Genomic DNA, 72089 nt, shown 5'->3' on the forward strand with positions numbered 1-72089 from the left:
AGTGCAAAGAGGAGAGAGTCAGGCTCTCTTCAATGGTGACCAGTGACAGGACCAGAGGCAATGGAAACGAACTGAAACCCAGGAGGTTCCATCTGAACATCAGGAAACACTTTTTCACCGTGAGGGTGACTGAGCGCTGGAATAGTTTACCCAGGGTGGTTGCAGAGTCTCCATCCTTAGAGATATTAAAAAACTGCCTAGACACAGTCCTGGGACACAGCTCTAGGTGGCTCTGCTTGAGCAGAGGTTTGGACAAGATGACCTCCAGAGTTCCCTTCCAACCTCAACCATTCTGTGAGACAGATATCAGTTGAAACATAGCTCTATCAGTTGTCTGAGTCCCCTCAGGAGAATTACTCCCTTCTAGCTACAGTTCTGCATTTGCAGTGAATAATCATACTGCAGAGCCATTAAGCTTGCTTGGACAGGGCTTATGTTGTCAGGAAAAGAAGAATCTTGCAATATATAAGAAGTGGTATGTGGGAGAACATTATCTACAGACCTTCAGAGTAAACCTGCTTAAAATAGAGACAAAAAATTAAGTATATGTTGGAAGTCAATAAGCATCCCAGTACTTAACACTCGTGCCTTGGACCAGGTCTCCTCTGTAATACTGACATTCCACTTACCCTTGCTCAAAGGCCTCCTATCTTTCCTAGAATAAGTGACTTCACCAGAGTAGGACAAAAGTGAAGGGGTATTGGGCTGGTAAGCTGAATTTTGATAGTCTGAGGGAGACAAAAATGGCTTTGAGTAAGGTATTTTGGTCAGAGTAAAAACAGCCTTGCTGCTGTGTTAAATTGTGTCAAAAAATCTACCCCTGGCTGTTTTCCAGAACTGGCAGAAGATAAGATATAGAGCTCCTTCTCTGATTAGGTGTCTCATGTATGAAGAATTAGCTTGGTATATTAACATTTAATTAAGTTAAAAACCAAAAACTTAATGGAATGACTACACAGCATCACTATCTTTATGGACCTAATTGAATCACAAAGTGAGTCATTTTCTCTTGGTTGCAGCAAGAAAATTTAATACAAAAGGGCAAATATTTTCAGCCTTATGGTGAAACATTGTCATCACCTGCCCTTTTTATACTACACACCCACATTTAGAGAACAGAAGTTGGATTTAAGTGGTAGCAACAACTTCACCATGGAACAGGTTGAGAAGATCCAAATTGCACCAGGTTTCACAACTCAGGTACTCAGCTGAGCAAATTTCCTTTGCCTGTGCCATTTGTGAAATTACGGAATGTTATTTACAAGTGGCTGGGATGATGCACACAACAATTACGCCAGGTGAGTAGAGAGATAGCAACGGAAATCACTGTAACTTGGGTGAGTTCAAGTCTGTCTTGTTGTACTGAACAACTTCTAACTTTGATGTCTGTAAAACCAGAATAACTCCACCAGAATTCATTGACATTTTGTCTTAATAATGTCCCAATAAACATCTGGGAAGTCCCCCTCAGCTTGCACCATGAAACCTTGGATCAATAACTGTCAGAGGTACCTTAACTGATGTTAATTCCTGCACTTTGAGTAGCAGTTAGAGACCAGATGTGTTCAAAGTAAATAGCAATAGCTGCTCTATTAGTTAAGTAGTAAGAGGCCTCAAGTATTACAGCTCATAAATTGTTTCAGCTTTTTAAAAATTTCTGGGACAAGAACACTAACAAATGAAACTAAATCCTTTAGTTTCCTCTCATTTCCTTTCATGCCCATTCCTGATCACATTTTCTTAGTGTCACACTCTGCCATATTTAACAGCTCTGGCTATCTCTCTGTTAATAATTTCCACAGGTTTATCCTGATATTTAGCTCATTTTCCTAATTTATCCAAATTAAAATCCAACATTAATGTGACACCTTCTTCCAGCCAAATTGAATGTGACCAGACATCAAGTCCTGGCACTATCCTATTTGATAATGGGTTAAGAGACACAAAATAAAATGGAATACCCTGAGGAACATCTAAGAAATTTTAGCAAACAGCCCAAGGATTACATAGAGGAACTTTTTCCTTTCCTTCCAAATTTCTGGGGAGGACCAGACAAACCCGTCAGCAACACTTCATGCCGTTGCAGCTTATAGGATGTTTGCTTGTGTACCCTAACTTCTGTCAAATATAAGCATGCAGGATTTTCAAATGTCCATCTTTAGGCATTTATGGTAAAAAACTCAATTGTAGAAAAAATTAACACAAAGATCTGTATGTAACAACTGTCTGTTACGCAGACAATAACTGAACTAGATTGCACTCTCACTTATGCATGGTCAGGTCATGCTGGTGCTAGCCTGCTGAGGGTGGGAACACAGCTTGGTCTGTGCTCATTAGTCTCACTTTCATAAATGTCAGAGTCAAACTGGCTTTATTTAAATGAGAAACATATGTCCACTCCACAGGCTCCATTTCTACTTAAAAGAAGTCTTCATGAATGAGGCGGCTTCTCTGTTTTTACCCACCTACGCTTTTTCCTGTTAACTGCTGTGATTATCAAACTTGTCAGGCAGATTGCATAATGGAGTTGCCATGGTAAATATTTTTACTTTTAATAAACACTCAGCTATGCTTCACAGCACACAGGGAAGGTAAAAGTATGATTTCCAAGTCTCTTGCCAAATTTCATGCTAAGATTCCCAAGAACTATTTTTTTAAGCAGGGCTAAACTGATATACCTCCCGTAACAAACTGACCACACTAATAAATAACATACAGGCTTAATTAGACATATTTTGATTTTGCTACACAAGCATTTTTGTAAACTCGATGAGAGTTTGCCAGAATAACATGCTTACCCAAAGACATTTTTTTCCCATGTAATGTCATTTGTCATCAACATCTAAACACATATGTGACAAATCGAGCATTTATTTGTCCCCTCAGTTGATACAGACCCAATAAATGAGACTTCACTAGAGTGGGATTTTCCCTCCTATGACACCAGTTCCTTCAAACTTGTTTTTGTTTTTTGGTTGGTTTTTTTTTTGTTATTTCCCAAACAACCTTCACATACATAATCTAAAATTTATAGCTTCTCTTTTTCAGGATTCTGACAGTGATTTTCTTTAGTACTACCCAACCATCCTAAAACAATAAGAATTTAAAAGGGTTCTGAACATCTCTGTGTGTCTTTGTTGCTGCTATTCCTGTGGTTGCTGTGCCTAAAAATTCATCACCAAAATGTGTGGTGATGCTATATTCTTTCCTCATATTAACACCACCACTAGTAATACTTATGAAAATCTATTGTGCTTCCTCTCTTGTGCATGATAATTTTATTTTTTTTACTATTTCTAATGTCTCTGTGGTGTTATATGGCCACTAAGCACTTTTGAAATAGAGCAATAAATCTTTTTACTGAAGACCTAAATTCCTGGCCACCATTTTGTTCAGTATCTCTAATCACAACTAATCAAGCCATTGTGCTTTCTTTTTCTCCTAGAAAATTAACAAAACAAAAGCACATGCAAAGTCTAAGCTGTAGGTCTGAGTGGGAAGATATCTTACATGAAATGCAAAAAACCCCCATGTTTGGGGATAATTTGCAATTCAGTCATTAAAAAGTCATTAAGAAAATATGTTTTGTCTCTTCTCTGATAAATCTGTTACGGACACATTTTGTAAGTGCCTTCTTTATGGTAGGAATCTGTGATCCTGGTGCTTAGCCATCCCTGTGGCAGGACTGGATCCATTTTTCCAGTTTTCACATTGGAGGGACTTGTTTTGCTGCTCCAGTGCAAATGTTGGGTTGTGAAAACCCCAGTTTGGCCAGGTGGGTGCCTTACATTGTGTAAGGAGCAGCTGTGGGTTCTTTGAGTACAAAACCCCTTATGATGTGTAAAAACCCTGCAATGGCCTCAGCTATTCCACTGTGTGAAGATAATTTAAAGCAAGTGGGAAGTTGAAGTACTCTGCAGTTCTTGCAGCTCAAACTCTCATTCATATAAAGGGGGGGAAAAAAAGACAAGAGCAGTTTTACCTAGAGTTTGAGACAGTCAATCCAATCCAGATGGCTCCTAGGCTTTGTGAAAATGGGTAGGATGTGAGTTTTAATGCTGCAAGACACCTTATTAAAACCCTTAACCACAGCAAATGGTTAAGTGAACTCAGGCATCACAGATCCTGGCCCAGACTTTGCATCTGATATGTGTTTCTGATCTCAGATACAAGCTATATTTCATTCAGTTTTATTGAGAAGAGATGATCAAAGTAGAGGGGAAAATCATGCAGAACAAGACAAAGCACTTGGACAAACCCTTACACTGGTCCCAGCTACTCAACTCTGGGCAAGCCATGAGACCTTGGGGTTCTTCAGCTCAGCCCAGGCAGCAGGACACATTCACCTCCCAGCCTCTGCCTTCATAACACCAGTGCTGCCCAGCAAAACCCTTTCTGAAATCTTCAAGTGCTGAGCAAGCCAGGCCTCCTCAGGGCGAACCACACTTGCATATCCTCAACAGACATGGGGGTTGCACTTGCCCAACCACTGCACTCAACATAAAACCATCCACACTGCAAGCTCTCACCCATCTTGGCCAAGTCTCACTCATTCCTCCACAGCTGCACTGAGGAGCTGCAGATTTTACCTCACCCTGTGCAGCGCCACTTTGGTCTCTAAAATTTGCCTGAAAAGCCTCACAGTGTGATTTTTCTCAATACTATTGTCACACTCCCAACCCTGATTGGGACCTTGAAGTGTAGAAAGAGCTGAAAATTAAAAAAGAGAGTCTTCACTCTTAAGAAAAAGAAAAGCGTTTCAGGTTTACTTCATTTAAAGGTTGCAGGTTGGTTCTTTTTGTAGATAAATTCGGACCTATTGTGTGTCTTCCACCCGATCACTTTAAGACTATTGATCCAGGCATCTATGCCTGGAAAATTGCTTTATTGTGTGGCTTCCATATTTTTAACTGTAGTTTGAAAGATACCATAATAGTTATGAATTCCCATTGAGACCTATTATGTTGGCAATCAGATGCCTCAAAAGGGCAAAAGTATTCCAGGCAACATTCACTATTCAGCTTTGAAAGAGTCTATGTTGTTATGCCATTCTGTATTATTCAATGTATAACAATGAAACATTACAAGTACTTTAAAATTATTCTGTTACTGTGTGTACTTAAACAGTCTGAAGTAACAGAAAAATATTTCTGGGAGATGGTTAAAACTTAAATTTTTGTTTTACATTCTCTTCCAATGAAAAGAAAAAAAGCAGCAATGTTTACCAAAAACCTTCCCTAGATCCCAAGAAGGTGTATAGCACATATACTTTTTTTAAGCTGATATACAGGTATCTGAAGTTGGTAACATCTTTGTGTGGTAGTTATCTGTAATGATCACTGAGAAGCCAGTACCGGGAAGGCACTTATTTCTGAGTAACAGTTCAAGTGCTGAAGTAGCTATCCACAGCCCCCTCTTTTGAAGGCACTTTCACTTCACTACTTAGCCATTACCAAAAAGCATTTCTATTAACAACATGCCTTGGAGGAGTAAAAAAAAAATCAAGGACATCTCAGGGCTGTCCATGCCCTTGATCTAGGGAATCATTGCTCTCACATGGATTTTGGGCTATGCATCAAGGCATGGTTTGTTTTGAGTCTCATAAAGTGCTTAAAAATGCATCCAAGTGATTTTCTGGTGAGGAACACACATTTTGCAATTAGGAAACTTAAACACAGTGCATGTAGGTGCCATGCTAAGAACAGTCTGGGACCAAAAATTTATTCTCCCACATTGGTGAGGGAAGTGCTACATATTTGGTGTTAGTATTTATAATTTAAAACTAACTGGTATCATGACCAGATGACCCATATATGAGCTGGATACAAATAAGATGCAACAAATTACACACTTTGCCTCTTGCCTTTCTTTATCCTTCCTCATGGAAGGCTGTAAGAAATTTGTACTTCCTCCTTCATACTGATGTAATTGAATACATCTTTAGCTTTTCCTTCACCCATCACCACAGTAAGTGCATGGACCCCAGGCAGCGATTGTCAAGACAAGCCTCCCCCAACATTTGCCCAGTCACGGTGTTGCATTTAAGGTGATGAATTGATTTGGTAAGAGATTAATCCTCTTGCATTCTAGCCAGTCCTCAGAGACTAGAGGGGCTAGGGGTGGCTGGATATATCTCTTAATAGGTATGCCAGTTATGGCCATAACGATAGGCCTGACACCAGATGCATGAACAGCCCACATGCTGTAGGTCCAGTTGCATTCAAGAGAAGCAGTCAGGTTCACAAATAGTACCGTTTATGCTTATGCAACATCTACAGATTCTTTGAGATTGCCTGCGATAAATGCACAAACTGCAGGTTGGCACTATAGCATTACACACAAAAAACTGACTGCAGTCACACACACTTAATTCCCAGGTAATCACTCAGAGTAGCTGAAGGCCCAAATCTTACCAAAACGCACCCCTTCTGGTGGGGGGTGGGAGGAACACAAATCCATCGATCTGTCCCTCCAATTTGTTATTGGATTATCATCCCTCCAAGTTAGATACAAACGCAGGTGAGTATTTATCTAAGTTTGCATGTGTGAGTGGGTGGGACTGTGCTCAAGGCATTGTTTCTTGAGCAATGACACAGCACATTTTTGGGGAAAAGTGTAAGAACAAGAGATAAGGTCCACAGAGTGCTGCAAAACAGTCCTTGAGAGAAAGGGAAGAGCAGGAGATAAATCTGTGTAGCCATGTCAACAGTTCCTTGAGAAAAGTGGAAGAATGGGACCACACAGGCTCCACCTCGCTTCACATTCTCCCTTGGTGTCACGGCAACACAAATTACTGGATCTCCATCCCATGCGTTGAGAAAATTGTTTTTTTGCAGATTTTTCACTGTTTTGCTTTTCCCACACTTCCAACACATGGTTCCTCCCCATCTCCCCTGCTAGTCCCACATGCAGGCTGCCTGGGGCCGGCCCCAGCACCTTCCCAAGGCCGCAGCCATACGGGCTGCTCATGCTCTCCAAGCCCCTCGCAGCCGGTGTGCCCAGGCCATCCCGCACAGCCCTGCGCTTGGGGTATCAGCTTGGGGAGCCAGGGCAGGAAACTGGCCAGATTTGCTGGTGACCAGAGGACTGTCACAAATCTCTGCAAAGATTGATCTGCATCCACAATGCAAAGGAGGAGGACTATAGTTTATACCTCTATAAACCAGCCCTGGGTTTCAGACTTGCATAAACCTGGGTAGTGATGGTAGATGAGATTGGGTAAAAAGCAGGGAAGAGTACTTTAAACCTACAGCAAAGATAAATCCTAAGGGCAAACCCAAATAGCTAAGAGGACATTTGCTGCACTACTATTTCTATTTGTCAGCTGCAAATAAGTTCTTTCATATTATTCAATATTCTTTTTAGCAAGGCTAGAAATCAGGAGCAGACCAAGATGACTTTTGCACAGCTGTAATAATTTATACCTATCAAGATGTTTGTTTTTGCTTGAAGTTTGGTCAGTTTGTTGTTGGGTTATTTAGGGTTAGGGAAGAGCTTAAGCAAAGTGAATGACATGAAAGGTGACCTGCATCTGGGAAAATACAATTTTAGCTTTTGGGGAAAACTATTGAAGACGAAACACAGAAGCACAGAAGACCCCTTTGAACTGCAGCAGATAGCAAGGAAAACAAAATATCTCAGAACAAGTAAATTAATAAATAAGTCAGATTGCAGATTGTTGCACAGCCACAACAAGCTGCAGAGTTTATTGTTTTGTTTCCAGACTGAGGTCTACAGAAAATAAATATATGGGGCTCGGGGCATTTACAGATAATGAACATCCAGACTGAGGAATGTACCCCAAGGTATTTTGGGAATCATCTCACTGACAGAACAGAAATCAGATAAAAAAGCAAGAAAGAAATATGATCTGTGGAGACACAGAGAGACAGAGACTTGAACCAAGTGGTAAGTAATGGCATCTTTCCACCCATAGTACAAATAACTATGTTTGAAGTTTACTGAGGAACAGATTTCAGCTGATTTAGCCCTGACCTGTTTCTGAAGTTTTGTCTATAGAGTGCAACTGGTGAACTAATAAACTGGCAAAGCCTGTTGCCTGCCTATAAACGTGGCACTGCTGCCTACCTTCCTACCATCAACCCTCACCTTGAGGTAGGGCACTCGCTGGAGGCCTGCCCTTATCTAACTATTAAAACATGTTGATAGTTCAACCAGGTACTTAATCTTCCCAGGCACATTTTTAATCTGGATAATAGGAGGCATTTTTTGTTATTCTGCAAATGACAATTACCCCAGAGAACCTGTTTCTGCTACCTGAAGGCAGATATCTGGGTGCAGGGAGGGTCACCCAGAGCCACAGCCCTTGTGTGCACCACAGTGCCTCTGCCACACACACCTGAGCACACCAAGGGCTCTGGCTTTCTGCTGTTCAGCTCTGCCTTGAACCATCATCCTGATGGCGTTATTTCTCAGCACAAGTCATACTGATGCGTCTACTATCCATTTACAAAAGCAAAACCAAGATAAAAACTTCACCTGACCCCAACAAGATATCTTCTTATGACATAAAATTATTATTGCTTAGTTTTGGTGCTGAGTAACCCATTAATTTCAACTTGAGTAGGAAAAAAAAAATATATCTATATCTATATATGAGTAGTATCTTTCAAGGAACGGAAAAGATACCATGACTCCTGCCACAAACTGACCTCTGCCAACCTCTAGTAACAAATATGCTTGAGCAGTATCTGTAATAAATCCCAGAATGAAAAGGAAATCTTCATGAATTCACTTCAAGTGCAGTGAGCTTAAAGTCATTCTCTGAGAAGAAAAAAGGCTACACAAGTTTCTTTACAACAAATTATTTTTTTCCAGCCCTTTGTATAGCACTGCCAAGCCAGCTATAGTGCTGCACTGGATAGTTGCCTTCGCATTGTAACAGGAGTTTAGATCCTCAAGTACTGTAAATTGAGGTCTCTCTATTGACTTTAGCACATGGATTCTTTCTGCAGAATCTTTACACCACATCAATCTTGTGTGTTTCGATATTAACTTCGGTTTCTGTTTATCAGCTTACAATTATTTAATCAAGAAAGGCTCTTGAAATGAATTATCACACATTGAAAAATAATACCAAGGATGAAAGAGAGAGGAAAAGCAACAGATGGGTAACAGTTCCAGCAGGACAATTCAATTTCTAAACAACAAGCTATCACAAGCACATCAGCCTCCCAACAGGTTTCTTTTTAAGTTTAGCAATAATGTGTTAAATGTGCCTTCAATTTGTGAGGAATTTCACAGTGTAAACGTCTCAGTGAACCTTCGGTAATTGCTGCAAAGCTCACTAAAACAAACAGCCCTGCTGGGACTCAGCTCTGCCTGAGATGCCCAAGGCTGCTGTGGGTGCTGCAGTGGCCTTTCTCCTCCTGGGACTTCTCGCACGAGCAGCACCCAGCAGAACTGGCAACGTATTTTTTTTCCAAACAGGGAATCCCATGTGAGGCTGAAGCCTGTATAAATTGAACAGGGGGCGAGGAAACTGGTTTCCTGTGCTGAACTATCACTGCCCATTATATCTGTGCAAGGGATGATCTCAATTGTCTTACAGTTTCCCCATTCATCTTTTTTGGGGGAAGAGGGTACTGGGCTCTCCCCCCTCCCAAGTATTTTTGATTGTTATCATCCATGTGTGTAGTCTTCAAGCTGAAAAATAGTTAAGAACTGAAAAAACAGTATAATCTATTATCTCATTTTTCTTCCCCTTCAGGATATATTTGTGGAGCTCTTCAATTCCTTCTGTACATGAAGTATAGTATTCCCAGGACTTAATTTGCTTTTGTGAAACAGAGAGAGAATATCTGCTGCTCTCCATTTATTTTCCCTTGAAATACCTACAACTCCCTTCATCTCCTTTTAAAAGCAGCCTTGCCAGGCCAGGCACCATCACCAAGCACTACTGCTCTTGCTCTCCAGGCTGCAGGGTGCTTCAAAGCCACATGCAGATTTAACCCTAGAATCTAGGCACTTATCCTGGACCCCATGCAGCCTGGCACAGAGCTGGGATCACATGCTAAGACTTGAAATGGAGCTGCTTTTCATTTCTAGAACTGTTGTGACATGCCTGTGTAGCTGTGTGTTTATGTGACCACATCTGTGACTTCTAGAGGGAAGCATTAAAAGGAAACAAAACCAGCAAAAACTAAACTGAGTTTTAGACTGTAGCCAAAGCAGCAAAATCTTATTTGAATCCTGTAGCCAATGTTGTGGGAAATTGGACGCTCTCCTCTTAATAGATAGCAATACTGGAATGTTTAATTCATTATCATTTCAGCAGCGATAGAGCTAATTTTTCTTTTTAGTCGCTACAACAGAGCTGTGTTTTGGATTCAGTATGGGATTTGGCATGAGGAGAATGTTGATGGATGATGCATTGATGTTTTTAGTTGTTGCTAAGAAATCAAGGATTTTTCAACTTCCCATGTGCTGCTAGTGTGTGGATGCACAAGCAGCTAGGAGGGAGCACAGCCAGAGCAACAGACCCAAACTAGCCAATGGAATATGCCACATCACACAATGATTGCTCAGTATATAGATAAGGGTTAGCCAGAAGGCTTGCTCTCACTTCCAGGATTGTAGTTTGGGGATTTTCTCTCCTCTGGGATCGTGAGCAGGGAACAAGCTGGGCATTGGTCAGATTTTATCTCAACCTGTAAGCCTCCTTTACCCCTCCCATTCTTTCCCCCATCCCCTGGAACAGGAGAGGACGAGCCAGTGGCTGCATAATGTTGGACTGCCAGCTGGGTTTAAACCATGGCAACACCTTCCATTCCTTGAACTAATGGTCTTTAATCTTATTATGCCCTGTGATTCCGCTCAGTCTCAAGCTCATGCAAATAGCTGGCAAGCCCTTGGTTTGATGAAAGGAAAGGAAAGGCTTGTACTTGACTGTCACCTCCTTCACGCAAGCAGCACTACTAACAGTTATTAATTTAATACTTAGTTAAGATTTTCTGTCCTGTTTCTCCACAAGAGTTTCCATCTTTTCTATGTTAAGTCTTTTTCTAGTGGCTCAAAGGATAAAGGAATTTTGCATGGTAGCACCTTCCTCTTCCTAGCATACATGATAATCTCCAGAATCTCTTACAGGGCAGAGAGCACAGCAATAAACTCAGAATGCAAAATCTTATGTTTGAACCTCTGCCTTCCTGCAGAATTCTAGTACAAAATTAGACCACACAGTTAAATTCAGATGTCACTGAGGCATCCAGCTTCTGCTGAATTCAGGAAGCAATATTTACATATGTGGGCTAAAGTTTAATTGATTCATTTTTTTTTTTTTTTTTTTTTTTTTTTTTTTAACCGCCAAGATTACAGCACCCTTAACTCTAAAGCATTTTGCAGAGATCAAAAAAGACAAGCCACAAGCTGCAAAGCACCCAGATGCTGTAAACCCCATGCACACACACATCAATAATTACCTCACACCTTGAGCACGCAGAAAGGGGTCTGCCCACCCAGGAGCAGCATGAGCAGAGCAATTCCACAGAGGACGACAGGCAGGAGTCAAAAGGAACAACGTGGCAGCACCCTCACCAGCACAGGCAGAGCCTAAGCAAAGCCACTCAGTAGTACCAACAGGTCCAGTAAAGACACAAGGTGATAAGTACATCCAAGAACCACTGGAAAGGCATCAGCAAGCAGGATTCAGAAGCAAACAAGGCTAAGAAGCTGCCCATAACAGGCAGAAGAGCTCACACAAGAATCAGAGTCTGCCCTAAATGTGGCGCTGGGACCAGTGGGGGGGTGTGTGTGTGAGGGGGGGGGTTCCCAGGTGATCCTGGTCAGGGCAATGAAGGCCTCAGCAGCAGGTGGTCTATGTTGCTTGTATTGAAGTTCTGACCCTTAATTTCAGACCAAAAAAAAAAATCTGAAGGAAAGCCTTTTTTTTTTTTAATGAAGCAGAGTATTTAATTATCCTCAAATATTTACTGTCTTTATCATCTTTAACATAATTTCTTGTTTCTAAACGTTTTCATACTTGATAGTTCTCTTCAAAAAAATATCCATAGTTTCTACAAAATATCCTGACAGTGATCATTTTACAAAAACAGCTAGAAAAAGAAAACAGCTACTCTATTAATCCAAACTAGGTTTCATTTCTTAGTCACATCTGCCTGCCGCTGCTAGGAGATGCCATAAATATTGAGCACTTTTCTTAGGACACCCAGGACAGTTTTGTTAGTTGGCAAATCTCCATAAGTCATTCTCCATAATGCACCTCGTTAATGCCACCATTTTTTTTTCATTAGGGTTGAACAGGAGCAGGAGGCACTTTCCAAGAGCAACCGAGGTGATCAGCAGTTTCAAAATGTCACAGGAAAAGTTAGGGTGGATTTGACAAAAATAAATCATAAGATCTCAAGACACTTCACCAAAAGTGGAGTGTGTATCAGGAGTACAAGTGACCATCCTACACAGATCATTCCCATACAGAAAGGAATCTTGACCCCAAAGATTGCAAATTCAGAGGAAGAAACAGCGAAATCATACTTGTGGGAATGACAAAGATCATGTTAACAAATGGGGCTCATATTTGGCTCCGTTCTTGCCGCAGTCCTCTGGGTCACATCCATGCGTAATGGAAGAGTCAGCACCTTCTTTCTTGCTCTGAGATGACAGTAAATTTAACCATCTGCTACATTTTGTTAGAGCTCAGAGGAAAAGAAACAGCAAGAATATCTGGGCAATCAATTGTGCATCTTATATATTAGACAAGTAAATGTCTGCATGCATTAGCAGAGCAGACTGATTTTTTTTTTCCTTCTGAGTGATGTTGATGATATTGTTCTCCAAACTGGAAAAATTTGCAGTAGTATCTGAATGGTATTATAATGAATTTACTAATGGATAACAAGTAGAGAGTGGATGGTGAGAACTGTACCAACAAAATTACTAAATAGACCATCTAACTTACTCACAAAATTCAGAGAGCATGCATTAGAAGTATACTCCATGGTTCTTGCTCAAAGTTTCTGAAAGTTTTCACTGGTTTAGCTGTGAGTTAGAATTAAAAACATGAAAATGAGAAATTTAAATATTTTAAGGCACTGAACATATCTTGCCCTTATTCTGGAGAATATCTGCTATTATATGTGCATTTATACTATTAACAGAGGCAAAATGAGCGGGGGAAATCGCAGAAAATCTTCCCTCAAGAGGAAAGTAAAAATGCTTTCGTACCAACCATCTCTTTATTTGAGCTTGCACACCTCTGGACAGCTGTCAGGCAGGAGGCCTGGTTCCTCCTCCAAGGTGAGGGACACCTCAGTGTTGATCTCAGTGAGGCTTCCTTCTGCACAGCATCAGGAAAACAGCAGCTCCACATCATACACGAGCCATCGGTCCCCCTGTGCAATGCACACTAGCCCCTTCCCACAAGATGGGGGTCATGACCGCAGTCGACAGGTCATTAGCCCTAGCTGTAGGGACTGCTGTGGCATTTGGGTTGGCGGGGGGTCAGGGGGTAACTGCAGATGGCAGATCTCCCTCAAACGTGCTAGTATACCCCTACAAATGGTGGGGAAAGCTTCAGAGCCATGGCAGGGGGGGCCCAGCCTTCCCAGGGCAAACTGCCTGATGGAGGGAGAGTGAAAGAGAGGGAACTTGTGTCTATTTTTTATATCCATCTGCAGCTCAAGCAAAGATCAGGACATCTGACTGTATTTCTCAGGGTTTCTATGCCTTTTCTTGCACTCTTTCCATTGCTTTCCCCCTTGGAATAGCTAATCGTGCCTGAGCGAGGAAGTGGGCTGTGGTCTGTGCTGCAATCGAGGGTGGTCATCACTGCAGAGGAGGTACGTGGGGACCTTGAACTGGTTTCAATCTCTTAGAGACCACATACATACCTAAACTAGATACCTGTCTCCTCCAGTTTAGTCAATAAGGGTAAGAGAAATATTGTGACTTCAATATGCATGTTAATATACATTTTAAACGTACATTAACCATAATGGAAATTCAGATTTGGAAGTACTCATTCTGCAGCCAATATACATAAATATTGGGGAAAACATAACCGGTATCACACACTGACATATTGCATCATTTACTTCCCGTGTGAAGGCATGCCACTGATAATGCATAGTCTACTGACGTGCAGCATACATAGATTTGTTGTGCTTCAGCCATTTACCTGTAATCAGCTCTCCTGCCAGCCTCAGTACTGCCACCAGCAAGAGCAGTTCTTTGTATCATCCTTCCATTTTATACTTTAAAACTCAGTTTTACAGTTTTAAACAGTTGTCTGGCATTAGTTAGAAAACCTCTACTTTTATTTTTCTGTTCCAGCATGGCTTTTGTTTATTTTTCATTTCCTGTTTACAGTCACAACCTTAACATCTATTTAAACACAGATACGTCCTGCTACCAAGAATAATTGAAGTAGCTGATGATTTTAGGTACTCAGCAATTTACTGATTGGGAGAGCACAGTATCTCAGCATACCTTCTGCTTGGATCTCACGGTTTCACTGCAGAGCAAAGAGAGTTAGGAGTATTTGATCTAGCAAGCGCATGTTTTATTAAATTATTGGCATTCTGCAGATTTCCATGGGGTAGCAACGGCTCACATTGCTTATCATTTCCTTTGGCTAAATTGCCTCATTCCATGTTTGACCATGTACAAAAACAAAGTGCATGCTATGTTTACAGCAGGGACCAGTAGTATTTCAGCTCAGATATACTAAATTTCCTGTGTAGTATTTGCAAACTCTTATTCCATGTTTTTTTAGTTAATGATTAGATTAATTATTAATTTAAGTATTAACTGATAAATTTGCATTACTATAATGATATAAAGAAATGTCTTTCATACTAAAAAAAAAATCTCAACTTTTCCATTTTTTGTGTGTTTCTGGGGATTTTTTGCAAACACTTCATAATACAAAATAGATATACAAGATAACTTGTACCTGAAAGAGGTTTGAATAGTCCTTATACTATTGATATAGGAAAACATAAACAACATAAACATTGCTACTAGGCACCCAACATTTATATATTATACACATTACCAAATTATCCAGATGCTGCTGAGGAGTTTGAGAGAGGGAATGCCCAGGGAGCTGTCACCTCCCTGCTTGGTGTGTTGAGACCAGGGGGGTTGTGTGCTGCTTCCCTCTGAACCCCAAAAAGAGGTGGAGAGCTGGAGCTGCAACCCAGCAGCTCCCACACAGACCAAGACTCTCTGTCCCCTCTTCATTCTGTAAAACAACTCCTCAGTCCAACAAACAACATTTTATTTTTGCAAAGATCATTCTTTCTCTACAGAGGTTGAAATGGCACGAGATGCTCAACTTCACAGGGCAGCCTTCAGAAACCAGCCCTTTCCTCCACATTTCTATTTGGGTCTCCCAGATGTGGGAACCCAACACCTGGGAGGAGCAGTAGGAACAGTTTCTACACATGCTCACAACCCACTGCTGCAAACACCCTCACACCCCGCAGACACGCTGCCCAGGGGGATGTTGTGCACCGGGGAGCAGCCGCCCAAGGGCAAAGTGCCGGCAGGCCTTACCACTCAGAGATGAGGTCCTCACTCAAACGTCAGCCATGAGATATTCACCTTTTGATATAAAATACATACTTAAGAATGGGCCATGCGTGCTCCTGGTTCCCCAGAGCCAGCATGCAATTTAGCTGAGAAGAGGATCCAGGCCAGACTGCTCAGCTCTGCAGGGACACACAGTCAGATTTTAATAGCAGGAAAACTGGCAACAAACCCTGTTGTCCAGGACGTCACCAGAAGGATGTTTTCATCTGCTTTTACGGAAAAGAACCTAACTCCAAAACCAAATCAGCACCCCTGTTTCCACAGCTTTCAAAAGATGAGACTCGACTTTTCTCATTTCATTTCCTTGATGCTCTCAGCTGTCTGAAATAAATCTTCATACCTGAGCTAAAGCCGTAACGTTGCTCTTTTCTTACTATGCAATTAGACATAAGTAGGCAGGATTTCAAAGACTTCAGGAAAGTAGAAACCTTTCTGTTTTCTTAAGAAATGGCATAGGACATTGCACGTGCTCTTTTGTTAACTGTATGACACAGCAGCTGTTGGATATCCAAAAGCTGTGAGCACCCAACAGCTGCACAGGTTTGTGGGTTTGCCAGCATGATCTGCTTGGACAATTTGTTCTACTGCACCCGCTCTGTTTCTGAAGTTTAAGGTGTGCTTTTTTCAAAAAACACGAGGCCTTTCCACATGCTAAAAGATAAAGCAAAGCCAAGAAGCAGATAATGCCTGAAAAAGTAGAAAAAATTAAATACGTGAAATTCTGTTTTGAACTAATGAGTCGCCACAATGTTTTCATGAGAAAGAGAGTTTGGGATAAGTCAGGCTTGTTTGTGGCATTTACACTTATGAGTGGCTCGAAGTCAATTCAGCTGGTGAACAGGAACTACAGTGGTTACAAATGGTGTCACTGTATTGAGTGACCTCTGGTTACTCAGCATAAGACACATTTATTAAGGGCCCGGGGCTCTTAAATGTATGGAATCAGTGAAGGTGTAGAGGTACTTACAGGAATTTCTGCCACCTAGACAAGGTGGGATTTCTGGGTAGCCCCATGGCTGTGGCCCCATAACTAGTATCCCACTTAGCACTGTCCAGTCTGCCCGGCCAGTAAATCTGGGACTGACCAAAATGAATTTAAATGACTCATTTATTTCTGCTGCAGTGAGTGTCTTGATTTTTTTCACCTAGATAACGGCTTGTAACACCGTCTGATTTGGGGCATATTACTGGAAGTGCCCAGCAGCAGCACCCTTTGCCTTCTCCTGTCACTGGAGAGAGGAAAGAGGCTCCTCCAGATGACACTGCAGATCATCTCAGGCTCTTTCTCTGAATGATCCTCAAGATACCCCTCCCCTTCTGGATCCTAGGAAGATGTCTGAAGTGCTCAAATTAGATACTTTTAAAATTTTTTTTAAATGACCAATGAGTAAAATCTGATATTCTTAACAAAATCTTTAAACCATTTCCACAACAGCTTGCTATGTGCCGAGCAGAAACAGTGGGCTTAATGTGACCTCAGTGGGACTCCAGCAATGCAAACAGACTTACACCATTGCTGAATTTGGCCCTGTAGTGCCTGGGCTGGAAGGCTGAAGTTCACATCTCATAGTACACTCTTCTTCTTACCTCTTCAGTGTTTCGTAACATTATGAAAAGTGTGCCACAAAACTTTTTAACCGACCTGATGCTGTAGGAGTGGTAAATCAGTAAGGGCACTTGTTATCACACACAACTGGGTTGCAGTGCAGGAGCCAAACAGGACAGATGAATCCTTTCCTTGTGAGGTTAATTACTGATTATCCCAAATGTTGCTACACTTAAGATACTCCTGGACCCAGTGCTTCATCTCTTTGCAAAAATGGGTGAAGAGGAAGGCTACAGAGGACTTTTTCCCTCCCAGTAACAGCTGCCTGAGGCTGATAAGAGATTGCTTTTCCTACCCCACTTCTACTGTCAACCGCTAAACACTTCGATTTTAACCTTCTTTCAATTCTCAGAACCATGAGCAGTTTCCAGAAGGGGGTGTAATTGTAAATGCAATGACCACATACTTATTTTCTTAATGCTCTTTGGTGAGCCCTGGAGAGGCAGCTGAGGGCACCCCAGGGCCCCGTAATGTGGGATGAAAGCCTCTGCCAGCATCTGACTACTCTCAGTATCAGTGGTTTCCAGGCTTCACCTCTGTTTTACATCACCCAAGGCACTGAAACCTGCACCTCCTGCAGCACTGGAGAACCCTGCGTTGGGCTCCCTACATGACAGCAATGTAAGCACATGGGCTGTTTGTTTGCCCGTGTGTAGCTCTCTGCTATTGTGGTTATAATGTCTTTGCTACCCCCGCCTGCTCATTCACCTCTTGTACGCCATGGAGCTTCAGCCTGCCTCTGGGAGATGGATCAAGATGCTCGTGTCCTCATCGCATGCTCCTCCTCCTTTCCCCAAGGAACGGCACTTTCAGGAGCAAAGACCAGGTGTTGAGAAGTTACCAGGACACTCAGTGCTTGGAGCAGTTGTGCAGGACAGACTGAAGAAAGGCCACTGCTTCGCCCTGCAGCACGGTGATGTCCCCTGCAGCCCTCGAGGCTTTCTGGAAGTTTGTGGCAGCCTTCCCCTTGGGAAGCGCTGGCCCCTTCTGCAGGTGTGGATTCTCTTCAGACAGAGCAATCCCAGCTTGTAAAACCCACCTGAAATCAACTGTATAGGATTTGCTCAATGCCAGTTCTATTTATTTAAAATAATGAACAAAAATCTAAAAACCAGGTATCTGCACAGTTCATTCAGAAACGAAAACACTGTATATTCCTGTCTCCCCTGAATCAGATGGGGACGATTAAAGACTCTCATCAGGAATGGCACAAACACTAATAGAGCCAGAGATGTTTTATATACAGCACTGTTTTGGTTGACAGCTTGGAATTTCCTTAGGGTGCTTCCCTGATGGAATGAATTCTATCTTTGATCTATACTGTGAGGGAAGGAAATGGATCTTTAAGTTATCAGTGTGTTTCTGTGGACTTTTATACTGGCTACTAGTAAAATAATACAAGGAACTCAACCTTTTTGTTCCAGTGGATTTCGGTGCACACGGTAAGGCAGTACAGCTAATTCTCTGCCACTCAGACCCTGCCACTGCCATCTGCATTACAGTGCCCAGCATTATCATAGGTCCAGGGAATTTTGAGTGGTCCTGAGCAAGCCTGATGCAGAAGATTTGTGATGGACTTGTGCGAAGTCACGATGGCAAGTGCACTGGAGAAGCCTCTGGCAGAAATTCCGATCACCAGGAGGTTGCACTGCATTTTAAATGATTAGTCTCTGCAAAATGTATGTGTGTTGGGGAAGGGGGGATAAAATACACCCATTAAATCATAGTCTTTCAAAATATGATGTCACAACAAGTCACATCCTATTAGAGGAATCAGAAGATAAATGTTTGCTGTGGGCTGGTGAAAGAAGCCAGGAAGAAAATAAAGCTTTCCACCCTGTGTGTAAATTGTAAAAGATGACTTCTTGTGTTGCCTTGCTTCTGCCAAAAAAAAAAAATGCTTTGCTAACTAAGAGAAGTGCAGCAGAAGACAAATGTCACAAGAACAGAGACAGCAACTAAGTCTTTCCACCAGAGAATGTCACTTATTTCCAAACGCAGTTGTGGTTTGGTTTGATGCCATCCAGTCTGCAGACCAGGGCTTTGCTTTAATCCAAGCGAGTTCATCCGAGCCTAGGGCCAAAGGTTCAAACCTCAGGCTCTGGTTTCAAACATTACAAAGAAACTGTTGTTTAAGAAAGGGAGCATTTGGGCTCTGAGATAAAATTAAGAAAGACTCCTGTTTACATCGGTTACCACAAGCAGTACTGGGAAGAGGGAGGGCAAGGCTAAAGTTTCATTCGGAATTCTCAAGATGCCAGGAACCAGCAGGAGCACTGCCCAAGCACGGCACCTGCATCGGTGTCTTGGAAATGGACTTTCTTTGATATCGTGAACTTTTGCACATTTCTGTATAAAAGATGTATCTGGTGAAACTGATGTGTTATGACAGAGCTCTCGTTTTTACTCCTTATATATCAGATTAAAAGATGCATTGCAGGAATTACACATTTCTGTCATGTCTTTGCTGTTTCCTGCTTTCCACAGATTTATATTGCTTAGAGAAGAGAAGCAGCTGTAATTCTGCCTGCCTGGCAGCCATTGACAAAGACAATGCAAGCACTCTGGGCTCAAAAGAAAATGGTTATTTAATTAAAGCAACAGGAAAACTCCTTTCTTGCAGTAGCCAGCAGAGGGATGGGCTCCAGCACTTTCTCTCTTCATGCCTGAAATCACCTTCTGGAGAGGGGGGCACAAGGTTGCACAAATAGTGTATACAGCACATAAACAGCAGGGACAGTACCTACCTTTGCCTGCATGGATCTCTTGGCTGTCCAGTAAAAGGTGAATTCATATCTCAGTCTTTCCCTCTACAGAAAACCTCTGCTCTTCTTGAAGTTTCTAAGAAGTTAATGATCTCTGAAACCAGGACTGCAGTGAAAACTCAAATGCAGATTACAGTCAGTGTGTTTGAACAGCGAGGTGCTCTGTTCTGAAAAATCTTTTATTTTGGTATAAAAGAGTGATGAGATCTTTTTAAAATATCTTTTCTAAGTTGGGAGTCAATCAGATGTGTCCTTAGAAGCTGGCTCCTAGAGCCTTTGCTGTGTAACCTAGTATGAGGGCTTGCTGGAGGCATATATTAATGCTTTAAAATGAACTTTCAGCAAACGGAGCCTTGGGAGCACCCCTTTAGCCTGTACTTCAGAAACATTTTGAAATTAAATATAGTGAAATAGACAGCTAGAAAAATAGACCATATTAATACTAATAAAAACCCTAATAGACAACAGACTGCAAAGCCATTAAAATTCTAGTCATGGCTGGGAGAGCAGACTGCAAACTTCAGAGACAACAATGGAGAAGAAGCAACTAACAGCAATTTTGAAGAGAATCTGACATGATTGTAAGAACATCAGCTGGTTCTGCCTTAGTTGTTGTTAATAGACTCTGTTGTGACCCCCTGCACAGCAGAAATATAACATAATGAAAGACGAGGCATATAAATCAGCAATCAACTCTTCCTTCTTCTCAACACATCAGTAACAGCTAAATGAAATGAAGATCTGGGATGCCCCCCTGAGCTAGTTCTGCACTGCTTAAATTGCACCCTAATCTGCTGTATTTATAGTGCACGCAACTTCAATGGATTAGGTTCTTCGAAATTCAGTGTAATTTTGCAAAACAAAGTAATTATGAAGCCAGCACTCTCCAAAGGGCTATTAAGGCCACAGCTGACTACAGTGACAAACGCATCTGATTCCAGGGAAGTTTGAATCTCTGGATCGGTATCAGTACCTCATAAATATTTTTTTCATTCATTCAGATGGTAGGCACCAACACATTGGCTTGTGATCTAAAATCTCTTTTAATACAATATTGCTGTGTTCTGTAGAAAATGCTTGTGGCGTGGGAAAAAACGGAATGAATGATAAAAATTACAATATTTTAGGTTGAAATAGCCATCCTGATACCTTTGTGTATTTTTTATCTCATTATACACTTCAAAAACCTCCATCAGTGTTCTTTATGTAGTCAGCTGATTGATCACCATGGACAGATTAAAACAGCATTTCAGCAGGACACTGTCAGGTACCAATAAGAGACAAAGAAAATAAAATCTAGCTACAACTTCTGATTCTTGAATGTAATATGGTTGGTGAAAATTGACAGCACATGGTGGGAGAACAAGTGATACTGCAATAATGCAGCTGGAAAACTACAAAGTATCATCAGAAAAACAACCTTCATGTTTTCATTCACTCAGAGGTAGCTGACTAATTCTTTTCTTTAACAAAATCAGTTTGAGTTGTCAGTCTAGTTCATATTTTTAACAAATGTGTGGCACTGCATATTGGCCAGCTGCCCACCTCCAAGACTGAGTTGTTCTCTGGGAAGTTCCCGCTTTGCTAGCGAGGGGTAGAAACTCAATCCTGACAGGTTATTAGAAAATAAGACAAATCTTACTGCTCTTCAGCTCAGTACTCTTCAGAACATGTGGAGAGGCCCCTTTCTTCTATTTTTTCCCAGGAAAAAATAACTTGTTAAGTTCCATATGAAGGGAGGGCATGCAGGATGGAAAGGAGTGCTCTCCCACCGCTGCTGAAACCACAGCGGGTTGGTGAGATGCCTGTTGTTGGGTACCAGCTCCCATTTCCATCTTCACCTGCTCAGGGCAATGACTTTCCTATGGAAGCGAGCTAGCCAAGAGGTGGGAATTGCAAGGCAAAGGAATGCATTTTTCAGGGTCTGATCTCCTGGGATTAAGACTTTGCTCCACAAACCAGGATGACAGCTCTTCCTCCCTATGGCAGACACTGAGAGTTCACAAAAAAAATCCTGAAGCTCAGACACTGCCAATGCTGGCACACCTAACTATCGAGATGGTAATTTAAATGTTAATGCTATGTGGTTCACCTACTTTTATCCCATTTCTCTTTACCCTAATCAGAGTTTGGCACTTAGACAATAAAGTACTTCCAGCTCCAGCTGATGATTCCCTTTTTGAGGGCATCAGGAGAGTTATAGAAGAAATGTTCCCCTGCACAAAGAACCAAAACAAGCAGGGTTCAAATGTGTTGCAATGTCAAAAAGTATGTTCTGCTTCATTCAGCAGCAAGATAGCTCACACTTGCCTGTACAGGAAAGCCAGCACAATTATCTGTTTGAGTAACTCTCCAACTTCTCCGACTCAGGATTTTCACAAAGGAAAAATAAAAGCATGTAAATCTGGTAACAAACTGCTATGTCTGGAACGAGAGGGGCTCTTTATTTCCCATCAAGATATTTTTACTGAACCACTGTGAAAATACACCTTGGTGTACTGTGTCAGAGACAACATTATTTGGGATTTCTGATGAGAAGCTTGTTCGCAAGCTGCAAAAGTGATGAAAACTAAAATGCAAGAAAATAAATTATAAAATGATGATGGTTCGGGTCTTCTTGCAGTTAAAACAAACACACACCATCCTACTAAATGATTCCTTCCTAATGACATTCATTAGAAAGTACTTTGGATCTCGTTATTCTCTACAGTGAGGGGGAAATCAAGGAGATGTCACAGTTTAGAAAGATGGAGAAGGAACAGTGCAATCTGCAGGAAATTACACAGAAAACAGGGACAGGGTCTAAACTTCCCCACATACTGCCTGTGCACTTCAGCTCCTGGCTTTCTCTCCCAGCAACTGTCTGCTGCTTTGCATGGTATTTCCCTGCCCACAGAAGCAGCAGCCAGATTTCCTATCCTGCACACATTTGTTAAGCAAAACAGTGCTTGGTCCAACTTAGAGCAAGCCAAAAGCTGATTTAACCTGCAGCTGCTTCTAATAACTCCAAGCAGTCAAAGAGCAGAGGTCACACATAGGTGGTAGGTACTGACAGATGCATCCAAAGAATCCATATGGCATCTTTGCTGGAGAGCCACTGCAGTAGCAGCTACCCCAAAAAAAAACCCCAAAACTGCCTTGTTCGTATTTTACTATCATAAAACAACTTGTCTCCAGCTTATCATACTGCTTTAAGTGTAACTTTCAGTTCTTGATTATATTCAGCTTGCTTAGATGCATTTTGAATGATTTCTCTCTTGCTTTCTGACCAGTCTATTTTTGTCTTCTTTCTCACTTGCAACAGGCCTGCATGAGATATTGCTCATGGGAACAGAAGTAGCATCCCAGCTCGACACTGGAAATCAATACAATTAGAAGATGCTGTAACTCTAGATTCCCTGAAAAGCAAGGATTGTATTTTGAGTTCTAAATCTGTAAAACCTCCCCACATTTTGTAAAGCAGGTGAAACCACATCTGCAAGTACCTTCTGGAGTATCAGGGTTTGTATTCTTGGCTTTTGGGACAGATAAATGAACACATGTCAAAAGCAGAAGGAGCACTCGCAGCCTTTCACAGATAATGATGCGTCAATCTTGACTCTGCTAATAAAGCAAAAAAAGCTAGCATTATTCTCCAGAATCCCCTAATCATAATCAAACAAATTAACTAGCACAGAAACATAATCAAATAAATTACAAAGATTTGTAACCAGTCTATCAGTAGATCCAAGCAGATTAAAAATAGCACTGTGAGGCTTCCTCTCCTAGATTTTCCTTCTTTATTTCTAGTGGGTTTGCATTTTTTGTCTCATTTTATGTGATACAGACCTAATGTTCACATTGACATTAGCAGTGACAGGCAGTAATAATGCCATTGTCATTCAACGCTGACTTCCTGCAAACCCGAGTGCTAATAAATGGTTGCCTGATCCAAGCCCAGCAATATCAATGGAAAGGATTCCTGCCGCCTTCCGTGGCTCAATTGTTCACTTTCCCAGTTTAAGGTTGAATTAAGAGGTGACTATTGCAAATAACACAAACATCACCCAGGCTTGCTCAAATGTCAGCTTTTATTTTGGGCTGTGTAGCTCAAGGAGGGAGCCTGGAGAAACCACGACACTGAAGGCAACCTTTTCTTATATAATCTGCTATAGGCTCTTATTTAAACAGTGGCTCCACAGAAAAACAACGTGTTATCACAGGAGGTTTCCCAGGGGAAAGAAGACACACAGAAGAGAGAAACAATCTTCTGCAAATGCATCTACTTAACGGGTTCCTAATTCCAGTTTTCTTACAGGTAACAAGTTTTTCCAGGCAGACTCTCCCTATCTGGCATGACGTCTTTGTCAACAATCAAAGAGCACAAGCCTAACCGGTTAGAAGTTAATGAACAATCCTATCCTCATTTGGCAAAAATGAAGTGAAACTTAAAAAAAAAAATCTGAAACTTGAGTAAAACTTAAATCCAAAAGTGCTCTTGATACTGAACCAGATGTAAAGATTTTCAGTGTCAAAATCTGCCCATGAATTTTCATGCCTGCCTTCCCTTTGTTTCAATTCTGATTCAGGCAGGGCTTCACACCAAAACTCAATGATCTTCATAAGCCAGCATAGTTTGGCACTGATGCCAAAATTCTCCCCTTTATTCACTCCCACCTCTGTTTTGGCCCTCTCTGTGCCATCAGCTTCAGAGTGAAGAAAACCTGGGAACTAATTCAAGTTAAATAAAGCTAACAAAAAGCTAGACCCAAACAAAACATTCCCCAAATCCAAGTGGCACTTTAAGCAGATGAGTTTTCTGCTGGCAAAGAACAAACTCTCTCTGTGCCAGAACAAAGATCTAAAGACAGAGATCTAAATCAAGGCACAGCCCATTTTTTTTCCTTTTTCCACCACCCAAATGAACATGGTTTGGATTGATGCATTCTTGATATCCAGCAGCATACCGGCATCATAGGAGCCTGGTTACAATGGAAAGCTGAGCTTTAGCTACCTAGGCTGCCCTATAGGAAAAACTTTCATCTGGTTCAGTTGGTGCCAGATCAGGCACTGGTGGGTAACTGGTGGATTTCAATCTCAGAAATCATAGTTCTCAGTAAACCCTGTGTCTGCCTTAAAAACGTTGACTGAAATAGAACAAAACATCTGGGGCTGTGTAAATGCATCTGTGGCTTTTTTAGGTATTTAGCCATCGGTTCTAAGGATCAGGCCCATGCTAACAGGTGTATTGTAGTTGTCTTGCTAGCAGGTCAGTTGGGCAGATGTAAGCATGAGACGGAGGAGTTTTACATGTCCTACATGCCAGCGGACTCTGCAGTTTCAACCTGTGCACCTGGTTCTGCTACAAACGAAGACACACTTCAACAGAGACCACTGAGCAAGTAAAGAAATAAACCAAAAGCAATCAGAGAGCGTCAAATATTCCAAGATAATTAAACTCTAATTAAGCATTCTGTTCTCACTTTGAACCATAGATCACACAATTTAAGCAATTTTCCACAAGGATTTGACAGTCACGTGTGGCAAAGGAAAAGCAAGTTTCAATTGATTTTGTTTCACTCTGTAAGCAAGTAAATTGAATAATACATGGGATAAACAAATGCCCCCCCCCCCAAAACAAAGCTAAATGGAATTTTTATTTTATATATTGCTGCTCTAGGTGGACCCTGGCCTTGGATCGATCCTTATTAGCTCACTGCAAAAGGTCAGCAAAGGTCTGTCAAAGAAGCATTTTTTCTTGCAAATATTTGCCTCCTCTCTGAAGTGGAGAGAGACTGTGCTATCATGGCTTTCAGGAAGGACAATGACTCAACCCCTCTTAAAAGTACTTCTGCTTTTCCTTTGGTTTGATACTGAAAATACCTTTGGTAAAAACTCCAAATGTCTCAAGAAGAAAGGGAAGAAAATAGTAAGAATGTGCAGTTAGCTCAGGTCAAAGCATGTTACTTGACAATATTTCTAGCAAAGCATCTCTACTGGGCTGTTGTGCCAAAGCCATCTTCTTTCCCAACCACAGAAATGCCACTTGTGTCTTCGAGGGACAACCCGTGAGTGCGAGTCCAGCCCATTCCCCACTGATGGATGTCTTTGGATATAAGAGAGGGAGAGGTTTTTTTCTCAAGAATTTCCCCTGAGACTCTGTTTCCAAAGAGGAATCGGGTGCCTCTACCCTCCCAGGCCCATGTCAATGTCCGCTGGTTCTCTCTTGGAAAGGACCAGCCTCTGCTGGGACCCTTCTGACACTCATTGGGAGCTGCAGGGTCTGTCCGAGAGAGCTGACAGCTGGAGGGAGGTGATGGACCACAGCACAGCAGAACTAGCCAAGTTACTGCAGGTCATTGCCACCGGGCAGGGCTGGGTCACATTGTCCTGTCTGTGGGCTGCCATGGTTGTGAGGGGCAGTGGCATCTGGGGACACCACAGACTTGGTTTTTCGAATCCATCTCTTTATTCATCTTAGAGAAAGGATGTCATTCTGCTGGGGCTTTATGTGGACATCACTCCATCACAGCCACTGCTGTTCCTTCTTGCTGCCTATATCCAGGGGCATTCCAGTATCTGAATGCACAGAGTTCCTCTAAGCCAACCCCCAATACATTTAAAAGGCACATGAAAGTCTGGCCTGGTGCTCATTTTGAGACAAATACATGAAGAAAATGACAGGTTACTCGAGGGCATCAAGGGGACACCAGAGCAGAGCTCCCAAGCAGCTTTAGCTGTAATAGGCCCCTCTGACTCCTTATCTTTCACAGCTGGCAGAGGAGCTACAAATCTAATTTTGCTGCCTTTTCCCTTCCCACACTGCAGAACAACATTTATGTGTTTCATTTATGCTAAATGTAGGTACACTTTCATTTTACTAAATGTCCCAAAAATAGAGATCATCCATCATTAATACTGTCTGGCTTTCAGCTGAGTCATTACACATTTATGGAGAAATAAGTATTTATGCAACTATTTACTTCAGTTTTATGGACAATATATTCCAAAAGGATGCATTGCCTTCAACACAAAGGGTTTTCTATATCATTTGGTCCTTATACAGTTTATTTCATTATGTAAAATTAAGCACTCTTTGTTCAGTCAAAAAGCTATAATAAATTATACTAACAAGTGAATTTCTCTTATTCATTTCTCTTAGTAATTTTGTAATGTCTTTCATCCAGTGAACTCAAAATACAGATGATATTTGATTAGAAGCTATAATTTCATACAAGCATGACTGCTTATACTACACATAAATATCATGTCCACCTCTGAGGTGGAGTATGCTAGATTTTTTAAGTTCACAGCAGAATATAAAAGTATAGGACAGGAGGTTAGGCAAAGTCAACCTAGAAACTTGAGAGACAAAATTCAGGCAGTTGCCAGAGTTTAAACGTGGCTAGGGTGCAATTCTCTTAAAGAAAAATACCAAAAGCATCTTAACGAGCACAGGTAATTAGAGTCTCTTTTTTATGCATTCTTTAAAATATAATTTGTCCGATAGGACCAGAGGTCTTCTTCCCTCTATTTTATGTGGTCCTTACTGTACTGTTTCTGAAATTGGCAAGGCTGTACGACACGTTTATCCTGGGGACTCCTGCCTGTGGATGTGCCATTCCCACTTTTAAGATGTGTAAAATCAAGTGGGAATCCCAGGTTGGACTGAAAATAGAGCCTGAGCCAAAAAATGAGCCCATCTAGGCATTGCTCATTTCCTTACCTGAGGACATAAAACTCTTCACTTAGGTTGTGACCTGCAGCAGCAATGCAAGGGCAAGATAAATCACCCACCCCCCCATTTTCTCTGCTCGGCTGCAATGACTTGGCTCTGAAGTGCACTGCTCCTTTAGCTAGGAGGAGCCTTTCCGGAAGCCTGAAAGATGACCCACTGCAGTTGGGTGACTGTGACCTAACATTTAGAAGCTGGAATAACTTGGGGGGAAAAAAACAACAAAAAAAAAAACACAAAAAAACCACCTCCAAGCAAACAAATGAACCGCTTTCCTTCAGGCAAGCCTCAGTGCCTGTCTCCATCACCTGGCCGGAGCAGCTGTGCCGCACTGAACGCGGAGGGTCAGGGCTCATTTACAGGCTTTGGTTTCTCAAATTGACGTAAGAGGCAGGAGAAATCTGTGCAAATCCAGTTGTTCACCCGCTCTACCATCCCTCCTTTCCCTCTGCAAAACCCACTCGGTCAGCAGCAAACTGCAAACGGCGGGCTCAGGCTGCCTCCCCCTGCACCCCCAAACCCGCTCAGATGGTGCAAAAACGGCCCCGTGAGTGCACTGGAAAGCGTTATTTCCTGCGCATTTATTGCTTGTACAAAGGGAACCCCAGAACATAGACACATCTATTGTGTTTCTAGAAGGTTTAGCCACAGAGATCCCTTTTGGAATACCCGGGACGCTGCACTGTGCAGCAGGGCGAGAGATGGAGCGTGTGGGCTCGACACCGGGGAGCTGGCGGAAGGCGGCACAAGGCAGAGAAAGGAAGGAGAAGAAGGAGAAATGTCGCCGTTATCAGCTCTAAGCCCGGTTTAGCGGGCGCTGAGGCAGGCAGGCCGCGCTCAGAGCCGCCGTTGCCGTGGCAAGGCTGGCCCCCGCCGGCAGCGCCCGGCATCGCCCGGCATCGCGGCCCCACGACACCTGCCCGTATGTTCGCATCCCTACGGCGGGAAGACTGGGAATTCATTTCACCCGAGAGACTAAACCATCTAAAAAAAGTTACAGAGTCGGGTGAACACCTCACACCTTCTAGTTCTGAGATTTTCAGCGTATTTAAAAGACATCTGGGAAAATACCCCCATACGAACCAACCATCCTGAATGCCTCGGCACCTGATCCCCTTTTTTCAGCCTGTCAAGAAACAGAATAATGCATAGGCTAAATACTAAAGAGAAAATCGCTACAATAAACTTTTTTCCTGGCAAGTTTATTTGCTGGCATTTGTAAATCCACTGAGAAAGTGTAGTGCAATCAATAGAGCTGAGGCCCAAGTTCTAATTAGAGCCTTCTGTTTGAAAACAGCTTTTCTTTAAACACTACGTGGCTAGTGGTAGTGATAGAATATTCCCTGAAAATAAGAAAATGGTTCATTAGTGTTCATGGAAACAGAAGATCAATCTGCCCTTGTGAAAGTTAATGAATACACAGAAATATCACATCATGACCCCTGATCTCAATGCCTGAGGCAGCAGTATTATTATGCGCTCGCCAGAATTGCTCAGCAACAGGACTCAGATACAACTCTTATTGCATTAATTTTATCTGTGTGATTATTTAAATTAATGACATTCTGGCTGCAAGTCACAAACTTCAAGAGATGTTCATCTGCTTAAATATTAATGATGCTTTTCTGCTGCAAGGTGTAAGAAGGGAAAACAAAACTAACTGCTAACAATTTTAAAAATAAATATTAACAACGGTACAAGCATGCAAAATAAAGCTGTTTCACTCAGACAATTGCTGAAAAAACCCACTAAAAACCACCACCCTCCCTACCTCACGGAAGCAAAAATCGGTTTGTTAAATCTTGGTCAAGTAAAAAGTGTAAGACCTCCTTTATTAAAAAAAAAAAAGTTTTGAAACATGATGGAAATTCTTGGAGGTCTTGAGCGACTTTTGGCAAGTCCTTGTTTGACTCCAACTCCGTCTATAAAATGGAAATGGAGAGGACGTCAGCCATCCCATTTCTCTCAGCAGCACAATGATTTATGGTAGTTACATTGCCCTCTATGTTATTTTAGATAATGGCATTTGCATTCTGTTACCTGTAATAAGAACATCTAAGAAAAAGAAATGTAATTTGAAGTCTTGATATTATTTTTTTTCCCTAATGTACTTGATTCCAAGATTAGCCTTTTAAGATCATTACCTGCTGAGTTCTGCTGCAGTTTGGACCGTCTCCATCCCCACTGTGCTATTACCAGTAGGCTGGTTCATTCCTGCTCAAAAGATAGAGTAACTTTTCTTAGCATGGATTTGTAAAGTGAGGTAAGCAGCTCTATGCTTTCTCTTCCAATCCCTTCTTCTTTTGCCCCTAAAACATATTCTTCCATCTCCACAATTATGACTTGCAGGTCGTCCACTGTTCTTTTGTGGGATGAAAGGGACCAGGGGGTTCGGGCGTTTCTGTCTGGTCTTTGAGGAGCAGCTGCCTGAGAAATCGCACGGCGTTCCTTAGAGCCCTATGAATGGAAGAGGTTACACAGAGCCAAAGATCTGCTCACCTGGATGACTCTGCAGAACACTTTTGTGCCTCTGAAAAAGTTACATAGGAAGATCTGTGGACATTCGAGAAAGAAGAAGGTTGAAGGATATAAAAGACCATGCTGGAATTTGCCGGAGCAATTGAAACTAGTCCATAAAATTGTTATCCTCCTTTTTACATACCGGACAAGCTCAAAATCAGCCTTGTGAAGTCCTGTTAATGTGGAGGGCCTGTGTGAAGGGCAGAGACTGAAGAAAAATAGTTCTCAAGATTTGTCACACACTGATCCTTGAATGCCATGGTAAACCTGAGCCCCACAGCTCTACACATGGATTTGCAGCACATTTTCTGAAGTACATTTTTCAGAGAGACTGTAGCTCAGGTACCTGAAGGATTTCCACTCCAATTCCACATCTGCCTTCACTGACGTATCAAGTACCATGGACACGCAGCTGGCACACATGATAGCATCATCGTATCAGTGCTGCACACATGCAGTCTGCTGTACAGTCTAAACACCCCAGCTCCAAACACAGTGAAGACCTTTCCTTCACCATAAAACCAGTAACTACAGGAGAAGCAAACCCTCTCACTTCCTTCAGTTAATGACCTTGCTAACTAAGCAAGTCAGCAATGATGCAAAGATTAAGTGACTTAAATCTGTTGGTATCACAAATTAAAACAAAGCAACTTCTTGATGCTGTGTCACACAGTAATTCAAAGTGAAGTTGCTTTTAGGCCCTTTTTCCATCCTTTGCAGACAGTTTCACTACAAAGAATCATATCAGAGCCAGTTGATTTAATGACCCTTCATTTAAAGGCCAAGGTTAGAGTGCTTTTTTTGTCTTCATCGTAATTGGACTGTTCAACCACAGATAGTCTTACTATATCAGTCATTGCATGACTGAAAGGTGAATAAAAGCATTTACTGAACTGTCATATCCATGATAAAACAACAGATGCTGTCAGCTCTAAAGGGAATACATTAGCAGAAGTAAACCTGAAAGATAAAGACCTATTAGTCATAACATGCCTTTCAATTGCTTATTTATGTTAGCAGTTCAGCTTTGAAATAGTGAACATAATCCTTATTTACAATAAATTAAGCTTATCTTTGCACTATGGTGTATCTTAAACAATGATGGCATATTGATTTTTTTCCTTCAGAAACACATTTACCTTCCCCACTCATTGGTTTGCTCCCCTGAAGGCCTCTCTCCCCTCCAGTTCTGTTACTATAACCTTTCTGGATGTAGAAACCCAACATCTTACATTTTCCCAGTGTTTTACTGCACAATTGAGAATATGTTTATTGAACTGATATACAGACCCTAAGGCCAAACCAGTTAAAAAAGATCTTACTGGAGTGACTGGTCACTTCAGGACACTGTAACAAACAGAAAGGCTGCAATGACTTTGAAATATCTGCTCCTTCCTTATTCCTGGAGAGAAAGACTGTTTAATAAAGGAAGATAAAGACATTATAGAGCGCACAGTGCAATGCAAGGGCTGAAGCATCCCAGCGTGTCAGCACCGTGACAGGACACAGGTAGGTGTAGTAGCTGAGCACGTTGGCCTGGGATGGGCCAATGCACGGGGCTCCAGCTGAGACCCTGCCAGCCTTAAGCAGAGCAGAAGAATTACTTCAGCTATCTTCAAAGCTAAATGCTTTTACATTCCCTTATGACATTTAGTTGCTCTGCAGCAACATGGTCTTGTTGCTTCATGTTTCACTTGTAATCTCCTATAAACCTTCCATCCCTTTCTGAAGGGCTGCTGCCTTGCTTCTCTCCCCATTATGTATTTGTGTAGTCAGCCTTGCTTAGACACACTTGCCCCTACTGAATTTCTTCAATTTGTCCAGATCATTTTGCATGCTAATCTTGTATTCCTGTGTCCTTCCTTCCCATCTTATAGATCTGCATTTTTAATAAGCACAGTCCCTACTGCTCTGTCCAAGTGATGAACCAGGACTGGAAGCAGACCCAGAACCACCCCCCCCTCTGGATCCTGCTCCAGCGCTGAACACCAACAGCAGCTCTGAGTTCTGCTCACTGTAACCATGAGTACAGCTTTGAAATCTGCTTCTAGTCATCATGTGGGTCATGATCAACATCATGTCCTCCCAGTCTGCTTTGAAACTTCATATTCAGAATTAAAAGCCAAGATATTTGCTATTGTTACTCAGACCATAAGACCATTACCTCTGTTATATGAGAAAATCAGCCTGTGCTAACTCATTCTCCACAAACATGAACAAGTGAGGCTCATTCTCTACACACCTACTCTGGCCGTTGCATTCTTTTACTTTTCTTCAAGGATATCTGTTGAAAAAGTAGCTGCTAACATTATACATGCTTAGATAAATGCAATTATCATTAGATTTGCATCCTGTATCTTTTTCAATTAAAAATATGGAGAGACCATATTCCCCACTGGTGCAATCAAAATAAGACCTAGTCCTTAAACTTGTAAGGCAAGCAGGAATGAGATGGTTAGAGATGATCAGCCTGACTTGTAACCTGACAAGGCATTCTTACTCAGCGTTTGTTAACAGTATGATTTAACTACACCCAGCTAAGCGCAGTGCTTCGCTTGCATTCAGGGTAATCACAGCTTTCTATCTACAGCTGTTTTACGTTTCTGACCATTTGGCATAGCAGACAGTAGTCAACCATGCTGGTTTTGAAAAGTCTGTTTGCTGTTAAAATAAGATGCCAGTGCCAATCTATGAAAGTAGTGCCTAACACAGATACTGTCACAAACCAGAAAAATCAGCTTTCTGACACAAAATGGTTTGTAGCATTGAGAGATTCCCGTTGAATCTACTACTCTGCTTCGCTAGGACACCCGACAAGTGGTTGTGTGGCTTTAGGTGTGGAGGGGGGACATGCAGCAAGCCACTAACCCCCTCCCCATCCTCCTTTCTAGTGCCCTAATGGCTCTGCAATAGCTCTGCTCATGATGCTGGCAGTGATGACAAAAAGCACTGTACCACAAATTAAGTGGGACTTTTTTTTTTTATTTTAAACATTTACAGAGATGGAAATAAATACAGGCAATAGAAGATAGAGAGGGTGCTTTTAAAAGAAATCAATAAAGTCTTCATCAGGCTTCAAACGGGAAAAATTATATCCAATAGCTGCTTAAAACTGGCCACCATTTCAAAGGTCAAGGATTAGGCTGAACAATTATGTAAATAACTAAAGATAAGCATTACAACAAACAAGGATGACACAGGTGACATCAGGGAACAAACAGCTGTAACAGACAAAATGGAACCACACTACAACAGGAAGGTCTCATATATTTACAACATACCTATCATACAAAAACATTTGGAAATATTTAAGGAGTGATTTCTTCTCTGTTCAGCTGTAAGATATAAAAGATACACTGGAGGGTTTGTTGTTTTCTTCCCTTCCCCAATATCTACAGAATAGTTTTAGCTTTTGGCAAAGTTTAAAAAAACCTTTGTATTGCAAGAATTTTTCATCCAACCTGAAATTTTCCGTGTTTCCATCCTTGCTTATCATCATCACTGTCATCCACTGGGGCAGTTTGTCAGAAGACAAAGAGTTTGTAAAGTTCTTTACAGTCTTTTATCGATGGTCTGACCTGTAGGTTGGAAAAGTGTCCGTGCGATGAAGCTTCACTGGGCTAGAAGCACCTTCGCCAAGACAGATGCAAAAAACCAAAACACTCAGTAAGACACAGGCACCTTATTCAGCATTTTATAAAGGACTATATGAACTACAGATCACAGCTTTTTTAATTGAACCTATCACTGCTTAATCTGCTGCTCCATCCCAGAAACACCTCCACTCAGATTTTCTTTTCCATTTCCTTAAGAACAGAAAGTTGTATGAAGCAAATTAATTTTTTTAAAGTTCTGATTTTGCATTTTAAATGAAAAATGCACTTTAGCTCACAATATTAGCACCAGTTCTTTTCTGTACACTAGAAAAGAGAACAAGAGCCAATTCAGAAATCATAAATTCCAACTTTGGTGGAAGAAAGTTTTTTGCATAACAAAGTTTCAGGTGCCTCTACCAGTGAGTGAGAGAAGTGCTGCTTCATACTTATGGAATTACACAACTCGGTATAACCATTATTTCATATTTCTTTTTCCAGCAATAATTGAAGCATTTCAAGATTTTGGCAACCTAATCTAATTAGAGGTGCTCGGGGTACCACAGAAGTAGTAGCCTGACTGCTGAACAAGACAAGGACTTCAGTGTCTTTCCCAATTACAATGCTGGCTGCACGGCTTACTTGTTTTACAAAGACTTTTACCCCATTCTCATGATGACAATCTCCTAGGATCCTTTTTTTTTCCAGTTTAACAGGCAAGCTATTTTTCTAAATATAAAAGAAGTGGTTTGTATCCCTACAGTCTATTTATCTTGTGTCAGCTCAATGGTGAATTATTGTTTTAATAAAGGACACTATAGTAAGGCACAGTAAGACCAATCCACTGATTGTGTCAGAGTGCTGCAAGCAGTCTTGTTCTTGTGTGCCACAGGCTGCCACCAGCAGGTCATCTTCCCATGCCCTAATTTATTTAACAAATTTGAACAGGCATGTAAGCACTGCTTTTATTACTCATCCCTCCTCCGGAACATTTGCTGGGTTTAGCTGGGGCTTTTTATGTGCTGCCTGCCCCCTCTAGTGTTGAAAAAAGGAAAAGGGAAAAATAGCTTTTATGATTCTCTGAAAATCAGAGGACCAGAATAGAAGTATGTCAGGGCTGCCAGCAAATGTAATTTTTAATTACACGTTGTGATATTTCATTTTCTGGAGGTGCTAACCTTTACAATCTCTGGATTTATTTAAAGAAGTAAAATAAATATCTATCATTCATTATTCCTTGAGAAACTCCTAGTATCAGAGAGGAGGAAAAAAACAAACAAAACAAAACAAAAGATGTTCTAAAAGTTTTCCAATCCAGGATGTTTTAAAATATCTGTCGAGTTATTTTTGAATGCTTGAAGTTGGTAAATGGAACATCCTTGTTAATACTAGAAATCCCTGATAGCTCCTGAGATTTTCTGCTAAACACAGGTTCACCTGTGGGGTTTTTTTTGCAGGAGGAGGCACCAAGAGCAGGGCTGCTCCTTGGTGCAGCACACACCAACCCTGAGCTTCAGCGATGACAGAGACACAGCCAGTGTACTACTGATGGTCAAGCTGAGCTTCACTTTCTAATACCCCTATGGCAAAGGGAAACTGCTTCAGTCCATCTTCATCATCCAAATGTTTAATCAGGCTCAAACCTTTATTTCATACATTGGAAAAATAAAGTTTTGGGGTTTTCCATTTAACACTCCAGGCTTCTGCACTTCTATTAAGCGTTTAGCCTATTTTCTGCTGGCTTTTCTGCCCTGATCCTGACTTGCCAACTCATCAACACCAGCTTCTGTACAAACACTAACTCAGACAATCCATGTAGCTTAGAGTGGAAGAGTGTGTTCTGAAATACAAATGGTGTGTTGGTTGTTTGGAATTTATTTTTTTTTAATTCTAAAAATACACATGTCTACAAGATGCTGACTTGAGGTAGTAAAGCACGTGCAGCCCCTACTCCAGAGGTGCCTCTGGGGAAACCAGCACAAAGCAACAACAGTGCCTGGTAGAAACCTCAGTTCTCACTACCTCGGGAGACTGAAGGTCCGTTTTGAAACACACTCTGAAATACGCAGGCAGAGGCTCACGCCAGCGCTGCTGTGAAGGCTCCGTTAGCCACCCTTCCACAGCCCCCTGCACCCCCTCCAGCGCTCACTAACCACTAGATGTCCCCTGGTGACCACGGAGGGACAACCGGGGGCAGAGACCTCCCCGGGAGCGATTCCTCCCTCCCCGCAGCCTGGGGAGGTTTTCAGGCATGAGGGGATTGACCTGTGCTGCCCCTTGGGCTGACAGCAAGGGAGGGATTTGGAGAAGACATCTGCCCATCTTCAGGCTATGCTGCAATGCACGGTGGCAGCAGCATTCCCACTGTTCAAGCAACAGTTTTCTAGAACTACTTATCAAGGCCATTTTCTTTTACTTTCCCCAATTCGGCCGTTGTCGAGGATGCAGTTGTCTTGGTTGAATGTTTGCAAGTACACAAAATAAATAATGAAGGCTGCATCATTCTTACTATGAGGCAGCCATCGGAATGAGAGGGGAGCCAAATGGTTGTAAGTCTGGCAAAAAATCAGGTGCCATTCTGTCAGCAGAAAAAAAAAAAATAAAACTGGGCAACCTTGGTAACCGGCCATCCTGTAAAAACATTCAGATAACTTGTCAAATGAAAGATCCCTCTCTAAGTAAGAAGGGAAGTAAGAAAAGAAGTAAGAAGAGCACCTCCTGACGACAACCCCTCTGCCAAGTTGTCCATCTTAAGGCAGGATGTGCCCTTCTCTGCATCAGCCAGGCAGCAGTGGCAATTGGCTTAGACTGAACATCAGCTTTCAGTGAGATGGACAGACAGTGAAATGATTCAGCGATGTCGTGATCGGATTTGTGCATTGACTCTTTCCACCCCAGCCCCTCACCTTGCAGACCGTAGAGCTGGCCAGTGCTGTGCTGTCGTGTGATGTGCTGCCAGTAGGCACTGCGGGGCAAGGGCACCATGGTGCTGAGGGACACGGCTCGCTCGCTCATTTTCATCTGAAGCTGCAAAGCAGAAAACGGATGTGAAGGAGACAGTTTGAGAACAGCCTGACCACTGGCTGCAAGACCTTCTAATGAAAGAGCCAGCACAGCCTCTCCCTCCCTCCACAAGCCCGCCCTGCCCAAGCAGCAATGACTAACTCAGAGGTTAGTCTCCGCGGGCACACACCACTCAGGTTAGGAGGCCACGCTGCTGTTGCACACCAAAGCTCACCTTGGTGCTCCCCTGGTCCTGGGCTAGCACTGCTTCCCCTGAGGGGAGTTTTAACTCAAGCAGCTGAAACAGAAATGGGGGATCAGCAGAAGACAGGAGAGGGCTGGTATGCCCCCCCTCTTTAGCAGCAAAGCCATCAGAGGGTCTTCCCAGCTATGCAAGTAACACCCCAAAGCTCAATACAACCTCAGCATATCGAGAACCCGACTGGAGACATTTCACAGGGGTGAGGACAAGCTGGTTTTGTTAGTTTTGTAGCATTTTCTATTCATCTCCCCTCTCCTACAGCTGAGGCACACGCCAGCTGGATAGCACAGGAGTTCAACAGGACAGAACTGCATCCTTCAGGTGGATTCCTTGAATGAACAGCAGTCCAGGTATGCTGAGAGGAGCACACGTGGGCTGCAGTGCATTACTGGAAGCACCATCTCATGCTTCCCCCTCCATACAGGGCCTTCAGCTACATTTTCTCACATAATCACAGCCCCTTCTTATTTACACTATATTTAACACAAAAAAACGTGAGAACTGACTACTTTAAGGCTTTTTTTTTCCCATGAATTCAGTAAATTGTATGTGCAAACTGAATAAAATATTTAGATTTATCAAAAGCTTCACAGTACAGCTAAAACTATCCTCCCAAAGTCCAGGAAAACACCAGTTCAAACACACCAAGACTGCACTTGGCTTTTCTAATGTATAAAGTTAGCTTTTTACAAATGAGTAAGTTTTCGTTTCACAAAACCTGAGGTGAAAGAACCTTTTGCAAGAAGATCAGTGTATTTTTGAGCAAAAACAAACAAAGGAAGCAAGCACAGAAAGGAGGTGAAGGCTGGATGTATCTGAAGAGACCCATTTCCAAGTTATTTAGAGGTGCCATCTACCTTCAAGCTCTTCTCAGTACAGTGGACACTGTGGCTGTGATAGGAAGGTAAAACAAAACAAAACCAAACCCAGATCAACTCCTGCTCTTAAAACACCCACCTCCACGTCAGCTGGATGTGAATCACTGCACCATACAAGGTTTCACCTACATCATACAGCATATTTATTACAGCTCCTTCACTAAAGCCCCAACACCTTTTGTAGTGTCACCACACACAGCCTCATCACCAAAGAAACAAACAACAATGAATCTTTTACTGGGAATAAAAATCAGCAGAGCACTGTGAGGATGGCATTTCTGGGCTGTAGATACCTTTTTTGCTGGTCCCATTTATTGGTGAGTTGGGCAGCAAGCTAAAGCAGTTTGAGCAACAGTTCATTTGTCAGGAGGAGTGCAAAAAACCAACAGGCTATCTTGGGAGAAAAAAAATAGACACAGCTAGAGAAAGATTAGCTAAAGACACAGAAAAGGACCAAAAGGGGCCCCTCCTGAACTCAATCAGCAGGGGAAAAAATTAAAAAACCCACAGCTGGAGAGAAGAATTAGCATGTTATGTCCTGAATACACAGTGTTTCATCAAAATATCTTGGACTGCGAGCAAAGGCAGCTTTAACAATGATTGATTTCATTCTCACAATTAACCTACTGTATATCTCTGTGGCAACAGAAAGAGTAGGAATAATTCGATAATGACCTGGCTTTATGCCGCAGGAGCAGCCGGCACCATAAGCAAGTTGAAAACAGTCAGAATTGATATGCTGGAACACGCATGAGCAAAGGCTGCGAGCAGAGCGCCAGGCGGGACGTGCGACTCCACATATCATTAATACAACAAATAATTTGTTAACTGGAGGGCACCTAATCCATAGCCTCTCACCCTCTTCTGCCCAGGGGAGAAAAAGAATGCTCAAACCTGAAAGGAGATCAGGATCCCCAGAGCACTTCAAACACAGCTCCCTGCACACGTGGCAGGCATCAAATTCTGTTAAGTCAGGCTTCAACCAAAGAAGCAACAAAGATGTGAGAAGTGGCGAGGGACAACACAAAGCCACCCTGCAGCCTCGGTGGCTATGAGACATCCACAGGGGAAGGGGACAGAGAAGCAGCGCTCGCAGCCATGGACAGCCAGTGCAGAGAGCAGCTGGGGAGCCACTGTGCCACCTCTTGTCACTCCTTGTCACCCCGATGAGAGATGTGCAGAGCTAGATGAAGGCAGTTTGCTGAGCTAACGCACAGCTCCGAGTCAAACACTGGGTGCAGCTGGTTCCCAGAAGTCCTGAGGGCTCAGGGAAGAAAGATGAAGTATTTTCTTTCTTGGACCCCACCTCAACAAGTTGGTCAAATTGCATTATAAATTAAAGAAATTTAAAAGTAGTGCTAAAAAAAAAAAAAAATAAAAAAAAACCAACAACCCACAAAACCAAACCTAACAAAGAAGCAAGCAGTAAAAAAAACATTCCACACACACCCCCAGAAAAACATAGAAGCCACACACACACTCCAACATTCTTCTCAAATTAGCTCTGAACATGGCTCAAAAAGGAAGATGATTTAAGATTTGTTAGGTTTGGTTGGTTTCCTCAGGCTAGACAATCCAATTTTCAAAGATTTTGCAGAACAACTTTCACAAGGTAAAACTTCTTGAGATTCCCCAGCTGGAAAAGATTGCATACACTGTGCTTTTGAGGGGATTTTCTTCCCAGTGAAGCAAATCCATGTAATCAATCAAAATCAATCAAAAGGGTAATTGTTTAAGAAACATTTGCTAAATTAATTACAGCAAAACTACAGAATGGTAAACTAATAGAAACAACTTCAGAAATTAAAGTGCACTAACTTATTCCTGCCATTTTGACTACTATCCATCTCACACTAATACTCAAGATTCTCTTATTTCAGAAGTTAGTGAGAACCATTTCCACTCTTAATTATGAATCTCCATGGAAACGCACAGACTTCATAGCAAGCTCCAGCCTGGACGGAGGCACATCAGATGGATCAAGCGGCCAGTGCACACCTGAAGAGTCAGGGAAGGCTGCCGGTAAACTGGCTGATAATATCTTTGTATGAAGTACTGAGCTTTAGCTGCCAAAAGTGGGAAGTTCACTGTTATTACTTCTTAGTGAGATGTCAAGTTGTAATGTCTTTTTTAAAACGGTGTGAACTGAGACCAGGCATAAATGACAGTAGTCAAGTCACAGCACTGCTCCTGTCAGTTTTCATGGCAACCAAATACTCATGAAAATATAACTTGAATAGATATTTTATTTCTATTGTCTGACAATGCAAAAGCGAAAGGAAAGAGACAGCTGGATGAGGAGAGTTACCAAATGACCAGAAAGGCTTCATGCATCACTAAGCAAAGCCAGCTCTTTCTTCCCTTCAAAAGGGAGAAGGAAGAGATCTTTGAATTCACTGAAAAGGAAAATAAATGAAACCCACTTGTGAAAGTGTCACAGACTCTGGTCAACACATGCTCAGACCTCAGTAGAAAGCAACTGCACATTAACAGAAAGTGTCAGGGTGAAGTTCCCAGCTGAGGAACCACTATCACATCAATTTTCCACACGCATTTCAGGAGCCAGAGCCAGTTATAGTCACGAACTGAACCAACATACTGTAATATAAAGAGAGCGACTGCTAGGGAGGTGGCAGACACATTATAGCCCACATTCTCAACAGTACTTGGCAGCTTTATTTCGCTCTATCAGCATGGGACATTCAACTCCCTTTTTTTTTTTTTTGGCACAGACTCCAGTAGCCCTCAGGTAGCTTAATACCATCTTCACATCATTCTTGAATAATCACATCACTGATGTAGCAGTGGTCGGGACTTCATTTCTCACCAACCATATCTCCTACTTCCTTCTTTTCAATACCCCTTCTGTAAATAATAGCTCAAGCTTCATTAATACGAAACTCACACAGGATAAATAATTCTTAAGAGATAGAAACAACACAGACAGCCAAGCATGAAGTGCAAGCATCTAAAGTGAACTCCTTGTTGAGGCGTTCAAAAGCAGAAGAAAAATACAGGGTAAATCAATCAATCTGAACAAATATGTTCTTTACAAATATTTTGTAATCAGCAAAATAAGCCACCAAAGTTCTACGCTGATATAACAACCCTCTGCCTAAACTTCTAAACTGGACTATCCTTGAACCCCAGAGTCTCACCGTGTATTTCAGAACCAGACAATGTTTCTATGACAGACTTGGGAAACTCATATTCAGAGGCATATGGAATCATCTGAAATAATTATATTCTGCTACTAAATTACAGGACTTTCAGTTCACCAGGAATATGTTCTTATCCCCCACTTAGCACTCTAGGGTCTATAAAATTAGATTTAGGGGTTGTGGTTGGACACAGTGTTCATGAAAAAGCTTTTAGAGGTTGTGCAGCTGCTCTCTATTGAAATCTATAGCAACTGTGCATCTGTTGAGTCTAATGGCACTTGTAAGACGGAAATTTTACAGTACAGCATCAGACATCATCTATTAAAGATGTTCTTCCATAAATGTAAAACCAACAAATACGAAATTGCCTGTAAGCCTATTCACTGTGGTTACAGTACACGAGTTACTCAATCACTTTTGATCCTGGTGGGCTACAAATGTTAGCTAGTTATGCTGAGTTAGCCTAGGTTAATTTTAATCTGCTTAATTTAGTTACTGTTGAGTACTTGTATCATCTACCCATCTGTCTCAACTTAGATAATTTTGGATATCTTTGAACAAGAACTCCCTTCATTAACTAAAAGGCTCTTGGTTTTAAACAAAAGTCAAAACCAGCAAAGATGGTGTTAGATGACTCCCTTTGCTGGGAAAGGGAAAAATAACAGTGCTGCTGGCTGTAGAGTTCACCTGCTAGTTCTAAAGTTTTTGAAAGCAAGTAAAGTGTCAAGCTCATCCTAGTGAACGTGGAAGTGCTGAGAAAAGCATGTTCTAAATGGACCCGGGGAAAAGGCTGTCACTAGAAAGGCTGAGTCAGTACTTCAGCCTCACAGACACAGCCCTCTCCCACGGGCTTTACAGAAGTGACCACACTGTAATGCACCAGCCAGAAGTTGTGACCCACAAAAACAGACCTGAGTTTTCCTCACCTTCCCATTTCAGTTATGTCCCTTGCTCTACAGATGACAGAATTACCCATGTGCCTGTGTGCTCAGTGAAGCAATCAGTTATCCAGTCCACAACACTGGGAAGTTTCCTATTGCTCCTCCTCTCCTCATTGGCATGTTACTAAGAGAAATAACTTTCCTATCATGCATTTGGTTTGCATTCTGTCTCAAGTCCAAGAAAGTGGAAGAACAAAAAGAAATACAAGTACTTAAAGCAATCTGTTCCTTTCTCCATTCCCTCAACATCCACTCTCATCTTTTCTTAACCTTCCAAAAGTAGCAATGGCATTTTCTGTTTCATCCCAGCTGGGTCATCCAGTTAGTACTGGAATAATTCATCACTACAACTTATCCCTGAAAGCAAGATGTTAGCAGTATTACTGAAAGGATTAGACATGGATGTGGATAACAGCAGCACTTATGTTTACAGTAAGAGAAAGACGTAAATCTTGTTGCAGATTACATAAACCAATTACTTCTGCCTGGAATAGAGATGTTGTTTATAGCCAAGTTCTTCCACAGTTGTCCACTCTAGATATTTTATATATTCCAGAAAGGTACTAATTTTGCAGCCAGGGTCACCCTGTGAGTCCTGGAGCGTAGAGACCAACTGTGATATGGGATAAACAGAACATTCCTTTTCACTCTACATGCTTCATGACCAAAAAAAAAAATTAGAAGTTAATAAGATCCTGAAACACATTAGATGCAAGTGACATAAAACTGTCTTCCTCAGACATGATGCTTTTGAAGACCCCACGCTACCTTTTCCCAATCTGTATGTTAGTTACCTACCAGTCGTGTGTGTCATAAAACAAGTTTGAGATACAAAAAGCACTTGTGGAAAGCAGACATCCACTGAGAGATCAGACACACAACTCGTCCTCCCCCATAGTCTAATCTGAACCATATGACTTTTTCCGAATCACCCTTGGAGTGTAGACATCAATTGGCAAATGAAAAACTGAGCATGAGCCACAACACTTTGCAAATAGATTGAAGAGAAATGCTTCTAGACAAACTCATGATGCTGATTAATCAAAGGGACCTAATATGAATGTGCACGGACAGGAGGTTGTCATCTTTGTATTAATTCACATTTATTGATAGCTTTGCAAATGCAAAAATCAAGGGCTGTAAGTTTCCCTGTTGTTTCAATTCTTGAAAAGTATCCCCAGTCATATGTATTACCCTAAATATTATAATCAAGCAGAACTTAATAAGATCAATAATCAGACTGCTTACTATCTGTGAATCAGAACTTAAAATCACATTGAAGAAACATTGTTCACTGGTGCCCAGGGTGAAATAACAAGCATAACAAGCAGCCGTACCATTGAATTTTTCACACTCTGCAACAAACGCTCATGTTGTTCTGCTATGGCCAAAGCAGCCGAGTGAACCTTCTGATAGATTGCTTCCCCATCTCTGGTCTGAAAGATGAATAGTCCTTCTCCTGTGTCACACATCCTGCCAAAGCAAGAACAGATGAAATCCACATGTGAGATTTAAGTTTACAGGTCACCATGAACAAGCAAAATTTTACCATGCAGCTCTAGAAGTGCTATTGCACAAGCATCAAGAAAAAAAAAAAAAAAGGTTGTAATGAAGCTATGTAAAAGTCTTTGCATATGGGTCTTAGCAAGCCTGGTCCAATCTTCCTATTTTAGCCCATGTTTGCATTGCTCTCGCCAAACAGGGACTCAGCTAAGTACCACTGATCTATCACAAATGCTTAAGCTCTAGAGAGTTCATGCACAAGAAACAGATTTTAAATTTTTAGACCCTATCTAGAATCTGTGCCAGGTAGGATTAATTTGTCTTCCCCTTTCAGGCTTTTCACGCTGCCTGTTTTGCAGAGTTCTGTCTTTCACTTGAAACAATAAATACATATCCTCAGCATCCCAACTGCACTGTCCTGTCATGGCTTAGGCATGATCAGCTAAATAAAAATGTATCCTTCCCCACCCCCAAAGGACCAAATTCTGCAGTAATATGGATAATGGACATTTAAATGCCTCTTTCCTTTCCAGATAAGGTAATTGTGTGATCTGTTTCTCTTTTACTATCATAATTCTTTAATGTGCTTATTTAAAATAATGCATCCATATCCCTTAGAAAGGATTTGATAGTTTAGTTCAGTAAATAAGTGTTCCAACTTCAGCCAAAGACTCAGCTCATTAAGACTCAGCTGCAGGAAGCAATACAGAACAACATCTCTAAAGTAAGGAATTGCATTCAAATTTCTTATAAATCCATTTGTCAGAAAGATGGAAACCAGGAATATAATCAATGGAAAACAGGAGTCCCTTCTCCATTACTTTAGTTTGCTTTTGAGGAAACAACTTGGCACTCGCTGCTCTCAACTTCAACATTCACTTCTCCTAGTAGAGAACCCCAAAGGCCCACATCGTACAGATTCTGGAATGATGTTCACCCTTTCTCCCCAGATCTGCCCATGCAATTCTCTGGCTCATATACACCTTTATTTAAGAACAACCCTATACAGTAATATACAATGCTGTCAGCCTCCACCCTGCAACACCCTGGGATACTTCAGGACTCCCACACCCATCCTCAGGCACTTTTATTTGGTAACTGCTTCCATTCAAGCTGCAACCTGGGATTGGGAGGGGGTTTTATTTGGTTTTATTTTTGTTTCAATGTTTAAAAAAATATTTTCTTTTACCAGAGGGTACAGACCCTCTGCAGATAAGCTCTCGTGTCCTTCAACAACCGCTGAAGCCTAGAGCACCAGCCAGCCCCACCAAGGAAAGCAACACAATACAGCAAACACACACCTACCTCCCCGCTTCAAATGTGAACCAAGATGGGTCTCGCCCGTAGCGTCGGAGGGCACTTAATGGCCAAGAGATGAGTTTTACTCTGGGATTCTGGATGTCCCAAAGACAGATATTCTCAAATGTTATCTGCAAGGTACATTCCCCATGCACATCTAAATTAGGGGATGGCATCAAATACACATTGAATCTCTCTGGGAGAAAAACAAAAGGTTAGTCTAAAATCCCTGCCCGTTAAATGTGCAAGTCATAAAAGGAATTTCCTATTTCCCATCTCTAATTTAAGATCTTATTTCCACTTAGGACAATTAATTCAAAACCAGAGACTCAATTCCTTCTAGTAACTCAATAGACTCTACGCTTGGGGCAGTCAGAATGCTGCACTCAAAGGGCATCGAATATTTGTGTGTGCATTCACACACTGAAGAGAACTGCACCATCATAATCCTGATATTTGCAAACAATTAATAAAGTTGTGTTCATGAATAAATACATTGCAATTGCATTTGTGCATGTAATTAGTTAATTTGCATAGGAAAGTGAAGTAGCCATGGGCTCAGGTTCTGCATGCAATTACTATTATTTATTATTTGTTTTACAGTGATGCCAAACAGCCTCAGTCACAGACTGAAACTCTCCTACCCACATCATACAAGGAAAGATACAACAAAAGATAGTCCCCATCTCCAGGACCAACTAACCTGTCTGAGAAAGAAAAGTGCTACTCCAAAATAATTCCAGTTACCTGACCTACTATCTTTGGTAGCAATTAAAAAACCCAAAAGCCAAAAAAATCCCAAACAAACAAAAACAATCCCCACAAACCAGGGCTTGGAAAAACAATTTTGCTCCAACTTAATTCTGGTGTTTAAATGCACAGTCGAAAAGATTTCAAATTACTGCAATCTGAGATTTAAAAGGTCAATATTTATGTACCTACCACTCTGCTCCCTCTCTACTCCAGATGCCAACAAGTCAGGCTCTCCAAGGCTAATGTCATTAATTCGTGTTCCAAGACACTCCATCTGCAGCACCTTGCACCACTCATCGGCCTCAAGTTCTGTATAAATGCCCAGAAAGTCTGTATGTAGGTATAATACATTTATAATTTCACAATTAATACTCTTATGTTTTCTACTGTGCATTGCCATTTTACCCACCTGACTCACAAGCAAAGGTTTTCGATGTGTCATCGTTAAAATAAATCCCAACTGCATGCTTCTTTGTGCTTTTTGGCATTCGTAATATATTCTTCACATTATTGAGCTCTGTGACCTGAAAAAGCACAATTTTCAGTTTTAATTATGAGCTTGAAAAACTATATATCCATTATTGGCTGAGATGGAGATAAAGGAATTATATCATCTTGCAAAAGACAGAGAAAAGTGGAGAGAACATGAACATGCCTTTAACTGCTCTTAAAGAAATGGAGCCTTGACATGAATCACCTTAGACAATCAACTTGAAGACCTTGGATGATGAAGCAGCCACGTCCTTCAGTTCTCTCTCGTCTGCAGGTGAGCTTCAGTGCAACACCATCTGAATAGGATTTTAGCCAAGAGGCAGGTAGAATCAAAACTCACTCCATTTTGATAAATATTTACATGAAGGACATAAGAAAGATCAACCTGATGTAGCAGAAGCAGAGAGGTGAAGATAAAAAGCTAAAGAATTCACCCATTTGGAGGGGCAAGTCCAGTTTCAGTAGAGCTTTCATCACGGAGTACAAAACTCTAAGACTGGTGAAAAGCTGCTCCCTAAATTATTTTTTGTTGGAAAGTTGAGGATTTGTTAGAATGGTCCACTTAAACAAAAAAAAACCAAAAAAAACCACCCCACAGTTTTAGTTTTTAAAGCTTCACAGACTTGTAAACACAGATTTCTGTTGCTCGGTTGCCAGAAACTGACTGGAAAAACAGCTTTCACACCAAAAAAATAAATATGTATCTGTTACCTTGTATACCAATTTAGTAAATACAGACTACAGTTGCTTCGTATTTCTAACATCCACTTTTCACCCTCACAATGATAAGTAACACTCCTAAATTTGACTGAGGAGGAACTTTTCGTTATTTAAATTCCTTTTAATATAAAAGCTAACACCCAGGCAGGAAATCAAGAAGTTATGTTTAAACATTCATTATCAGAAAACATTTTTTTTTTTTTTAAACACATGGTAGGGCTTGAAGGGAGAGAGAAAGACGGGGAATTTAACAGAAATGTTCCCAAAGCTGTACAACCTAACAACTTCACTACTTTGGTGTCATTAGTTCTGTGGAATAGTCTCATATCAAACTGTGTCAACTCTAAACAAACAAATGCAGCAACTGTCTTATAGACAAGACTCAGGAAGTATAAAGTGTATAAAAGTATCAGTGTTGTAGGGTCCAGCAACAGAAACTGCTCCTCTAGTGTCTTGGGTTCAGCAGCACACCTGCTGCATCTCTGGCCTTTCATCCTAAATCACTTTCTTCTTGGAGCCAATTTATTGCCATTCTCTTCCAACATGGGAGAACACACAGCCAAAAAACCCACAGTTTTCAAGCAAGACCCCTGAAAAAGTAATCTTGCTGTGAATTCAAGGAACAAAGAACAGTGCGTAGGCAACGTCTCCCCAAAATAAAATTAAATAATAGATACAATGTCTGGAAACTCATTTTATGGGCAGTAGCAGAAGGAAATAATGGAAGGAACATCCCACAGGGAACACTCCAAACCTTCTGCATAGCTGTCAAATTTAGAACTCAGGTTTTTATAGCCTCCAGGTTCAAGATTTTGAGAAGTGTCAAAACTGAGACTTCCTAATTGTGCTTAATTTTGCATGAGCATTTTTTCACTCTTCCAGGAAATCCTGGGATGGAAGCACATCCCCCAGTACTAACAAGACACCGACAAACTCACTGTTATATATGACAAATCTGTCATAACCTATTCCCATCGTGCCCAGAACATGACAGGTCAAGCACAAATTGCCAGATGCCAAGTTAAACTCTCAGATATTTTTCTCATATGCCAAGAAAGAACTTGAATGCAAGAGGAAAAAAAAAAAAAGCTAGACTTTTTCATTCAGGACAGCAACTACCTTGACATTTATACTGAGCACATTTACATTTTCTGCAAGTGAATGTGCTAATGAAGTTTTGTACCTACGAGTACAAAAGTTAGCAGAAGCAGAACACAGCCATACATTTTGGTAATTATCTATCTAGGATTTGTCCTAATGGAAAGCTAATTTCTTAAAATCAGGCATGTCACGCTCCTACTGCTGGATATTCCAGTCCTTGTCTCTAGCGTGATGAATCCTGAGGATGCTGTGACAGGGCTTAGTGAGACCATGAAAGGTTTGTACTCGTCAGGGAACAGCACACTGCCTCTCCTTGCTGGCTCGGGAGCCTTCCAGCAGTCAGGAGGGTCAGAAGTACCCCCCGGCTGGCTGCTGGCCATGCCCCCCCAGCCCCTGGTGATGGGTAGCACACGCTGCCTCAGCCCCGGGCAGGGAGACACCCCACATCCCAGCGAGGGAGGCCAAGGGCACTTGACCATGCGGGAGGCGGCTAACTACTGCGCAGGGCTGGGAAAGAAAAAACACCCAACCAACCCAAACAGTTTCACTAATGACAGACCAAGTCATGCACCTCCAGGCCAGATGGGAGCAGATGTTCATAACACTGCTGGGAACGTGAGAAGATTAAAACATCTGCTTTGTCTGCCTGCAGTAAAGGAGAGACGTTGCTGATAGCTGTTTCTTTTACTACGACTCAGACCTTGTACAACTTAACCCTCACCACTCCCAGCACCCCTAAGACCACACTTTACCCCCCAGGTTGCCCTGTTTTATCCGCATTAGGGCTGCAAACTGCAACTACTGGCCAATCTCCCTACACGAGCCCCTGCAGTGTCTGCATCCCTGGCACAGAGTATCCACCACCCATGTCCTCTAATTTCTGTATTACTAGAGCCATCCTGTACTTTCCAGTCTCCACAATCCAATTTCCAGCTCACCCCTACCCACCCAAACGCTTCCAGCCTTGCACTGCTGCTTACGTGTCACATCCACATTGAAGCTGTGGGACTGCCATCCCCTCTGAACCCAGCCATGGGGACTGAGATTTACTCCTGCCAATATCTCAGATACCTGTGGTCTCCCTCCAGTCTATGGCTTCACACCAGAAGCAACTGGTCATTCCAGCAAGACCTACCCAGCACACAAGAGTATGATGGAAGCCACAGACATGCCTTGCAACCAAGAATCTTCCTTCTTTAGATCTCCCAGTCAAGAAAAGTTTCACCAAAAGTTACACAGCAGTTCTTCCTCCGTCCTGTGGCCCAGTGTAGCAATCTCACTTCTCCCGAGGGAGGGCAGCCACTTTCGCTACAGCCACTTCAGTGGACCATTAGGGAGTTGTGCAAAACTCAAGGTGTCCAGAACTATGGTGGCTGGGTGACTTGACCTCATTACATGTAACCCGTAACTCCTGCATTTCCCTTTAGAACAACTAAATAAGGAAAAAAAAAAAAAAAAAAAAAAAAAAAAAAGCATGAAAATAATGGCATCATTGTTTTGGAGCTGAGAATAGCAATAATTTCTTCCTTCTTATCATAAATTTCTCTCAAATGCCAGTTACTTACCGCAGTAAAGTACTTCTTTGTATTCTCAAATGCAGGGTTATATATTCCAATAGACATTAAGCAAGAAACAACTCATGCTTGAAATCCCAAAGTTCATCCTTCTGAACAGAAAAATTTGTTTTCATTTGAATATGCCTTCATCTACATTTGCTTTTTATTACTGTACTCCCTCTAAGCATACAGTGTTATGAAGAAGACAACGCAGGTTAAACAAGCCATTATTTATTCTCCTATCTACTGCCTTCGCAGTACTCAAAGTGGTCTATTCTGCTTTGCTGGGGTATCAACCAGCCTTTAATTCATCTTTCTAAGTGAAAACTCTCCCTAAGTCAACATAAGAGCAGAAGATGAAGATAGAGAGCACACAAGTATGCCACTGACCCGAGTGTTAATGCAATGACAACTCAGCCTGATGGGCTTTTCCCTGGGTCTGCAGGGTGGGTGTACAGAAGGGAGGGAGGAAGAAGGGGTACAGAGACGAAGTGAACATGGACAACTTAACTAAAGGAGGATTATTTTTTTTTTAAAGTGTGTTTATAAAAGCCTAGCCTAAGTCCCTTCCTCAACACCTCACCCTAACTCTGAGTGCTATATCCTGGGAGAAGGGACAGGACAGGGACCCAGTGTAAGTTCACACCTTGCAGCAGTGTGGATTATATCAGGTGCTTCTAGGAATCACCTTACTCTCCGACTGATTGCAGACTCACTGCACTGCAAAGCGCAGCAGTCATGTACCCAAAACACACTCCAAGAGACCTGGCTTACAGCATGGTCAAACAGAACTGCAGGTGATTTCATTCCTTGGGTGATAGCTTGAAGAAATACTGAAATCAATAGTATTGTGCCATTAATTTCACTGATCATCAAATCCTTTGTAACTCATGGTTTTGCTCTAAACTGGGGGAAAAGGAAGGGTATTTGTATTGGGAGAAATGCTAGCTATAACATTTGGCAGCTCCTGGATTATTTTGTGCTGTATTGACTGCTAGAGAGCTCTCGTATAATGGTATTTCACAGAGCACGATCTGAAAGTCCTCGCATGCATCTGAAGATTTCCTGATGGCATTTGCTTCTTTTGAGCTGCACAAGCTGACGCCAAAGCATCTCACTTTGAAGTGTGACAGACAGGTAGCCCTCAACTGGGACCTCTGACCAGGTCCAAATGTCTACAGTAATATGCACACACTCTGGTCTCTTCCCAGACAGTTTCAGACTAAGTTTTTCTTCAATACCAGACCTAGCAGACACAGGGAGATTAACAGACAGACAAAATCTGGCACCCTGGGACTCTTGCTGAAGTCAGTGGCACAAGCGATAGCATGCAGAAGAGTCACCTGAATTCAGCCTTTCAGCTCATGCATGCCTTCTGCCCTGGACAAGACCTCGCAGCACTTGATTTTTATGTCTGGCAAAAATATACTCAACAAGCAGCGGCCCTCTCTTCCTTTTGGGGCTGAACTTTCACCTTTCAGAGGTTCAGAGGTATTTCAATAAGGTAACAGCCCTCTGGGCAAGATCCAGCTTCAGCCCAGAAGCTATTCCTGCTGGCAAGGCTCAACTGTGCACCTGCACTCCTGAGGGAGAAATTGTGTGAAGATCACTCGGTATTTGACCTGCTGTGTCACCCAGCAAGGTGCTTCAAAATGCCATCATTATCCCAGGTGTCTAAATAGCCTTCCTGTTGCTCACCCTCGTGCAACAGATGGTTCAAATTGTCTGGCACATATGCACCAAATTCGCACTGAAGAAGTGGCAGGCTGCTAACATCCCCTCTACCGTGCTTTTGGAAAGGAGTCAGGAGCAGACACCAAACACCTGCACATATTCAACGCTGAAGTTTTCCTTTTTTGCATTTTTTAAATAACTCTCCTTCTGCCAGGCTCTTGAAAAACAGTGTTTTCATGGTTAGTTTAATTCATGTGTTTTATTTATCCAAGATTAGTAAGTAAAGTACATGTAAAAACTTAATTCTAAAAAGGTGGATAAACCACAGACCTCAGACCTAATACAGTATTAACAGAGAAATCACAAGAAGATTATGTTGTTAGGGGCTAAAGACCTCCCTTTGCACACTTCTCCCCTCCCCTTTAGTTTCAAGCCTCCTTTATGCTAAGATGCCAATCCATATAACTGAAACACTTTTCTTTAAATTAAAAGCTAAAATACTTGCAGAGCTGTGTGGTAAGAGAGTTCTGAACCAAGAACAGGGATTAATCATTCATTTCTCAACCAACAGTACAAGCAGACAGAGCTTCACCCTGTCCAGATCACTCAGGCAAAAATTTTTCCATTTCTCCCATTCCCTTCAAAAACATGCCAAACACACAGTTTATTAAAAATGGTCTTTAGCATTCAAACTATTGTTTGAATTTGTACAGAATTCTCAAATATGGGTAGCCCTTCAGAGCACAACACAAGGGAGTATATTTATTGCCTACACAACTGCTACATTCAATGGTTTTCAACTATCTTGTTGAAAAAAAGATGGTTTCAGCCATCTTTTAATCTTAATTAAGGACTTCATGGTTCTGTCTTGGCTTCCTGAGAAGTCGCCCCATGATGAATACAGGTAGAACACTTCCCAGGATATGACAGGTGAACATTTAATGGAAAATGCTGCTGTCACTACTTCAGTTCCAGCCTAGTCCTGCTTACGAGATTTGCCTGTACATATCTAACTTAATAAGTGTATATATAACATTTTATATAGTTTTTAAAATAATTATTTAAAATACAAATATATATATGCACACAAATAAATTCTACAGCCATGCACTGGCTATAACCCCGCTGTAGTCCAACACTGATTTATTCGAAGAAATTAAAGCCAGGAAAAACTACGAGATACAGAGATTCAGTTTTTACCATGACTCTCAGAGGCTGCTCCTTCACTCACAGGATCGGTGGAGCCATGCACAAGTTATGTCCTTTCACATGGAAGGACACGTACCTGCCTCACAGACTTGCAACGAGCTTCACTGTTTGGCATTATAGTGAAGATACCAAAATATCCCGGACAGTTGCTTTAATTCTTTTAAAGACGCAAACCAGATATTTCATTCATAGTAAGTGATAGCATTCGTTAAAATAAATGTTTAACAGCCGGTTATTAGCAGAGTGGTCATACTTTAAACATTTAATTTGCTACCAATACAGTTTTGCATTAGCAACCCTGGAAAACAATTACAAATTACACAATTCAATTTTCCAAATGGATTATTCCAAAACTAGACAGAAAGACTGTTTAAATTACTTCTGCTGTTTCAAGGCAAGATTAATACAATCGGATTAAAACTTAGATCCCCTCAAGGAAACAGTATATTCCTGTCAGCAATATGCAATTAGTTGGTTTTGCACTGGAATATTAAGAATTCTTCTGGCACACTGCAAAGTCAAAAGTCACTTGGAGAAATAAGAATTTCTTCCTTCCTCCAATACAATTTTCTTAAAGCATACGGTAATTTGTGGTCGATTATTTACATTTAACAAATAAAAACTAGACAGCTACCTGAAAGGCAACTCTGTGTAGATTGTGTAGCCTGGATCCTAATTATTTTCTCTCCCTTGTGGGAGAGAATTAAGTGGGCAATTTGCTTTGTGTATGCAAATTTCCAGTTCATGTCATAAACTACAGATGACCTGTACTTTAGGACACTTTAACCTTTCCACTCATAAAAAAACAGAGCAAAATTATAAAGTATTTAAAGGTCAATACTATACCAAAAATATATGTACTTTTTACAGCTTTATGATGGAATAAACCTTTCCTGAGATCGATGGTGTGAGCAGGTGCTCCTCAGTTTTCTAGATCTGATGCTGCTTTCAGCAGCATTTGAGAATCACTTCAGAACCCAGGTAGGAAGTTAGCGACCATATTTGTGAAATGCTGGTAATCTGTAAGTGAGGTTTTCCTCTTACAGTATCATCTATCAGCCTGAAATGCATTTGTCCTTAGATTCATTACCACAAGCTTATGACACAGTGACACATGACACGTTAGCAGGACTGGCTCAGCTTCTCATTTGTAGGATTAGCTTTATTGTCAGAGACAGCGAGAAGCAGCCTTCTGTCCAGGACAGAATTAGAATAGTCACAGAAAAACCTCTGCACACCATCAAACTGTTATTACAACAGCTGCTCTCACTGACCGAATCTGTATCAAGACAACAGCAATGACTATCCTAGACCTCTGGATGATGTCTTGAGTACCAAAGTCCCATTAATACTATATGCCAAAACCAGGCAATAAGTAGTGTTAGCTGAAGACTCTGCCATATTATTTGGGTTGGGGTTTTTTATCAATAATTAGCTATGCTTTTTATAAGAAACAGTTCATCTATAGAGTGGTATAAAGCAGCAGTGACATGTTCTCCTTTTTCAACACCTCATATTTAATACTGTTAGAAGCTGCATCATTCACCACCTTAGAATTTCACACATTTCAAAGCTTATTTAAAAAAGAAACTCATTTTTATCCACCTGTGCTCTTTGTAAGTTAACACATTTTAGCCAGAAAATGCTATTTAATATTCATTAGCTTCCTTTCAGAAAGGTTTGTTAAAAATAAACAGGGCCCGTCAACTAGTATAGCTGACGTACATGTTCTAGAACTAGAAGACAGCCTCATTTACCATCACAGGGAAAAAATGGGGACACTGCAGAGCCCTACTGCCAAATAGCAACACTGCATCAGCGCCAAGCCACTGTCCCGGGCAATCACATTTAAACTGCTCTACTTGGTCAGCACAGCTTCATTTACAGAGGAAAAGAGGAGTGATAAACACGGAGAACAAATGCTGATGGCAATTTTCCCAGAGTGGCTCCCACAAATGGCAGGGAGATCGCTGCCCAGTCGTCCAGCCTGTCTGCACCCCACTGTAGAGAGCTTGTCCACAGTGTCCAGGCTGGCACAGTGCTGGGAAGAGAGATCTCTCCATTTTATACAGGACTAGAGGCTTTCTAGCAGAAATCTCAGCACTACATCCCATGATTTGGGTCTACATATTTGGGACCTGCGGCATACAGACTGTGTTTAGGGGAAGGGCTCAGAGCACTGGAGCTGGCAGTCTAGCTGAGCAGGTCCAAGACACCAAAAAAAAAAAAACAAACCCCAAACCACAGAAGCTCAGATTGCATCTCAAGTATATTCAGTGTAAGACTCAGACTCCAAGACACCACCCTCCAGTTCCTAGAAAATAAATTTAGGATGTAACCTGTCCGTTCACTTCAGGCGGAATCAGTGCTTTCAGGAGCGCACACTACATTCAGAGTGTCCTGCATTCCAGTCTGTTTTACTGCTCCAAAAGTGACTGATTGTGGAGTCTGACCATTGTTTATTCCTGTCAAATAAGCTACCTGAGAAATCCGGATACTAAAGTTATAGAAGCAGCAATAGTTTAACATAAAATAACTGTTAACTACAGACTAAGCTTGACTTAAACCTAAAAATCCCTCAAAGCTAGTGGGACTTTCTATGGTGCTTTAGTCTGCAGATCCAGAGGTAGGAAACTGCTGTTAGGTTCCATACATGACAAGTCAGTGTTAACCTACAGATTTTCTTGAAAAAAAAAAGAGAACAAATCCAGCCTCATAATGGATTTCATATCTGTTACCTAATCTGAACTTCAAGTCAGCATGTGTTGCTGATATAATGCCATAATACAATGGAAGAAATACAGATTTGCATGAGTAACTGCTAGAGCCTTACTAACATAAATGCAACATTTCACACAGAGATGGAAATTATCTTAAACACAGTGTGCAACCCTCACACATATCAAATTAAACAAAAACCACACTTCTCATTACTTCTGAAAGTTGCTTAATGTCAATTTGAAAGAACTATTTCTGGGCATGACTTACTACAAATAGCCACAGGTTTTGCGGCCAATGAATTACAAATTACACAGCGTGTAGACAGACAGATTCAGATTCAGTATTCCCTCCAAATTTCCTCCTAAACGTACGTCAAAGTGAGCAAGTGCAGATCAGCCTCAAGCTGAGCTGTGCTCACCCAATCCTAGGAATTTATGCACAGAATTCCTAATCTTCTAATATATTAAGATTTTGCCAACAATGATTATAAATTAAAGGGTTTCTTATTTTCATCTCCACGCCCAGGAGAATTACACATGTAAAATCTCAGACAAATATGAAATGTGCACATAACTCCAGAGAAGGGATTAGAGGGAAGAACTTCATTCTTTTAACACTGGTGAATATAGCAGATGTTTTCACATCACCATTGCACATAAAATTTGCACGTTGCCCTTCATATCTGTAGCTGTCTACATCTTCCACAAATGCAAAATCCTAGTGAAATGGGAACATCTAAGTACCCAGATTTTTTTAATTCATGTTGCCTCAGATATTTGTGACTGTAATTCCAAAGAGTAGTAGTCACGGAAAAGTATTTCAGCTCTGATTTTGAAGGGCTAAGAAAAGGACATCTCTAAAAATAAAGTAATTTTCTATTAGCTTAGCAAAATGTTTGCTACAAAGTAGAAAACAGAACATTTACTCTGCCTCTACTGAATGAAGGAACATACAAGCAGGTTTAGGACCTCAATAGGAAAAAAAGTTCCAGTTTTCAAGCCAATTAATACATGACAACCTCAGATTTTATTCTTGACCCTATGTAGAAACGAGTTTGAGAAACAACCATATTACCATGTCTTACCTTGTGATAGCATCTAAAGTAAGCAGCTCGTTCATCTGAGAATTTCTCCAGCCTCTTTGGGCCTTTGCTTGAAGCTTTTTTGAATACTAACCAGCATCTCTGGTAAATCTGGAAACACAAGAGAATAAACTTGGCATCTCCAATGACCTGAATATCACTAATATTTACGTAGAAGTTAAACTCATAAATCAGCTGTTGCTCTGGAGCTACAAGTAATGGCTCTCAGAAGCTTAGACAAAAGATAAATAATCAAGTTAACGGGTAGTTACATCCTGTTTCTTTTGAATTACAATACCATCAGAAATTCTTATGAAGACAGTGCATGCTTGCATGAAAGGTGCTAGGAAGAAAGAGCTGCAATTATGCTTGCAAATGTAGGGCTTTCTGGGAAACAAGTTTTTTAAAATAAAGTGACATGCTTTTCCATGTGGATTTGTTACTGGTTGCAGTCTTGCATGCTTAAGATAGACATGAAGAAACCTTGAGCAGACAGGTAGGAATAGAAATTCTATCACACACGTAAGAGCTAAAACTGTAAGTGTATATTCTATGTATAAAGGTAAATGAGGATACATAAGGGAGAAGGAACTGAATTACCGGGTAATGGAAAAGACATCGTTTAACTGTAGAACCCAGGACCACTCTGACAACTGGTGTTTTGCTTTCAAGGTCCAGTTGACTTTAAACTCAAGTCACTCAAAGGAGACTCTGTCTGTGCAGAGGGGTTGAAAGAACATCTTTTCATCTGCAGCATTAAGCTACTTCATCTCTCAAACTTCTGCACCCACTTCTGGCAATCTTCCCACCTATTTTTTAACTGTGGTGCACTTTCTACCATCCTCTTACATTCAAAACCATAGATCTCATCTTAGATAACATACTGGCCATATAGAATGAAAGAATTATAAGCCTTGCCAACTGTTAACAGCATCTAATCAGTAATTCTAAAGTAACACCTGGTAAATTCGGAATAAAACAAAACCTCCACTAAAATTAGTGTGATTTCAAAGAAAAAATATCTGATCAGCCATTATCAAGTATTTCATTGCTCTGGCAGAGCTCCCGAGCAGCACAAATTCACTGTAGTGATCAGTGATGATCCCCATCAAAACATCTCACTGCCTCCAGCTAAGACAGCACCCAACAGGCAACCAGCAGACAAGGTAACTCCATCCTTTGAACCCCTGATGGGTTTCTAAACGATGTATTCAGCACAAAACAATCATGTCCATGGAAAACAACTATAACTTTATTTCTGTGCCCAAAAATGATTGTTATCTGACTAGCTGTGCTTCTTTCACAAGCTTCAGCTGTTTCTATAAAGATGTTCAGGGAACCATATTATTTCTCCCCCCCCTCCCAGCTTTATTATTCTGCCTCACAAGTGGGCACTCATACTCCTGGTCCACTTGGCTGCAGAAGCATTTAGCATATGGACAGGCTGCTCTGATGCCAGGTACCAGCTGAACCCATCAAGATTTTCTTCCAATTTTCCAGCTTATTGGCCAATCAACCTGTTCTGTTTAATGCAAGGGCTTGAACTGAATTGTTCAAGAATTACTAGACACTGACCAAAATGAGAGCTTACCACCAAAAAAGCAATACAGATAGTCACCCACTTATACTGGAAGAGACTTTCTACATTTCTCGTCTGAGAATCTTGTTTGCTGGGCCCAGATAACCTCATCACACCTGACAAAAAAACCTCTTCAAAACCCACCTAAAAGAGCTTGACTAAAGTTTGAGTATTTAGACCTTTTGTTTTTCAAAAGCCTATAGTTTTAACTTAGCAATTAGAAGCCCATAGAAGAGACTAGAATCCTTTAATAATGCATTTGCCATTGTACAACACACACGAGGACAACTACAACATGATGATGTCCTGCTCAAACCATCTGCACTCAGAAGCACCCCTCTGGGTCAGCAAGCCTCTCAAAGCTGTAGCTGCCATAGTGAGCTCAGCAGCATGCAGAAATAGGGACAGAACAGGAGAATAACCATTTCAATACAAATAAGGAAATAAAGTTTTGCTCTACCTCCAGCAAGGCACAGATCCAGGACAGTTACTGCCCTTCCAAATGCTACTAGGAGCATAAGTACTATTAACAGTCAACTCCAGTCAAGCATGGTAGATGGCTATAAATTGGTGCTACTGGAATTTATTACTGCAGTTCAACAATGACTAATCCAAGACTAATTCTTGGATTTAGATCTGAATCAGGGCACAGCTAGGGGATTAAAAAAACAAAAAAAAAAGAAGAAAAAAGAAAAAACAAACAAAAAACCGAAAAAACAACAAATTAAAACCCAAAACAAACAAAAGACCCTGTTACATCCAAGTACCTCCAAGGATGCCGAAGTCAAACCAACCTGCAATATAAATATTGACCTCTGAGTTTTGGTTTCACTCCCATAGTACAAGAAATCTTTAACAAAATAGTCCCAGGGTTGGAATACGTTATGCCAGTGCCTCAGGACAACATCATCATGACCCAAGTAACTACACCTATAAAGCATAAATGGCATTCATGATGCTAACTTGAGCAAACTGAAGGAAAGTTAGTTCGTTAAGATCCCTCCCCTGAGCTTTCTCCTTCTGTATGAGCTAGCCAGCTCTCTCCTCTTGTGGAATCTCTAGACAGAGCGATTCTCTTGCAATAGTAGTTTAAAGTAGAATATTTTGTTTTGATTAGAGACAATGAACAATTTTTTGCCTCAATATACAGATCAGAATCCCATTAATGTTAGTGATCTGATGGTTAACTCCTCTCTGCTGAGTTTAAATGAACAAACTCACAAAGATGATACATCCCCTCACCTGAAACCTGCTTAGTGCCTTCAACAATGAGATACTGGAGCCATCAAGAATAGGTACAGTCCCATTTCTATGCTCCCATGACACACATATCTCCCAGGTGAACATCCAGCACCACATTAACAAAGCATAAAATACATGATACCCTAAACCTCTAGTAATAAAGCAATAGAAAAAGGGGTTGGACTAGATGGCCTTTAAAGATCCCTTCCAACTCAAATCATTCTATGAACAACCAATCTGACAGCATCTGAAAGACCCTGAGGAGCACTGAAAGACCTTTAGTGTAGCCAGTGAACAGAAGGGATGATGTGCCCAAGACAGAGAGCTAATTAATCATAGACCCTGTTACAAGCTCCAATTCAGGGCAAGTAATTAGGTCTTTGATACCATCGAAGTATGATCTAGTAAGTGTCTGACACTTGTCAGTATGTCTTCAAGTTGAAGACGGCACGTGAACTGTTTACACTGTTACAGCTGTTTTGGCAGCAGCAACAAGAACCAGCCCCAGATGCTCTGAGGTGCCTATTCCATCATGAATACTTAGCTCACTTATCCCTCCGATCAACATTTTTACTACTACTCCATGAATAGGAATTAGTTGAAAGTACTGCTGTAATTACTTCCACTCCAAATACTTGGGCTGACAGTGATTAGATAATCCAAACAGCAAATCAGGATCTGATGTGCCGAGAGAACAGTAATAGCTGTTATTTGCATAACACCTAAAATTTACAAAGCTCTCCCTGTGAGATCTTCAGAGAAAACCTAACTCAAAATTTGAGTATCAAACATTAGCATCTACTTCCTATGGTCTCTCATGAAAATTTCAGCTTCTAACAGCCCATCCAGCAGGTAACAACATAAAACTCAAGGGAAATAATGTGACTGTTTATGATGTGGATCATCCGAAACCCAGATAGGTGATTCAATATGCACATCCAAGGTCACGTCAAAACAGTTCTATTTTTGGCTCTAAAGATCAGCTGATATAAATCATTACCACAACTGAAGTCAAAGAAGGAGTGACTTCAAAGGAATGATGCAATCTGAGTATTTGGGATTCCTGCTCCCAGTGCTGTGTCTTAGGAACCTGGCAGGATTGCTCAGCCGTCCCCATACTCCTTCTGATGATGGAAATACACTCTGAGGCAAAGGAGCTATTAACCTCAGCTGCAACTGGACAGCATCTGGCTGAGTAAAGTGGAAAAATTTCTTTTGACTTTCCTGAGTTTCATGGTTCGTTTGTGGTTTAGAATACTCTCATGCAGAGAGGGAAACTGAAACCAGAGGCTTGCTGTCCTACGTGACGATCCAAACCCATGGACTGTCTCAGAAAGGGGTGTGGGGAGGGAGACCTGTCAGTCTTCACCACCTCCCAACTGATCAGAAAAGCAAGATAACTAAGAGCTAGATTTCTGAATGCCTAAGATGTCATTCCTTAAACATGAAGCACAAACTATTTCACACAAGAAACAAACATTTGAATTTATAAACTAGAATTTGCATTTCAGTCCAAAGCAAGTTTACCCCATCCCTCAGTACTTTTGTTCAGCAACTGATCTAAAAAACTATCCAGAAATAAACATATATTTAGAAATTGGAGGGGGAAGGCTATTTTTCAAAACTAAAATATGTGGCTTCCACTATGCTATGGCAAAGCAAACCTATTAAACATCAGGACCAAACAACCCCGCCCCTTATTTGTTATTTAAGAGGGATATAGAGGTCAGAGACAGTAGCACAAAGTCTCATCTGGCGAATTTCTCCTTTGTGAACAAGCACCTTCAGGGAAAGCCATCCTATTTTATTCCCGTGTTGTGTTTTTCTGCTCTCTGCCCTAAAACAAAGAGCTGTATTTACAGGGACACTGAACTCACTGTCAAATAAACACAGACTTTGCTTTTTTAAAAGCAGTAGTTGGAAGTACTATCATGCAGCTTGGGATGATTACCAGACAGCCTGAGCTGTTTCTGGGAACTTGCCCTTTGTGACTCTGATAACCTCTAGAACCAGATAATCTAGTAAAGGCGCAGCACAATATCGTAAGAAATTTTTTACAGTATGTTCTGAACGTTTTTTTGGTAGGAATAAACTGCTGTCGCTTTATCCAAGGCTGGTAGATAGCCCACCCACTGAAGTACCTCAGTTGCATGTGGAAAATTATTTCAGCGTTTTTGCTGAACTTTGCCAGGGAGTCTCCCAGTGGACTGGTTCCCAGTACAGGGTCCCTTCCAACAGGGAGTGTTCACACAGGAAATTAACCATCTAGTGCTAAGTGTTTGGATCTTAATTCTTCTATTAAAAAAAAAAAGCCTTAATAAGTCACTTCTGATTCAAAAGGTGGTTAAGAGCCCTGAAATGGAATTCTTAGCCTGAAGGAAATTTGCAAGGAGACTGGATCTAGAATTTTGTTTTGCATCTAGAAAAATGAAATACTGCCAAAGGCAGACTGCAGCTCATTCATTTAATTATATTCACTTCTCAGACATGTCTGAAGCAGTAGATCTCCATTCTGTAGCTGTTTCTTCATGAAAAACTGGAGATCTGCTTTCTAATAAAGAGGTCTGGGTATCAGCATGATGATGCCCTAAGTACCATATGAAATGGAACTGTGACTCTAGTGAAGACCCCACAATTGTTCTGTGACTCCACAAAGTGGAGGTACTTAATTTGAACATATTTTTTTTCATAAGGTTATGACTTGCCTCTACTTTTCCAGCCCAGCTTTGCCCCTTACCCCTTCACCCTCATACTGTCAGCTGCGTTCAGCTCTATTTCATTCTGAAAAAACACAATGTAAGTATAAAACAATTACAAATAGATGGATTACCAGAAAGAACAGCATAGCTGTAAATATATCTAACTTGCACTGAAATGTGTTGAGCATGACTTAAATGATGCATAGAAATGTAGACTGGTTCACTGGCTTTGTAAAATAAGCAGCAAAGTTGTCCACACGTTGTGTCTGTACAGATATTGCTGCACTTGGCAACAAGACAATTTCACTTTCCCAGAATACCCATTTAATGTGAGTGTGTTATGAGTAAGCGATATTGCATTATTCATTGTGATGAGGTTATAATGACTACATAAATCAAAGTTGGTTTACATCAAGCGATCTTCTTCTCTGGGGGACTAAAGAAAATAATCTAGATTTCTCCTTCCCCTGAGAAAGACATTTGTGGAGAGATAAACCTCGCTCCTTCCTCTCATTCCATACACATCTTCAGAAACAATATTTTACACTAAGAAGTCATCCACAGCTGCTAATAGGGAATGAATGTGTAATCTTGTCTCTGTGTCTGTTCAGAATGCACAATATTGCTCAGTATTGCAAAGTTTTTTCATCAAGTTACAAAATCCAGCTTTGTCACTGGCCAGAACTTGCTATATGACCAGTGCACAAAAAGATGCTCAGCAGATCTTTATGAATCTATACACCTTCTTTTACACTTACTAATGCAAGTCACAACAGATGCCTACCGCTGTAAAATACGAGGCATTTTAATTAGTCTTTCCTCTTCAAAAACTCTTTTTTTCCTAACCCTTCCCTCCCAACTGGAATTGCATCAACCAGAAGTGGGATTTTTGTTAATGGTTCAGGCTCAGAACTCAAAGCCATTCCTCCATCCTTAGTTTAAAACACCAAACAGCTGGAGCCTACAGATGCATTTCTACTTGGCACACTAGGTAAAAGGCAACTTTGATCTAAATATATATATATTTTTTTTGGTCCTTCATGATTACACAGGATTCATTCCAGAGACAAGATTTACTTACTGCCCAAACATCCTCAGCAACTGAAGTCTGCTTGCTGTGGCCTTGTCTGATCATGGAAGGGTGGTGAGGAAAATCATCTAAGCACAGACAGTAAAATGGCTCACCCAAGATTACCTAACAATTTAGTAATGGAGTCTTTGTTTTATTTCATGTCTATACTATGCTCTGTGACAATGGACATTGACAGGGAAATGCAGCATTTTACAGGTTTTGCTTGTAACCGGCATATATTAGTCACTGGTTCAGGCAAAGAGATAAAAATGTTCAACAAAAATGCTGCTGGCACAGGTCACCTCTGGCGGATTTCAGGATGGAACGGGCTCACTGAAAGACAAAAAGGGATTTGTTGATACAGTCCAACCTGGTAGAAGATTTTTTTTTTTTTATTTTTTTTTTATTTTTTTAATTTTTAAAGGGACATCCAGGAGCTTAGCAGAACCCTTTACAGTGAATCACTGCAACCATCTATAAAGTAGTTTAGAAGCAATGTACCCCTTCAAATTGTTGATGCACTCAGCAGCTGAAAGTCTAAAGTTCAGAAGTATCTTAATTACAGTTCCTGGCCATATGATGAAGCACATTACCAGTGAAATCTCTCCGACAAACAATATTGGGAGGGCTCTGGAAGGACACTATGGTTCAGTCCAGACAGTGCAGAGAAGCCACCGGACTTGGGGTGACACCTAAAACTGCATCCTGGACCTCAAGGAGAAGGGAAAGGGCTCCAGGAGAGCAGGACACCCAGGAGGTTGGCACCTGGAACAGAACAGTGACAGCTCCTAATGGCAAATCTCATTAAGAAGATCAGGCTGGGATTTAGGACTTGCTTATCCCACGAGTACCATAAATGTTCTGCAAAGGAGTCATTTCTGTCCCTTCTCTAGTCAGTGCATGGTGCCTTAAATTTGCGTTGGCAGGTGCTCCTTACATGCAACTCACAGGAAACTTTTTGGATGAACTAATGTGTAAATAAATTACTTCGTGTAATAAACTACACAGGAGATGTAAGGGATAAGCAGTCGTGCTGTTTGATGGGATAGAGGCCAATCCAGAACTTGACTCCATTTTTTAGTTTCTCTAATGTCTGTTTAGAATTTCAGGACCTAAAAGACTTCAACCTCCAGTCTACTCTCCCTACAAAAATGATGAGTTGGATGTGGTACCATTAGAAAGAGAGCATTACCAGAAACAGCCTTCCACTTTCAGGCCCTTCTTTATGGACTCACATCCTTCAAAGTATAGGGTTGCTGGTTTGTTGGCATTTCTTAAAATCATATACAGAAAAGTGTATAATTCTGGGCTGTGTAACGCCATTAGAGGAGAGTAACTCCAAGTGCCAAGAAGCATTTAGAGCAGAAACCCTCCCTTGCTAGTGACAGTTTAAAAAAAAAAAAAAAATCAGACTGGAGCTAAGTATCTGATTTGGTTCTTTGAACATCTGCTAAGCTTTATATATGGGCACAGTTAATTCTAGGCATGAAACTGGATAGGAGAAAAATCAGGCTAGGACTTTAACTACTGAAAGAAAAAATAGTAAAGGCTTCAATGCACACTAAAAACGGACTGTGCAGCCAGCTCACGCTGGCTGAGCTCTACAGAGTGTGGTTGGATGTGCTGTCCTGCTGGGTCAGGCCATTAGTGCGGTCCACTGAATTAACACAATTTAGTACTGTGTTAGACTCACATAACTGCTGAATAATTTAAAATGACTGTGATGAATTATGATTTGGAATTATTCTTTTTTGTCACTAAGTATCTGATTTGGTTACTTTAATTATGTGGGCTATAGGGAGGAAAATGGCATTGATACAGCTCATTAACAGTTCACAGAGCTCACTAATTAGTACATCAGATGCAAAGAGACTGCAGAGCACCCATGAACTAACCCTGGGAAACAGTCACTCACAGCTCTAACAAGAACACAAGCTCACCTGCTAAAGCATGGTGACGCTCTTCTGAACTCAGCCGTCAGAAGGCAGAGATGGGACTTGCTCCATGTTTGGAGATGAACTGTACTTGCTCACAAACTTCCAGCAACAGGCTTTGTTTCAGCCCCACCAAACATACAGCCATTTCTAAGAGCTGTATTTCGAGTTTAACTTGTAATTTTAAGACTACGTGTAATGAGACCAAAAAAAAGGGCAGAAAGTGCACATGAATTAGGCCTTTATCTCAACAGAGTAAATTCTTCAGTAGTAAGCTGCCAGTATCCAAAGCCAGACACAGGAGAAGGGCTTTAGTTTCTCAGTCTCCAGTCTATGACTTGAACAATTCAGCGGTACCTGTAGTCACTTGCCCACCTGTTAAATTCAGTTCACGATGCTTGTTATGTGCTGCTTGGAGAGCCAAGGATGACAAGTGCCCTGCAAGCCCATAACTAACAGATGGGTATAACTGCCCATTTCTGGCCTGCTGTCATTCTTTGACATTCACCAATTAATTTAACCGCAAGCTTCCGAAAGCATCACAGGTTGCCTGTAACAAATACATTATCTCCCATCCCTACAGACACCTCAAGTAAGTCTCTTAGCTCATTGTACTGTCCCAACACAAGGTAAACTTTTCTTATTCCTCCCACATTTTTCTTTCAATCCTGACATCAAAGTTATGCAGTCACAAGTCATTCTCCTACTCTGTCTGGAGCACAAAATCAAAGTGAATCTGCATGAAGACCAAATAATGCTAGCAAGTGAGTCACTGCAAGCTGGACTTCACCAAAATACAGTGCATAGTTAAGAGTGACAGAATTACAGCCCATTAAATCATAGTAACAAGCACTTCAGCGCTGCCTTACAGGATTGCAGCAAATAACTGAAGTCATTTGCCTAGATTGCTAGATGGACTGATACTCTGTTCAAAGCTGCTGAAGGGAGAAGTCCACAGCAGTCAAAATGCACTTCTCTTCCCAAGCACTTTGGTGCACTGGCTTCAGAGTGATAACCCGCCGTGTGTCCCGAATTACCGGAGGCACGTGCACAAAAGCATCCAAGTCAGAGCAGAGAGCCCATGGGGCCTGTGATCGGTAGATGGGCTCCATCCTGGGTATAAACTGATCTTCCTGCACGCAAGAGCTCCATTGCTCGGCCGGAATTTTTTAAGATACCAAACAGATGACACATGTCACCACTTTGTTCGATATTTTAAAAACAAAATTCATTCAGTTATTTTTTTAGTAAAGGTGCAACTGAGGCTGGGGGGAAGGTTTTGTTTGTTTACTGGTGTGTTTTTTTCTTTTGTTTTGGGTTGGGGGGGATGGACTAATACTGACTTTTTCAAAGCCAATATTTTCCTAGTAGACTTCAGCTTTCTACTGGCTGTTGCAGTCCTCTTGCATTTGCTCAGGCTAATCTACATGTTAGTTCAAATGGACAAACTCAACTTCTGTTAATTTCTCACGTCCCAGCTGTGTAGTACTCATTAAAGAAACAGTTCAAGAGTTCATTCACATTTAGGTAGACTCCATCCTCAAGAAAGTATGACTGCTGCCTAAAAAAATGTCTCTGAAAGCTCAGCAGAATACTGTCTCAATTTGCACCACTTCATTTAACAGAGAATAGCCACTTTTACCGTAAGCACTGTGCCAAGAGAATGCCACTCAATAGTATGCAGTTAATTCAGTACAATCAGTTTACATCCATCCTCACCGGTATGGAGACGTTAGTGAAAGCAGTAAGAGGAATTTGTCCTTTGCTGACCATAGGGCACTGATAGTTCCCCAGATAAACATTACTTAGTAAGTAAAGGGACAATTTAATCTCCTACATTAACGTTACTGGGAAGAAATACCACTGGTTTTACTGTATTGATATTCTGAAAAAAAATAATGTTATTTTCTGTAAAGGAGAAAAAACCAAACCACTATTCATTCCAATAGCTTGAACTTTCACTGGTATTTCCAACAGCACTTGATGAAGTCAGACAAGAAGATAATAGGAACAGTCCATCAACTTCCATGGTATACCTAACACTACACAAACATCAAATTAAGATGTCAGTCTCAGGTGCAGACTTTACATCTGTTATTTTCTTTCAAGTGTTTCCACAAACACTGAAAAATGTTAATTTATCACTGATCTAACTGCAGGGCAATGCCCATATACACCAGCAGGAGAATTACCTTCACACTGTGTAATGAACTGACGATGAAAAGGCATCAAAATCACAAAAGACTAAATTTCACCTGTTCGTAATTGGGTTTTCTTTTTCCTTCACTGCCTTTACAATCATTTCTGGCATACCCTTTCATATGCAGAGCAGCTAGTGCACTTGCCTCCAGAAACCACACAGACCTTTGTCTAACAATGGAAGAGCTAATATTGAAAATGCAGAAGCGGGACCACAACTGGCAGAAGATGAGGGAAGTGTTTGAGATAAAAGCAGAAGAAAAAGGGTGTTCTGGTCAGTTTGCATTATACTTGTTAAAATGAAAACTCAACTTCTGGAACAAGATATCAAATGGGTAAGAACCACTTGTTTACTAGTTAACTCGGTTTATGAAAAAAGGCAAATTTGGAATTTCATTGTTTTGCTTCACAAACTAAAAGCCCATCTTCCACAGAACGTGGAAGGTAATTTACCAGAAAACATATGCTGGAAAGCACAAGAAAAGCTGTTCCTGCTCATAAAACGGGCCACCATCAAAACAGGAATTTCATACTCCAAATCACAATCTGCATAATCTCCCATCTTCTATCTCTTGAATAAAAACTAAAACAGATCTTAGACTTGTTTGGGGGGATTTTGGTGGGTTTTTTTGGAACCAAATTAGGCTCTCTTTTGTTTCTCTGCACACAATCCTAAAGGTCTGGTTTGCCTATTTTTAAGATACACAAACCTCCAGATTTCCCAGCTCAGTTTAGAATCATAGTTTGGGCTACAAGTGATACCCAAAACAAACCGAGATGCGGCCACAAAATGAAACTCAGAGAGGAAAACCAGTGTGATGAAAACTGGGGGAACACAGGAAAGATATCAGACCTTTGCTCCTCCATCCTGTTTTCACAAGGCAAAAATTAAGATACTTAAGTTTTACTTCAGATACTTAAGAGAAGAAACAAAATGTAATTCCACCACGCAAGTTGCAAAACCTCCTTTTAACTCATCCTGAACAAAGTGCTAAGCACCCTGGTGCTCTAACACATAGGCCACGGGAAGTGAGCAGCTCCGAGAGACAAGCACTGCTCACTTCCCTCCAACTCAACTTCTTTGCTTCAATTCCAGAGGTAACCCTGTCAAGACACCTACTGACTTGGCCTCAAATCCCGTTAACTTTGTGCCAAAGGAAATCCAAAGGAGACTTGCTCCTGGGCCGACAGACCCAACGCCAGCAGCCAGACGGAGCTGTGTTAGGTCGTGAACAACATGTACTGGTATTCCTCCTCTTATCAGCTCAAGGATAAAAGCTCAAACTTTCTAAGCAATGTCCTGGATCCTATCCCTGCTGCCACTGACAAGTTCCAAGCAGTAAGACATCTTAATATCTGTGAATATGTTCCAACATGTTATCTAACAGTTTTCTAAAAATATGAAGATCCATTTGACTTATTATCTTGCAGGTTGAAGTTGGTACATAAAAAATCTGTTCAGTTTTTCTGTCTCAATGCTTCCAGACTGAAAGGAGATGTATAGGTGAACACAAGAGTTTTATTAATAAAGCTGCTTCAAATTTAGATATAAGCAGACAACTTTTCCTTCTCCTCTCCCTCCCCTCCACCATTACATCATTCTTGTTTCCAGTTTTCACAGCTCATACTCTAAAATCCCCATATTAACTTTCTGGCACGCTTATTCAAGCACCAATCTTTTTAACCATATGGTTCTAGTCCTGCAGATTGTCTCTCCCCCATTTTACCTCTCCTCCCACAGGGTTTCACAGAAACAGTGCTATGCAAAACTTGTAAAAGTACATGTCATTTTAAATGTTCAACACTGATCTTCTCAATGAAGTTTCTACAGGAGTCAGTTTAATTAAAATCAAGAACAGAAAACCCGGAAAGGTTCGTTTCTTTTCAGCTTTTGACAATCAAAAATTTCCCAAGGTTTAAAAGAAGGAAAAAAAAAAAAAAAAAAGCTGAAGTAGACAAGTCCAAAAGTTTATACAAAGTTTTTCCAAATTTCTAAGCATGAATCAGAAGTTTTCCCATCCAGTCCTAAAACAAGTGTATGCAGTGTTAATGCTATACTGAGGAGCAGGCTAGAGAACAAAACTGTTGTATTTTCCCAGTTAAACCTAGCATATGGCCACTGTCCAACATGTAAATTCTCAGGCAATACTCAAACACATAAGAGATTAACATCCTCCTAATTTTAGGTGAATGTTTAATATTACTGGTAAAGCATTAATCAAAGTAAGAAGCAGGCACTCCAGAAACCTAAGAATGATTTTTTCATTGAGTTTTTAAATCCAGGAATATTTGAGTACTGTCACATTACTCCACTCAAGCAAGCATTTCCTAGAAACATGCAACTGGTTACAGAGTTGTGAAGAAGTCAGCTCCCTCCTCTCCCACAAACTTAAGACTAAACTATAACAAATTCCGACTAAAAGGCTGACCAGGAGAGCCCTAGTTCTGCACTGGAGGACACCACTTACACCACATTCTTTCACGCTGACGTGTTTAAGAGGTTCTGGGCTACTCAGACCCAACATGCAAAGCAAATTGACACGCACAGATCTAATTTCTGTCCTCAACAAGGTTAATACTAAAGAGGGAACAACCAGTCTACTGCTGTAGTTTCAGCAGTCACATCTTTCAGAAGGGACCCAGCTACTGTTACCTAGTAATTTTTACTTCCCCAACTTCACTGTGACCAGAACTTCACCGAATTTGGTTAACCTGGTTCAAATCAGCGTTAAACAGTGTTCAGAACAACAGCACCCACACAAACCTCTTCTGCTGTATGTTAATGCGATCCTTGCACCGGTGAGATTGATGGCATCAACACAGTGGCTTTCAGAAGTACAACTTCGGATTTTTCTCCTTCCCTCCACTCCAAGACATCAGGCCCTACTTAACAGCCACATTTGCAGTAATATTCAGCACTTGCATAAGGCCACCCTTGTAATGAGAAATGACTTAATCATACCCAAGTTGATTTGAGGAGCTGCAAAAAAATCAAATTATACTGCCTCATCAGTGAAGGCAAGGACATGGAGGAGAAAAGGTTGAATCCTAACCCACACTGCCCCCAGCACAGTCAGGAAAACGCCCTGCAAAAGGAGCAGTTGGAGTTGGAAGGAAGAGGTCTGGGCTGAGCTTACTTCATCTGTAGCTCTTTGAATAACCTCGTTACTAGACGTATGGGGAGACGTTTCTCCATCTTTAAGACAGGTGGTGAAAGCCGTAATGTAAAACTCCGTTCTACATATTTGATCCCCGAAGTTCTGGCCCCATCAGAAGATAAGGACAGAAACACCCCCCAGGCAGGAGAGCAGGAACATGCCAGATGCTGGACAACCCAGTGCTTGCCATGTCTGAGACCCCGGAGGACAACGGCCGAGTGTCCTTAGGAAACTCCCATGGGCAGACACAAGGGGTATAAGAATTGCACTTTTGGGCTTCAGCTGCTAAAACCCCACTAGCCCTCACGTTGGGTGCTCAAATCTTTCCCTTGGATGCAGCTCAAATTTCCGTGGAGGACCCACTCTAATAGACAGATGAGGCCGATCATTCCTTGCATAACAAGGAGGTGCCTCCAACAGATGGGGTTACAGACAACCCCAAGAGCAGGCTGTGCAGGCTGCGGATTTAATTAGAAGTGTTGTTAAACAGATATGACTGCAAGAACGGTTCTGTGCCTCGCCTCGTAAGTGCAAAGTGGAAGATACCTCATGAGACAGGATTCTGCAAAAATCTGTTAGCAGCATTTCCTTTGCCAGACAGAGGTACAAGAAACAGATTGCTAGGTAAAAAAATTCCACTTTACCCCTCTCCTCCTCTCCGTGAGGTTTATTATCTGGCAAACAGATATAGAACTCTCTAAAGAGACCTGCATTTTTAGGAACAGACACTTAGCTGTTAGCACAGCTCCATTAAAGTCAATGGATCCTCCCAAATGAGTGTTTTTAATAGCCTGTAATAATTTGATAGTAATACAAACTTCTGGAGCAGAGTCCCAGACCTCACATGCAGGAAATACCTTCATAAAATCATGGCAATAATAAAATAAATCAGGCTGCCTGTTAATAACATCTGATTTTGAGAGTTCTGCACATTATTTTTAGTGTTCAGATTGTTTTTCTGGGTTGTAAACATCCAGTGTATCTAGTTAGCAATAGTATACACTCTAGAAAGATTAAAAACTTTGTAAGGCTTTTCTAACAAACAACAAACTGCCAGGACTATTTGTTTTAAGTACTTGTCATGCAGAAGCAATGATCTGTGCATATTAATTCAGCAGCATATGCTGTCCCACACTTTTCTGATTTTAATAACTCCGCCTTTTATAAAGGAAAACACTTCATCCTCTTCTAGAATACAGGTCACCTTAATTTTTATATACAAATAATTTCAGCACTTCCGATTCTGCTTGTGAACATGCTCTTTAGTGTTTTCTTGAATACTTTTTTCTTTAACACTCTTTTTGCTTTATAATGAAACAACTGCACATTCAATTTTTTAGCCATAATTAAGTCCATATTTATTTATATTGGACTATGACATAGACCTCATAATAAAAGTCTTCAGAATAAAGGCATTTTAAGAGTTTTATTAGCAAGATAGATAAAGACTGCTTCAGCACTGGGAAGCTTGTGAGGAGAGGGAAGAGCACATGAGAGCACAAACTACTATAGATGGCTTCACATCTATTTTTAAGCCTTAAAAATTTAAAAGACGCTGTCCATCCTTGCTGTTGGATTTTTCCTGGAAGATTGTTCAGTAACACAGTCTCCTCACATTGCATAGGCAGAGCTTTGATCCACCTTGTACCACAGCAGGTCAAGCATCGCAGTACACACAATGAAGCTCACATTTTGATAGACCTGTGATATTAATTACTGAGTTTAAACGCAATCCTACCTGAGAAATGGGGATACGATGGAAATACCTGCACACAAGCCAGATGTTTTTAATGGTTGAACTAGATGATCTTCAAGGTCTTTTCCAACCTAGATGATTCTGTGATTCTGTGTTCACAGTAGACAAAGCTTGGGAGAAAGAGTACAGTCATATTTGTATCATCTCAAAGTACTCTCAGCAAAGTATTTGACCCCTTCTGGAAAGCAGTTAACATGTGAGTCACCCTAGCCAAACCCTCTATCAGTAAGAAGTTTCCAACCAAGCCAGAGAGAACGTTTTTGGGAGCCAACATTTTCTAGTCGATCAAGTACTGTGCAGAGCCAAACCAGACTCTACAAGGCTT

General features: G+C 41.3%; 1 protein-coding gene across 3 annotated transcripts; it reads right to left on the reverse strand.

The window, feature by feature from the left end:
* Window positions 1–33139: 33139 nt before the first annotated feature.
* On the reverse strand, window positions 33140–56236 carry DOK5 (docking protein 5). 3 transcript variants are annotated; one of them, XM_026862119.1, is made up of 7 exons: window positions 56129–56236; window positions 45981–46095; window positions 45761–45901; window positions 44825–44975; window positions 43354–43489; window positions 36678–36798; window positions 33140–33808 (listed from the first exon to the last, which is right to left on the reverse strand). In XM_026862119.1, exons 2-7 carry the CDS (start codon window positions 46057–46059, stop codon window positions 33741–33743), a joined length of 696 nt encoding a protein of 231 aa, XP_026717920.1. In that variant the 5' UTR covers window positions 46060–46095; window positions 56129–56236; the 3' UTR covers window positions 33140–33740. The 3 variants fall into 3 exon arrangements, with proteins under 3 accessions (XP_026717920.1, XP_026717921.1, XP_026717922.1); XM_026862120.1 differs by having other exon boundaries at window positions 33140–33756; window positions 44825–45014; XM_026862121.1 differs by having other exon boundaries at window positions 33140–33798; window positions 44825–45014.
* Between the last annotated feature and the right edge of the window lie 15853 nt (window positions 56237–72089).

This window comes from Athene cunicularia (assembly GCF_003259725.1).
Source record: "Athene cunicularia isolate RWA chromosome 20 unlocalized genomic scaffold, athCun1 chr20_part1, whole genome shotgun sequence".
In the NCBI taxonomy this organism is placed as follows: Eukaryota; Metazoa; Chordata; class Aves; order Strigiformes; family Strigidae; genus Athene; species Athene cunicularia.

Excerpts from the sequence above, each read along its gene's own strand:
- DOK5 (XM_026862119.1), bottom strand. The coding sequence starts at position 46,059 with ATGCCAAAAAGCACAAAGAAGCATGCAGTTGGGATTTATTTTAACGAT. Across the intron at positions 45,902-45,980 it reads AACCTTTGCTTGTGAGTCAG|ACTTTCTGGGCATTTATACA; the intron begins GTGGGTAAAATG and ends ACCTACATACAG. Across the intron at positions 33,809-36,677 it reads CCAGCTCTACGGTCTGCAAG|GTGCTTCTAGCCCAGTGAAG; the intron begins GTGAGGGGCTGG and ends GTCTTGGCGAAG.